The sequence below is a fragment of the Lycium barbarum genome, chromosome 2, assembly GCF_019175385.1.
Source record: "Lycium barbarum isolate Lr01 chromosome 2, ASM1917538v2, whole genome shotgun sequence".
Classification (NCBI taxonomy): domain Eukaryota; kingdom Viridiplantae; phylum Streptophyta; class Magnoliopsida; order Solanales; family Solanaceae; genus Lycium; species Lycium barbarum.
In genome coordinates, this window is record NC_083338.1 from 18,199,334 (window position 1) to 18,271,422 (window position 72,089).

At 35.8% G+C, this 72,089-nt stretch overlaps 5 protein-coding genes and 1 long non-coding RNA gene across 7 annotated transcripts; all 6 read right to left on the minus strand.

The window, feature by feature from the left end:
• Nucleotides 1-11,919: 11,919 nt before the first annotated feature.
• Nucleotides 11,920-13,292, minus strand: LOC132629375 (MDIS1-interacting receptor like kinase 2-like). Of its 2 annotated transcripts, XM_060345042.1 has the most exons (3): nucleotides 13,143-13,292; nucleotides 12,628-13,062; nucleotides 11,920-12,498 (listed from the first exon to the last, which is right to left on the minus strand). In XM_060345042.1, exons 2-3 carry the CDS (start codon nucleotides 13,058-13,060, stop codon nucleotides 12,401-12,403), a joined length of 531 nt encoding a protein of 176 aa, XP_060201025.1. In that variant the 5' UTR covers nucleotides 13,061-13,062; nucleotides 13,143-13,292; the 3' UTR covers nucleotides 11,920-12,400. The 2 variants fall into 2 exon arrangements, with proteins under 2 accessions (XP_060201025.1, XP_060201026.1); XM_060345043.1 differs by lacking the exon at nucleotides 13,143-13,292 and having other exon boundaries at nucleotides 12,628-13,136.
• Nucleotides 13,293-13,705: 413 nt separating this feature from the next.
• LOC132628425 (probable leucine-rich repeat receptor-like protein kinase At1g35710) lies at nucleotides 13,706-17,723 on the minus strand. The gene is made up of 4 exons (XM_060344205.1): nucleotides 17,476-17,723; nucleotides 15,799-15,878; nucleotides 15,511-15,653; nucleotides 13,706-14,056 (listed from the first exon to the last, which is right to left on the minus strand). Exons 1-4 carry the CDS (start codon nucleotides 17,721-17,723, stop codon nucleotides 13,706-13,708), a joined length of 822 nt encoding a protein of 273 aa, XP_060200188.1.
• On the minus strand, nucleotides 14,781-19,968 carry LOC132629376 (MDIS1-interacting receptor like kinase 2-like). The gene has a single exon (XM_060345044.1). The coding sequence runs from the start codon at nucleotides 18,726-18,728 to the stop codon at nucleotides 17,853-17,855; it is 876 nt and encodes a 291-aa protein (XP_060201027.1). The 5' UTR covers nucleotides 18,729-19,968; the 3' UTR covers nucleotides 14,781-17,852.
• A 291-nt stretch (nucleotides 19,969-20,259) lies between these two features.
• LOC132628426 (probable leucine-rich repeat receptor-like protein kinase At1g35710) lies at nucleotides 20,260-21,455 on the minus strand. The gene is made up of 3 exons (XM_060344206.1): nucleotides 21,359-21,455; nucleotides 20,711-21,307; nucleotides 20,260-20,567 (listed from the first exon to the last, which is right to left on the minus strand). Exons 1-3 carry the CDS (start codon nucleotides 21,453-21,455, stop codon nucleotides 20,260-20,262), a joined length of 1,002 nt encoding a protein of 333 aa, XP_060200189.1.
• Nucleotides 21,456-30,002: 8,547 nt separating this feature from the next.
• On the minus strand, nucleotides 30,003-30,712 carry LOC132626293 (uncharacterized). Its single transcript, XR_009577226.1, has 2 exons — nucleotides 30,490-30,712; nucleotides 30,003-30,204 (listed from the first exon to the last, which is right to left on the minus strand). It is a non-coding gene; the product is annotated as an uncharacterized LOC132626293 (long non-coding RNA).
• A 20,595-nt stretch (nucleotides 30,713-51,307) lies between these two features.
• Nucleotides 51,308-55,351, minus strand: LOC132626292 (uncharacterized). Its single transcript, XM_060341109.1, has 5 exons — nucleotides 55,177-55,351; nucleotides 52,272-52,331; nucleotides 51,818-52,100; nucleotides 51,691-51,738; nucleotides 51,308-51,608 (listed from the first exon to the last, which is right to left on the minus strand). The coding sequence occupies exons 3-5, from the start codon at nucleotides 52,098-52,100 to the stop codon at nucleotides 51,406-51,408; spliced, it is 534 nt and encodes a 177-aa protein (XP_060197092.1). The 5' UTR covers nucleotides 52,272-52,331; nucleotides 55,177-55,351; the 3' UTR covers nucleotides 51,308-51,405.
• Nucleotides 55,352-72,089: the final 16,738 nt, after the last annotated feature.

The following is a 72,089-nucleotide window of genomic DNA, read 5'->3' on the forward strand; positions in this document are numbered from 1 at the left end:
AACGTATTACTTTGGTAAATTGATTTAAAAAATAGCTTATTTTGGTCAAAGGCTCGTCGATACATAATGAAATTGAAGGATTGTACTTTCTGTTGCAACATGGAACTTTGGCAACAGGCACGGCAAAGTAATTTGTAAGAACTATCTTCAACATGCATGAACATGGAATGATTTCCTAGATCGGCAAAATAATTTTGTTTTTGAACTTCTCATCACAACCTCATTAACAAAAAAAAAAAAAAAACATAACGGCCAACCCTGCAAAGTATTGTGTAACAGGAAAAACCAAATGCTCTCTAAGCAAGTATCTTTTTACCTTTCCAATTTCCTCATCAAGCTAGTCAAATCCATAGCCATCTAAGCAAAAAAGCAACAAATTCCTAGGGAGAGAGCACCCTTAACACAGTAATTTACCCCACTACTTGCATCAATCAACCAGAGTTCAAATAAAAGTACCCTAGCCGCTATCCCATAACCTCACCTAAAAAGGTGGTGGTACTAAAACTATTACAACCTCAGAGATCAAAAGCCCCAATTCCCCTTCTACTGCCATAGGAAAGTTCTACTGTGTTTTGTGTAAACTAACTTATCCATATGTAAATAAGAAAGGTGAGAATACAAGCATGGATTTCTTTCATCTTTAAGGAGGATCACAACTACCACCTTCCCAGGGTAGAATATGAAGTTAAGAGAGAAAAACGAAATGGTTGTCAGGCCAAAGGCATAAACCTAGCGTGACTTTAGTAATTCAGGAGTTTCTTATCCTTACCGATCATGAGTATCCTGAACATTTTTATGGAAACTGTAATTTGTCACCGACAACAAAATTACTGTTGGGAATAAACAAACAACAACCAAATTGCACGACGAGGTAACAGCGGAATAAATACCCAAGTCAAAACTTCCCACACTGTTTGAACCAAGAGAAGACAATAAACACTAGCACAAATGGAAATTTGGACAGCAACTATATCAACAACAAAATAGTAAAGCAAGCAAAATTAAATCAATAAAAGAGACACCAAATTTACATGGTAAAACCCCTTCAAGGTGAAGAGGAAACATTCATGGGACCTCCGGCCCACAAAAGCTCCACTAAAATCAACAAGAGTTACAACAATGTTCTCCAAATGGCTATAACATCAAAACCAAACACGTAGCAACAATACATAAAAGATAGCACCAAAACTAGTGAAGAAAGGAGATAAATCACCCCAAAAAATGAGCTACTGTTCGTACTCGAAAACCGGAGCTATAGACCACAAAATCTGATCTTTACCGTTGAAATCCAAGAACCAGATGTTTAGAACCCCAGTTCAAATTTCAGCACGATCCAACGGTTAACGAATTGGGAAACACAATTTTAAGTGGACTGTTGTGGCTAATTTTCACTGGTCCGAAAATCACCTCTTCTCTCTCAATTTTTTCTCTATATGACTGCTATGAATTCACTCTTGTGTTGTAAAAATAAGACCTAAGTTGATCTTATATATAGAGGATTTTAGGGAAAAAGTGGCCTGGTCCAAATTGGATTGGGTTTTATTAATCCAATTCCACATAGGAAGGGAAAACCCAAAAACCCAACAATTCTCCCCCTCCAGACTATGTGGAGGAGACCGCCATCCCGGCGATCATGCAACACTCTAAATCTAGCCTTGCATCCAATCCCAGAACAACATGAATGGATGAAATCTTCACAACTGGAGAAAAGATTTCATCAAAATCAAATCCCTTTTTCTGATTAAAGCCCTTGACAACCAATCGAGCCTTGTACCGTGGAACTGGGCTACCATCTTCATGTTTCACCCTGAAAACCTACCTGTTTTTCAAATCTTTTCTTTTTCTAGGAAGCTTAACCAGATCAAAAGTATGATTAACATGCAATGATTTAATCTCATCTTGCATAGCATCAAACCACCTTTCTTTTTTCTTCACTATCCATGGCTTCATCAAAACTTTCAGGTTCTTCCCCGTCAGTCAAGGGTACAAACTCATTGGGAGAATAATGAGATGAAGGTACTTTCTCTCTAATAGATCTTCTGAGAGAACTCTCTAGAGCATCAATAGCAGCTGGTTGCTAGCCAACTACATCATCTTCCACTGGAGCATCAACAACATCATGCTGGTCCTTCTTAACATGATCATTATCTTCATCATGAACTTGAGCTTCATCATTTTGAAGATTTCCTTCAGGTGCTATAGTCACAGGAACTGGATCAACATCAACTAAGCTCTCACTACTCTGAGAATCAACCTTCTCAGCTTTGTCAAAATCTTCAATTGTCTAGTCTTCAAAGAACACAACATCATGGCTTCTAACAAGTTTCTTCTCAACTGGATCATATAAACGATAGCCAAAATCATCTTGACCATAACCAATGAATATACACTGCCTAGTTTTAACTTCCAGCTTTGACCTCTCATCCTTAGGAACATGCACAAAGGCCTTACACCCGAAGAATCTCAGATGAGCATAAAAGACATCCTTACCAAACCAAACTCTGTCAAGGACATCACCATCCAAAGCAACAGTAAGAGATAAATTGATAACATAAGCAGCAGCATTAAGTGCTTCTGCCCAAAATGAATCGAGAAACTTAGCATCTGAAAGCAAGCATCTAACCCTCTCAACTTGAGTTCTGTTCATCCTCTCTGCTAAACCATTTAACTGAGGAGTCTTTGGAGGAGTTTTCTGATGCTGAATACCCTGCTGTCTACAATAATTATCAAAAGGACCAATGTATTCACCACCATTGTCTGAGTGGATGCATTTTAGCTTCTTCCTTGTTTGTCTCTCAACCAAGGCCTGAAAATTCTCAAACACATTAAGTACTTGATCCTTGGACTTCAAAGTAAAAACCCAGAGTTTGCGAGAATGATCATCAATAAAAGTCACAAAGTAAAGTGCACCGCCACGAGAGCTTACTTAAAAGGACCACACAAATCAGAATGTACCAACTCCAGCAAATCAAGCTTTCTTGAAGGCGAATGACTTTGAAATGAAACTATTTTCTATTTCCGGCCAAGCAATGAACACATCTCTTTAACTTTGCTTGTTTCACTCCAGAAAGCAAATTCTTCTTAGCCAAGTTATCAATCCCCTTCTCGCTCATATGACTCAGCCTTCTATGCCATAACTCTGATGAAGTATCATTCTCCACCAAATTTACTGAGTCACCTCAAATGGAGCCTTGAAATAAGTACAAGTCAGATATCTTGTTACCTCGAGCCATAATCATTGAACCTCTAAGAAGCTTCCACTGGCCACCACCAACGGTTTGATCATAACCCTCATCATCAATTTTTCCTACAGAAATCAAATTCAGCCGAACATCTGGAGCATGCTTGACATTGTTAAGAACCAAACTCGAACCATTCTTACTTTTCAAGCAAACTGTGTCAATACTAAATACCTCAATCTCACTATCATTGCCGATTCGTAACATTCCCAAATTACCTAAAGTATAAGAAGAAAATAGTTCCTTCTTTGGTGTGACATGAGAAGTGGCACCTGAATCCATTAACCAGGTAGACTCATAATAAACAAGATTGATATCATTTTTACCACAAGCAACAAGAAGATCATTTTCAGTAACACGATTTTCATTATCGCCTTCTTTCTTTTGCTTTTTCTGATCTCTCTTAAACTTGTAGCAATGTTTCTTGATGTTCCCTTTCAAGTGACAATAGTCACATGTAATATTCTTGTAACTGGAGGATCTTGACTTGCTTCTACTTTTTCTTCTGTCATTCTAACCTCTGAAGTTACTTCTCCCCCTGTCTTCAGTAACCAAAACATCGGAGTGTGAAGTTGAAGAAAACGAAGCTTGATATTTTCTTCTCATCTCTTCATTCAAAACACCATTTTTAGCATATTCAGTAGTTACACCATCACTGGGAGCAGAATTAGTCAAAGAAACTCGAAGAGTTTCCCAAGAGTCTGGTAGAGTATTAAGAAGCTAAAGTCCCTATATTTCTTCATCAAACTTGACACCCAATCCAGACAACTGATCAAGGACACCCTGAAAATCATTAATATGATCAGAAATAGGGTTGCTCTCTTTGTATCTAAGATTCATCAATTGTTTTAGTAGGAAAAACTTATTATTGCCAGTCTTCGAAGCATAAAGTGTCTCGAGCTTTTCCCATAAGCTTTTAGCATTTGTCTCATTCACAATATGATTTCGAACATTATCTTCAACCCATTGCCTAATATAGCCACAAACCTGTAAGTGCTCAAATTCCCAATCTTCATCTTCAATAGACTCGGGTTTCTTAGAAGCAAACACAAGCAGATGCAATTTCTTGACAAATACAAGATCTTTCATCTTGCTTTTCCAAATATGGTAATTACTGCCATTTAAGCAAACCATCTTGCTCATATTTGCCTCCATCATTCAAATAGACGATCAACACAACCAAATACAACCACAAGCTCTAATACCACTTTATTGGGAAGAAACAAGCAACAACCAAATTGCACGACGAGGTAATAGCGGAAGAAATACCCAAGTCAAAACTTCCCACACTATTTGAACCAAGAGAAGACAATAAACACTAGCACAAATGGAAATCCGGACAACAACTATACCAAAAACAAAATAGCAAAGCAAGCAAAAGTAAATCAATACAAGAGACACCAAATTTACGTGGTAAAACCCCTTCAAGGTGAAGAGGAAACATCCATGGGACCTCCGGCCCACAAAAGCTCCACTAAAATCAACAAGAGTTACAACAATGTTCTCCAAATGGCTACAACAACAAAACCAAAACATAGCAACAATACATAAAAGATAGCATCAAAACTAGTGAAGAATGGAGAGAATTCACCCCAAAAAATGAGCTACTGTTTATACTCGAAAACTGGAGCTACAGACCACAAAATCCGATCTTCACCGTTGAAATCCAAGACCAGATGGGGAGAACCCCCAGTTCAAATTGCAGCACAATCCAATGGTTAATGAATCAGAAAACACAATTTTAAGTGGATTGATGTGGCTGATTTTCACTGGTCCGAAAATCACCTCTTCTCTCTCAATCTTCTCTCTATATGGCTGCTATGAATTCACTCTTGTGTTATAAAAATAAGAGCTAAGTTGATGCTATATATAGAGGATTTTAAGGAAAAAGTGGCCTGGTCCAAATTGGATTGGGTTTTATTAATTCAATTCCACATAGGAAGGGGAAATCCCCCAACAATTACAACAGCAAAGCTAAAACAGCACCAACAGCTGGAGCATCTGCTTACCATTCAACCAACAATCAGTAGTATGTCACCAGCAACAAATTATTATCAGCCAAGTTAAAAACAGAATTCTACAACTGCTACATCTTCTTGCCATTCAGCGAACAAACAGTAGTTTGTGACCAGCAACAAAATTATAACCAACATCAAATATAATAGCATCAACAACTGCTGCATCGTCTTGTGATTCAGCCACACTGAGTTTTCACGGACCCAGCTATAGAAGGCCAATAATTCCCATCATAAGTAAATTACAACAAGGCATACCATCACAATATTCCATGCAAGTATACTTTGAATTAGAAAAGAATTAAGAAATCAAATAATGCCAAAAAGAAAATCCACAGAAGCGTAATTATAAACCAAAAGTAGAAATCTTAATATCACAACACCTATCTGTAATGCCAGAATGCAGAGGTAATATCAAAAGAAGTTCTGGGATGGATTAAGTACAACAAAATGAGTTAAACCTTATAAATAAGTCGGGCCAATCAGTTCTAGCAAGCAGAATACGCATGAAAGGATCATTCATTTGCGAATGTCCTGATAGGCAGCATCAACCAAAGCCAGATTACAACTGTGGCCTCCTTCCTTTCTTCTTAATCCTGCAAAAGCAAAATAACACTTTTTCATCAAGTTTATACTATAACAAAACAACGTATGACAACCACAACTTACATCAGCATCAAAATGCGGCAAGGGGTTGCGAGAACCAGCACGTCTACCCCGCCGTGAGATACTCTTTGGAGCAGGAGACCGGCCATTGTGATTACGTTCATCTGGACTAGCATCTTTAGAAGGGGTTGTTCTACGTGGAGAGGGGCTCCTTCAAGGAACAGGGCTACAGCGAGCGGGATAGGGGCTTCAGCGAGCAGGGAAGGCACTTAAATATAAAATGAAACATTAGACAAAGCTTATGAAAATAGTTTTCCATGGGGAAGAGAGATATAAGAAGCAAAATATTAACCAAAAAAATTCTACCTTCCATGAGACCGACTTCGGCTGCGCCTCTCCTCATCATATTTACCTCTCCCACAACCTTTGTGGTAATCAGGGCTGCGGCTTCTACTCCGATGACAGTAATCTTTGTCTCTCCCACGGTACTGATCGTGGTCATACCTCCCAGTGGCGGATCCAAGATTTTAACTCAGGAGGTTCGAAAAAAATAACAAAAGCTAAATATAAAAAATAATGTTGTTGATGGGAATCGAACCTGTAGCACTAGAGACAATTTTGAATACCCTAAACCACTTGAGCTAACCTTTTACATTTATTGAGGATGTTCAAAAGCTAATATTTATACATAAACACAAAAAATCTATCCCATATATACACTGTAAATTTTTGCCGAGGGTGTTCGGGCGAACACCCTCGGTTGGCTATGCATCCGCCCCTGATACCTCCCCCTACTTTTACTTCAGCTTCTCCTTTTAGAATCCCAGTCCCTATAGTGATCTCGAGGCCTAAAAAAACTTAAAAAAAAGGTGAAGTTCATATTGTGGATACAACTCTTCAATATCTCTTAGCTCAAAACAAAATGTCAATCATTTAAATTAAGTACAACACAAAAGAGGAAGCAACATTCAGTGACCACTTCCACCTTGTTTTGGAGAGAAAATGGGTGATAGCATAAGAATATCAACGAAGGGAGGACAAGGAAGAGTTAAGAGACTGTTCATTTTAACACCAGTATCCATTCTAACACTAAAATATGCTTATCCACATAAGCTCAAATTTAATTATGCCTTGATGGGATCAAGGCATTCCACACCCATAATAGGTTCTATACGCAATCCCAAGCCCAAGATAGTTTACTTAGAATTCAGAACACATTCTCTGAAAATTCAAATAAAAAAAATAGAAAAATCCAAGCAGTCGGGTTTGTCAACTTAAGCTAAGCATCACCATTTCCTTTCCATTCCTTACTCCAGGTCATCTATATTTCACTAAGACGGAAAGAACAGGGAATTTCTAGAAAACCAATTCAACAGCATTTAATTTATAAGTATTTCTTAATTTTTTTATATATTTTGTTTTTTAACATATTAGATCAATTTTGGACTTAGAATTTTGAATGGTCTAATAAATTTTATAGCTCAATCATATATGGAGGTAACAAATGTTATACAAAGAGAATCCAATAATAGATTCTTTCTCATTTGAAATGGGTAATCTCCAAAGCAAAGACTAATTCGGATTAAAGCTCCAGATGGAAAGTTATTTATTAACAGGTTACAGGCCTCATTCTCAAGATAGAAAGTACGGTAGTGAAATTACCTAAAGCCCTTGAAAATTGGTTGAAGATTAAGACTGATTGGAAGAAGGGTTGCAAGTGGAAGAGTCAATGGAATTTAATTTTCAGGTTGTAAATTACGGGGAGAACTAGAATGATTTCATAGTCAATGAGTAAACGTCTCACTGTCTATGGAAGTATATACCAACGAATTAAAAGGGTGTTTGGAGATAAAGCTTCAATAGTGGCCTAAGGTTAAAGTTGTGGAAGTATATTTGGGAAGTCTTCTCCAGAATTATTCAAAGGTAATGGACAAGCCTGTCAATGGTTTTTTTTTTTTTTTTTTTTTTTTTTTTTGCGCGGATTGCCCTTCTTTTGGGGTGGTCTTTTATTTTTTCCCCTCAAATTGGTGATCTTTAATTTTTGTCCTTCGCCTAATATCCCGAGGTTTTGTATTTGAATTCTAGCTCAGTTAAAAAAAAAAGAATTTGACAAGGCAGAGGTTTGGATTCGCAAGGCAGAATTTTTCATGAAGGTAAAATTTTGCCTTAAGGTAGAGTTTTGCCCAAAATCCTCCTTAAGGTAGAGTTTGAAACTCTGCCTGAAGCAGGCAAAACTTTGCATGCAAAACTCTGCCTTGCGAATCTAAACTTTACCTGTAAATTTTTTTAAAAATTTTGACTGAGCGGGATTCGAATTCGAAACCTAAAAAGTTTTAGCGAAAGACAAAAATTAAAGACCACCAATTTGAGGGACAAAAATTACAGATCACCCCAGCAAAAGGCAATCCTGCAAATTGCCCGTCAATAGTTGTATCATTTTCGCAGGCCCATGTGGTGTGGAATTGTTGGCAACAATGTTTGCTCAGATGGCCCAACAAGAAGAAAAGTCACACACTTTCCTTCCATTTACTCTCCAATTATATTTTCTTATTCGTTAAAAGTTTATGTATTAACAGAAGGAAAAAAGAAGCGTGTAATTGAGAAAGCCAAAGCACTTATTTGACCTGAGTTTTAGGTAAAGCAGCTAGAGATCTATGTGTACCTTGCTATTTATTATAGATGTCTTGTAATTTTATCAAATACTAGTACAGTGATTTTATCAATTTACTCAAGCTCGGTTTCCCTCTATAAAATTTTACTGAGTGCCAAATTTGAGATTGTTATTATTTTATTACAATAAACTTGGAGTTATGAAACTAACATAGTAATAATTAGCTTCTTCATAATGTATGGCTAACTTCAGCCAATCATAGGTGTATTATACTATTTATATGTCAAGTCAAGGAATGGTCTTAAAAAGCAGTGGAAATGATCATTCCTTTTTATGTAATTTCTTTTATACATAATATAATTATTGAAAGGGGAATTATACTTTGATTATTATTTGAATCCGTGACGAGTTGTGTTTATCGATTCACTCGCAAATTTTGAGGTCCTATGGGCCATTTCCTCGCATCTCAAGGGATATTAACTGCAAATTGGCCTATTACATAGTCTATTGGACAAGAAAACATTCAAAGCTAGGACTGGTGATCGAATTGGAGGGGCACATTTCTATTTGCATGAGTAGCTTGGAAGGGGGAAATAGTGTGCAGCACAAATTTTGGTTTATCTTGAGTGCATATCACAAATTGTTGGGTATTCCAGAAAATTTTGGTAAATACTTATAGGTGTTTAGGCGCGAAAAGTTGTTTTACTAAGTAAGCTAAAGCAAGAAGTAAGGTTCATAGCAGCCGAAAGTTGTTGTACCCCCATCCGATTCTAAAATTCATGAGTTGTTTGTTTTGGTTATTGATGATCAGCATGTGCAGGGTACAGATGTATATTGTAGTGAATCATTACAAGACCTGAGTCAATGGAATTTGTTTCTCAACTTGTAAAATACGGTGTAGAATTAGGATGATTTCAAAGTCAATATATCACTGTCCATAGAAGTATATACTAATGAATTAAAAGGGTGTTTCAATTGTCGCCTAAGCTTCAACCTTTAAGTGAGGAAACGACCTTTTCAGATCTCTTATGTGTTTTTTTCCAGATCTTCTTATGTGTAAAAAATGAATATCTTTTTACACTAAAAAATATTTGTAAAGGGTTAAAATATCATTTCTCCCGCTTAAAATTGGAGAAATATATTGGGATATTTTCTCCAGAATTATTCAAAAGTCATTTCGTTGACGAGCCTGTCAATAGTTGTATCACTTTCGCAGGCCGCGTGTACTGTAGTGTGGAATAGTCCCAACGTGTTACACGGTGCAAAATTCTCTCCTAATTTTTGCTCAGATGGACCCCCAAAGAAGAAGAAAAGTCTCACACACACTTCACATTTCTCCTTTCCTTCCATTTACTCTCCAATTATTTTCTTCTTCTTTAGCACTTATGTATTGCTAGAAGGAAAAAAAAATAAGTGAGTACTTATCATAGATGTCTTGTAATTTTATCAAATACGATGATTTTATCTATTTACTCCCTCGGTTTTCCCTCTATAAAATTTTACTGTGTGCCAAATTTGAGATTGTTGTTATTTTATTACAATAAACTTGGTGTTATCAAACTGACATACTAACAAGTAAAGTTGCTTCTTAATGTATGGTTAACATCCACCGATGATAGGCGTATTATAACTACTTATACGTCTAGTCAAGGAATAGATATGTGCAGGCAGAGCCGGCTCAAGGGCCAAGTGGATAAAGCGATCATGATGAGAATGGACTTCTCCGAGCACAATACTTCATGATGTTTCATCCGCAATCGGGGTAGTATGAAGTGCATACGCCAAACCATATCTACTTATAATAATTAGGTGACTTAATAAGGTGGGGATATATAATAGCCAATCATCATCAAAAGATAAAAGTACCAGATGTTGCGTTCTTCAGTATTGATGGGAAGAAATTCTCAAGGAATGGCCTCATTGTTGTCACTCCTCCAGTTGTACAAATTATAGTAATTAAATATGATATATAACTTACACAACGTAGAAATTACGAGTCCATATTGGAAATTGTCAATTTTTCTTCTCGGACTCTTATTAACTTTTTTATTTAATTTTTACATCCGTCTGATTTTCTAGTTCACAAAGGAATGACACCAATGTCAGATAGTTGTTTGTATAATTTCCTAGAAAGCTGTTTACCGAAAATGAAAATGTCTCTTTTCTTTCCTTGAATATGGATAACATATAGTTACTTTAGATGATTTGATTGTGTTACTTTTAGATGATTAGATAGGTATCCAACCATAAAAACTGACATTAGTAAGCCGGAAAATAAAGCAATTGCTTCAACATACAATAAATAGTGTAAATTTTAGTTATATGTAAACCAGAAAACACGCGAGGACACCTACCTGAAATTCCAATATCAAATAAGAAAATGAGGCGGCCTGATGCAGCAACAGTGCTAGTGATGACCACCACAAACGTTATCTTCTCGTTAAAGCGATAATCGTTACCTTGTCCATCAACCACCAACCCACCACGTGCCATTTTTCGTCTCATCAACTAATTGAAGAGATCTAAAACAAGGTTTTACAGCATTTTTTATTTCAAATATTGGTCTATGTATAGAGTAGCTTCACATATATACGAACACGTATCTATCCACTAAAGTACGATATTGCCAATTAATGACTTATAGAAATAGACCATGTGCCACCTTAATAAATAAAAAGGTTACAATTCTAAACATTTTTAACTTTGTTATAAATAGTGATGAAGGAATTTTTGGTGAGTTATAGCTGCGAAACGTAGCACGTAGTAGCCCAAGAAAAGGGTAGGTAAATAGAGCAAAGGCTTAACTAATTTAGCATTTTTCAATTCTCTTCACCATGCTTAGTGGTCCTACAGTTGGAATATCTGGGAAGAAAGGGGTAAGGTTAATTATTCAATTTCTGAAATTAAAAAAAAAATAAAGTTCAGTCGTGTTTAATGCGAGAGGAATATAGTTTGTTGTTCAATAACAGAAGATGCACAAGCGGAAAAAGCTCAGAACTGCTTGTTGTGAAAATGTTTTATTGTATGATAAACAATAGTGACTCTTTCACTTGGCTTAGCTTGAAGCAATTATTTCTTCCTCTATGTAATTTTCTACAATACCAAAATGTCCTTGGTCTTGACTCCAGAGGAACACAACTTCCAAAATGACTGGCAGGGGTTATTTATTTTTAAGAAGTGCAGAAGAAACTCAAAATAATTTGTTTCTCTGGTAACCAAGTGAAATATTTTCAGTATTTTTACAAGAGGCATTTACGCATACATGTTTATTGAGATGTTAGTTTCATACATTATCCTCTTCACTTCATATTTAAATTATATGCTATCATTCTTTGACATGCATTGTAGTGTGAAGCATATTTTAGAAGTATTCACGGTTTGAGATTTTTCATGAGCTATGAGAATTATGCAAAGCAATCCCACCATAGCATTAGTACTACTTAGCAAATTTGATCTAAGCTTGTTTTATTACTTTTTGGCACGAGGAGATTAAATAATTACCTTCTACATTAGAAATTTACAATGTATTAACTCTACTTCAGTAAACTAGATTACTAATCTAAGGATAAAACAATACTAGTCCCGGTAATAACTTTTTGTGGGACTTTCACATTAAACTACTTACGTCACAATTACTGGGTGATGAAGGTTATTCATTTCGATACAAAGACACCTTACGTATCAGCCATCATGGATTATATAGCTCGCCTTATATGGGGGTTTATCTGATGAGTAGATCGACGTGGATCCATTGATGATAACTTATGAGAGATGAAGTACATTGTTGGCCTTGATTTTGGAGTTTCAAGCAAACAAGAGCTTGCTAGCTTGATGATAAATACCAAAACCTCTTACTTCATTTTCATGATGTGGAAGGCCTTCATCTAGCAAATCGCTAAGCTGCACATGATCTGTAGTCGATGAATTTTCTAGCAGAGTAATGTATTCCCCAAGATGCTTTTCCTTTTATTATCTCCAATGATATAGACATCACACAATTTTGTAACCTTCATTGTGTATGCAAGCTCTGAAACAAGACAATTTCCAAACAAGTATTAACAATTTAAATGTGTAAATGAGATAAAAATAGTATGGAGTCTTTGGCTATAGTTCATGAAGTATAAAAACAATGATAATAACTGAAGTTAGACCTTACCAGGTGCAACATGTCCATACGTGCCTGCAAGTGCAGTGCAATTAGATAAGTCTGGCTTGAGAAGCTTAGCTATGCCAAAATCTGAAACACGAGCTTCATACTCGTAATCAAGCAAAACATCAATGCTTGATATGTCACGATGAACGATCGGTGGTGAGCAATCCTGCTGCATGTAAGATAAAGCCAAAGCAACACCTTTGATGATATTTACCCTTTTAAGCCAATCCAATTTCTTGGACTCAACTTCATTGCTCAAAATGGTAGACAAACTCCCCCTATCCACATACTCGTAAACCAACAACGAGTTTTGTGCATTCGAACAATAGCCGTAGAGGTTCACGATGTTCCGGTGCTTAATCCCAATCAATGCCCTTACTTCATTCATAAAGCTTTTGGGATGTGTATTCTCAAATGAAGAATGAAGTCTCTTCATAGCTATATTCCCTAATGATGGAAGGTTTACCTTGTAAACGCTTCCATGCCCTCCTTGCCCGATGCAAAATGTTGCATCAAACTCCTCTGTGGCGTTTAAGATATCTCTGTACAATGCTTTTCCATCTAACATGGATATCGAAAACCAACCATCACCACGTCTTTCAACGTCTCTAACTTTCCTTCTTTTACCACACATAAATAGAACACCAATGAAAGCACAGAGTAGTACTAGTGCTCCCATAACAGGAAGTACACTGATGACGATGAGTTTACGTTTCTTCGCCATTGAGTGCTTGTTCACCATAGAAGATGACCTTTCACAGGGCTGGTGTCCTGTTACATTTCCACAAAGACCTTTATTACCCTCCAATGAGGCATTGATAAAAGCTTTATTATTAGGGATTGGACCTTCCAACTCACAACACGACATCCTGCAAACCAGTAAAACTTTCAAGTTCTTCAGGAATGCGACCAGAGAGGCCATTATGAGAAAGCTTTAAGCTAACCAAGCTCTTCAAATTGGCTAGATCTAGGGGTATTTCTCCAACAAGAGATTATTTCTCAAATCAAGTACATTAAGCTGAGTTATCCTCCCTATCTCAATAGGAATTTTCTGGCCAAATTTGTTGTTGCTCAGGTTCAACTAAAGCAAGTGCACATAATCTTCTAAAAAAATTGGGATCGACCCAATCAATCTATTGCCTGATAGATCAAGGGACTCTAATTTTGTCTGTGACCCAGGTTCCCCGGGTTTACTGCCAGAAATGTTGTTGTTTTGAACAAAAAGATTAACCAAAGAGGTTAAATCTCCAATTTCCTTAGGAATCTGCCCGACCAAATGATTCGATGAAAGATCAAGTCCTAGAAGCCCTTTGACGTTTCCAATCTCTGGTGGCTTTCTGGCTACCCGTAGATCAATTAAATTCTTACATTTCCCCTCGTTACTGCAGAGTTCACCATGAAATTTATTGTCGCTAAAATTAATGCAATGAAGCTGTGGATAGATACCAAATTATTCTAATAAATTCCCAGTGAAACTGTTGTTATTAAGGCGAACTAGTTTGAAACTCGAGCACATCCTCAAGTTACTTGGTATTGGCCCTGTCAGCTTGGTACTATTCACCATGAAGTTCTCAAGTTTCGCACCTCAGAAAAGTTGGATTGGCAAATGGCCTAAAAACTGATTTTCACTCATTATCTGCTCTGCCAAGTTATCCAAATATGCAAGTTCTTTGGGAATAGAACCATAAAGTTTAATGGCACTGAGATAGAGAAATTGCATGTTTCTCAAATTGCTAAGGGAGGCAGGAATTGAACCAGTAAGTTGATTATATGATATATCCATTCAGTGAGGTTTTTCAGATTCCCCAACTCACTAGGAATGTGACCAGAAAGTTGGTTAAAGAAAAAGGAACAAAATTTTGAACTCGATCAGTTAAGTCACCTAGAGTAAATGAAATTGAACCAGTAAGTTTATTATCTGATAAATCTAGTTTAGTGAGGTTTTTCAGATTCCCCAGCTCACTAGGTATGGACCAGAAAGTTGGTTAGAATAAAGGTACAGAATTTTGAGCTCAGTTAAGTCACCTAAAGTATTTGGAATTGAACCACTAAGTTGATTATGTGATAAATCCAGTTCACTAAGGTTTTTCAGATTCCCCAACTCACTAGGGATGAGACCAGAAAGTTGGTTAGAATAAAGGTATAGAATTTTGAGCACAGTTAAGTCACCTAGACTAATTGGAATTGAACCACTAAGTTGATTATGTGATAAATCCAGCTTCGTGAGGATTTTAGACTCCCCAACTCACTAGGAATGTAACCAGAAAGTTGGTTAGAAAAAAGGTATAGAATTTTGCACTCAGTTAGTCACCTAGAGTAATTGGAATTGAACCAGTAAGTTGATTATCTAATAAATCCAGTCCAATGAGGTTTTTTAGATTCCCCCACTCACTAGGAATGAACCAGAAAGTTGGTTAGAATAAAGGTACATAATATTAAGCTCAGTTAAGTCACCTAGAGTAATTGGAATTGAACCACTAATTTGATTATGTGATAAATCTAGCTTGGTGAGGTTTTTCAGATTCCCCAACTCACTGGGAATGTGACCAGAAAGTTGGTTAGAAAAAAGGTACAGAATTTTGAGCTCAGTTAAGTCACATAGAGTAATTGGAATTGATCCAGTATGTTGATTATCTGATAAATCCAGTTAAATGTGGTTTTTTAGATTCCCCAACTCAATAGGGATGTGACCAGAAAGCTGGTTAGAAAAAAGGTGCAGAATTTTGGGCTCAGTTAAGTCACCTAGAGTAATTAGAATTTAACTTGTAAGTTGATTATCTGATAAATCCAGTTCAGTGAGGTTTTTCAGATTCCCCAACTCACTAGGGATGGGACCAGAAAGTTGGTTATAATAAAGGTGCAAAATTTTGAGCTTAGTTAAGTCACCTTAGTAATTGGAATAGGACCAGTAAGTTGATTATGTGATAAATCCAGCTTGGTGAGGTTTTTCAGATTCCCCAACTCACTAGGAATGTGACCAGAAAGTTGGTTAGAAAAAAGATACAAAATTTTGAGCTCAGTTAAGTCACCTAGAGTAATTGGAATTGAACCCGAATACTGATTACTAGATAATTCCAAATCAATGAGGTTTTTCAGATTCCCTAACTCACTAGGAATGAGACCCGAAAAGTTGGTTAGAATGAAGGTACAAAATTTTGAGCTCAGTTAACTCACCTAGAGTAAATGGAATTGAACCAGTACGTTGATTACCTGAAAAATCCAGTTCAGTGAGGTTTTTCAGATTCGCTAACTCACTAGAAATGGGACCAGAAAGTTGGTTAGAATAGAGGTACAAAATTTTGAGCTCAGTTAAGTCACCTAGAGTAATTGGAATGAGAAATTTGAGTGAGGCAAATTCATTGTTGGAATGAAAAATATAAAAAACATGTGATAAAACTATTCTTAACCAGTCACATTATATTGAGAAAATTGTGAGGTACAATTTTGTAGATTGTACATGTGTTGCAATTCCTTTTGGTTAAGTGTTTATATATTCCAATTCAAAGTGAAAAATTGTGATAAATCAAAAAGGCGTATGCTAGCCTAAATATGAGACATGTGACTGACTACACTTGAACTAATATTGTGTATGTAGTAAAAGTACTTAACAGGTACAAACAAACCAGGTATATATACTTGGTAAGCAAAATTTTGGTTTCTTTTTAAATAAAAAAAATATCTTGTTGTACCCAAAGTTTTTTTTTATTGATGCAGATAAGAATACTTTGTGCTATTTGTTGAAAAAATAATATTACTAACTCTACCATGGAGGCTTTGAGAAATCAATACTCTAACTTTGATTTATTGTGATAACATTAAAATTATTGGTAGAGTTCAATACTGTTATCACAACGGTAAATTCATATAATACTGCGAGATTGTTTGTGAAAATTGGTATACCATAAATATTGATTGTGTAAATTTGTGATAATCTTGCAGATTTATAGACAAAGGCCTTTGCAAGAGAGGGTCTGAAGCACATCGAGGGGGATGGGATTAAATACCGAAAATTTCTAAGTCATGTAAGAGAAAACCCAACCTGGGGACAAGAGATCCTATAACCAGGTTCAATGGAAAAAACGAATCATATGATGACTCGTTGTGAAGTGCACTAATATTATTTTTATTCACTCCCAATGGTGTGAGTGCATTATTCTGTAACGATTTGTGGAGGTTGAGTCTATAAACTCTTAATGAAATTCTGTAACTCGTATGAGTGGGGTGTTAAAGTTATAGGAGCACCATTGACAGAATTCACCTATGTGAGTGTGGAGGTAGGCCGCTTCCTATGAGAATTGAGCTCGTTCTCAAAAGCACTCATGAGAACCGAGATAGCACAAGGCCTTAATGTGCTGGCTATTAAAGCTCATGTCAACAGCTTGATTATTATGTGTAAGCAGTGATACTTTATTTCCCTTAAGCAGTCATAGTTCAATGCAGAGCACACGGTTTGAGATTTTTCATGTGCTATGAGAATTATGCAAAGCAATCCCACTATAGCATCAGTACTACTTAGCAAACTTGATCTAAGCTTGTTTTATTAATTTTTTCACGAGGAGATTAAATAATTACCTTCTACATTACAAATTTACAATGTATTAACTCTAGTACAGTAAACTAGATTAGTAATCTAAGGATAAAACAATACTAGTCCTGGTAATAATTTTTTGAGGGACTTTCACATTAAACTACTTACGTCACAACCACTGGGTGATGCAGGTTATTCATTTCCATACAAAGACACCTTACGTATCAGCCATCATGGGTTATATAGCTCGCCTTACATGGGGGTTTATCTGATGAGTAGGTCGACGTGGATCCATTGATGATAACTTATGAGAGATGAAGTACATTATTGGCCTTGATTTTGGAGTTTCAAGCAAACAAGAGCTTGCTAGCTTGATGATAAATACCAAAACCTCTTTTACTTCATTTTCAGGATGTGAAATGCGTTCATCTAGCAAATCGCTAAGCTGCACATGATCACTAGTTGATGAATTTGCTAGCAGAGTAATGTACTCCCCAAAATGCTTTGCTTTTATTATCTCCAATGCTAATACGCCAAAGATATAGACATCACACAATTTTGTAACCTTCATTGTGTAAGCAAGCTCTAAAACAAGACAATTTCCAAACAAGTATTAAATTTAAACGTGTAAATGAGATAAAAACAATATGGAGTCTTTGGCTATAGTTCATGAAGAATAAAAACAAGGATAATAATTGAACTAGACTTTACCAGGTGCAACATATCCACACGTACCTGCAAGCGCAGTGCAATTAGATGAGTCTGGCTTGAGAAGCTTAGCTATGCCAAAATCAGAAACACGAGCTACATACTCGGAATCAAGCAAAACATTAATGCTTGATATGTCACGATGAACGATCGGTGGTGAGCATTCCTGGTGCATGTAAGACAAAGAAAAAGCAACACCTTTGATGATATTCACCCTTTTAAGCCAATCCAATTTCTTGGACTCAACTTCATTTCTCAAAATGCTGGACAAACTCCCCCAATCCACATACTCGTAAAACAACAACGAGTTTTGTGCATTCGAAAAATAGTCGTAGAGGTTCACGATGTTCCGGTGCTTCATTCCAATCAATGCCCTTACTTCATTCATAAAACTTTTAGGATGTGTATTCTCAAATGAAGAATGAAGTGTCTTCATAGCTATATTCCCTAATGATGGAAGGTTTACTTTGTAAACGCTTCCATTCCCTCCTTGCCCGATGCAAAATGTTGCATCAAACTCCTCTGTGGCGTTTAAGTTATCTCTGTACAATGCCTTTCCATCTAACGTGGATATCGAAACCCAACCATCACCACGTCTTTCAACGTATCTAACTTTCCTTCTTTTATCACACATAAATAGAACACCAATGAAACCACATAGTAGTACTATTCCTCCCATAACAGGAAGTACGGTGATGAAGATGAGTTTACGTTTCTTCGCCATTGAGTACTTCTTCACCACCGAAGATGACCTTTCGCAGGGTTGGTGTCCTGTTACATTTCCACAAAGACCTTTATTACCCTTCAATGAGGCATTGATAAAAGATTTATTATTAGGGATTGGACCTTCCAACTCACAACACGACATCTTGCAAACCAGTCAAAAATTTAAGTTCTTCAGGAATACGACCAGAGAGGCCATTGTGAGAAAGCTTTAAGCTTACCAAGCTATTCAAATTGGCTAGATCTGGGGGTATTTCTCCAACAAGAGATTTTCTGCCCAAATTTGTTGTTGCTCAGGTTCAACTAAAATAAGTGCACGTAATCTTCTAAAAAAATTAGGATCGACCCAATAAATCTATTGCCTGATAGATTAAGGGACTCTAATTTTGTCTGTGACCTAGGATCCCTGGGTTTACTGCTAGAAATGTTGTTGTTTTGAACAAAAAGATTCACCAGAGAGGTTAAAACTCCAATTTCCTTAGGAATCTGCCCAACCAAATGATTCGATGAAAGATCAAGTCCTAGAAGCCCTTTGATGTTTCCAATCTCTGGTGGCATGCTACCACAAATATTATTTCTGGCTACCCATAGATCAGTTAAATTCTTACATTTCCCCCAGTTACTGCTGAATTCACCATGAAATTTATTGTCGCTAAAATTAATGCAATGAACCTCTGGATAGATACCAAATGATTCTAATAAATTCCCAGCAAAACTGTTGTTATTAAGGTGAACCAGTTTGAAACTCGAGCACATCCTCAAGCTACTTGGTATTGGCCCTGTCAGCTTGGTACTATTCACCGTGAAATTCTCAAGTTTCCCACCTCAGCAAAGCTGGATTGGCAAATGGCCTAAAAACTGATTTTCACTCATTATCTGCTCTGCCAAGTTATCCAAATATGCAAGTTCTTTGGGAATAGAACCATAAAGTTTAATGGCACTGAGATAGAGAAATTGCATGTTTCTCAAATTGCTAAGGGAGGCAGGAATTGAACCAGTAAGTTGATTATGTGATATATCCATTCAGTGAGGTTTTTCAGATTCCCCAACTCACTAGGAATGTGACCAGAAAGTTGGTTAAAGAAAAAGGAACAGAATTTTGAACTCGATCAGTTAAGTCACCTAGAGTAAATGAAATTGAACCAGTAAGTTTATTATCTGATAAATCTAGTTCAGTGAGGTTTTTCAGATTCCCCAGCTCACTAGGTATGGGCCAGAAAGTTGGTTAGAATAAAGGTACAGAATTTTGAGCTCAGTTAAGTCCCCTAGAGTAATTGAAGTTGAACTAATAAGTTGATTATGTGATACTTCCAGCTTGGTGAGGTTTTTCAGATTCCCCAACTTACTAGGAATGTGACCAGAAAGTTGGTTAGAGAAAAGGCACAAAATTTTGAGCTCAGTTAAGTCACCTAGAGTAATTGGAATTGAACCAGTTAGTTGATTATATGATAAATCCAGTTCAGTGAGGTTTTTCAGATCCCCCAACTCACTAGGAATGGGACCAGAAAGTTAGTTAGAATAAAGGTACAGAATTTTAAGTTCAGTTAAGTCACCTAGAGTAATTGAAATTAAACCATGAAGTTAATTATTGTGTAATGATAATTCGGTGAGGTTTTCAGATTTCCCAACTCACTAGGAATTGGACCAGAAATTTGGTTAGAATAAAGATACAAAATTTAGAGCTCAATTAAGTCACCAAGAGTAATTGGAATTGAACTAGTAAGTTGATTATATGATAAATCCAGCTTGGTGAGGTTTTTCAGATTCCCTAACTCACTAGGAATGTGACCAGAAAGTTGGTTAGAATAAAGATACAAAATTTTGAGCTCAGTTAAGTCACCTAGAGTAACTGGAATTGAATCAATAGGTTGATTATCTGATAAATCCAGTTCATTTAGGTTTTTCAGATTCCCCAACTCACTAGGGATGGGACCAGAAAGTTGGTTAGAATAAAGGTACATAATTTTGAGCTCAATTAAGTCAGCTAGAGTAATTGAAATTGAACCACTAAGTTGATTATTGTGTAATGACAACTCAGTGAGGTTTTTCAGATTTCCCAACTCACTAGGAATTGGACCAGAAAGTTGGTTAGAATAAATATACAAAATTTGAGCTCAGTTAAGTCACCTAGAGTAATTGGAATTGAACCAGTAAGTTGATTGTCTGATAAATCCAGTTCAGTGAGGTTTTTCAGATTCCCCAACTCACTAGGAAGGGGACCAGAAAGTTGGTTAGAATAAAGATACAAAATTTTGAGCTCATTTAAGTCACCTAGAGCAATTGAAATTGAACCATTAAGTTGATTATTGTGTAATGACAACTCAGTGAGGTTTTTCAAATTTCCCAACTCACTAGGAATTGGACCATAAAGTTGGTTAGAATAAAGATACAAAACTTTGAGCTCAATTAAGTCACCTAGAGTAACAAGAATTGAACCAGAAAGATTATTTGTTTGTAAGCTTAAATTTTCAAAGGACTTCATCTTGCCTACTTCGGCAGGAATGGAACTAGACAATTTGTTGGAGAAAGCATAAAACAATTTTGCAGTGACCAAGCTACCTATTTCTGGAGGAATATGACCCGTTAATTGGTTGTTTTCAAGATAAGCTTCAACAAGATTGACAAGTTTTCCTATTTCTGTGGGAATGGAACCATTTAAATGGTTGTCAAAGATGTTGAGAGTCTCAAGTTTGGTAAGTGAGCTGATTTGTGGTGGGATTTTGCCTGAAATCTAATTGATGGACAAGTCAAGATACACAAGATTAGCGAGCTTACCAATTTCAGGTGGAATGGTGCCAGAGAGCTGGCTCAGGCTAAGATCAACATATTCAAGAAAGGGGAGAGATGAAAATGCAAAATCACAGTGTACCATTAACATTTGTAATATTCAATCTATTTACCCAATCATTAAAGCATATAACTCCATACTAGACTCTGCATACATCAGTACTTAGTGTCCATGAAGCCAATAAGGAAGTATTCTTATTTTGGAAAGTTGATTTCCATTTGAGAAGAACAGCTGCTTCCTCAGTGGAAGCAAAAGTAACTGTGAAGAGATATAAGAGAGGAAGGAAATAAAATATTATGGGAACCATCTTGAAGGCTAAAGGATTTCAGTTGATTGTTTTGTTTTGTGAAGAACTTTTGCAGGGTATAGTTCTATATATATTGTAGTGAATCATTACAAGTCTGGCTGAGCCAATGGCATTTAATTCTCAGCTTGTGAAATTAAATGTAAGTAGAATTAGAAAGACTTGGGAGTCAATGGAGCTATTGTCTCGCTACCCATAGAAGTAAATACAAACCAAAAGGTGGTTGGATTGGCCAAGCTTACATTTGTAGAAATAATTACTCCATGTATTATTTTGTTCCTTGATTTGACGTACAGATAGTATCAGGGGAAATAATTACTACTCCATGGATATCTCTGTTCCTTGATTTGACGTATAAATAGTATCATGGTAAAAATTTATCCGCACCGAGTGTTTACATCAAACTCATACAACTTAGGGTAGTTAAGCAATTTAGTGAAGTGGATCCATACATTAATTAACTATGGTTAAGTGATATTATTGTATATTCATACACATGATATGATTCCATTGATTTAGTGTGAACACACGGAGTGGGTGTAAACACATATAATTGATTGGAATTAAGCATAAAACCTTAAGTACTGCACTTCTATATCTATCTCTCTCTATCTATCTATCAATCTACATCTATGTATCTATTTACATATATTAAAAGCACGAATAATTCTTGCTAAATATTAAACGACGAAAATATCCTTTAAATGTCGATCAACTTTTATGCCCTTAAAACTTTAAGTGAAGTCGGGATAAAATTGTAACTACCGTTGATATATTGAATTTCTAATAACTTAGTAATATTTAGAATAAAATCCTACTTGAATTAGGACACATCTTTAAAAAGAAGGAACTGATCGTGTCCTAATCATAAGATTTTACCTTTATTTACTTTAATTTTAACATACATTAATAGACTATTTTGGTAGGAAAAAAAGAACAGCTTTAGAGTTCTAATTCTAATTAAAGACTACCTCTGAAATTAATATATGTTCACCACGTTTGTTGTTGCTTGGTGTAAACTTAGTCTAAATATAATAGTATTGAATATTAATAATCAACTCCTATAATTTTTTAATATTGAAATATGCATATGCTGTTGGAAATCTTACGGAAAATACTTGATCACGAATGATGTAGATAATTCTCCATAGCTTGAGGCATGTCAATTAAGACACTGTCCTTAAGGCTATTTCACCTGGTATAGGTGTATCCCCTAGGATTCAACAAGCTCTTCTAATACAAAACTAGGAGCCAGAAACTAACAAAGATTTTAAATAATATTGTAAAACCCAGGACACATAATATTATATGAGGAAGCTTTTGTCTCAAATTGTTCATCTAAAATGAGGAGGACTTGTGTTAATATATAGATCACAAAACCACCCATAAGATAGTTGAATACTCCAACGGCTATATGAAATCAATGGACAGTAAAGAGGCTAAATAATGAAGACAATAAAGGGCTAGTGATTAATGAGAATATTATCACATAATAGAGCTAATTCAAGGGTCTGTTATTGTTGAAAAACAAACGTTAGAATTGGCTAATCAAGGCTCTTTATGGTTTTGAATATTTGTCTCACAAATGCCAATAACAGGTTAGAATTTGGATAAACAATAATTGACATATTAAAGACTCATTATCTTGGTGTAAAGAGAATGAATTTCTACAATATTCTTTTTGAGATATTAACATATTTTTCAACAATCTCCCTCACATCTCAAAAAGAATAATAAGGAATAGAATAATATAAGAAGTTTTGATGTGTTTTCACATATCTCAAAAGGAAAGAAGGAGAGAGGGTATTTTGTTGGATTTCCACATATGAATATAATGCATCGAATCTGGTGTCGCTTAGACTATGAACCAGACCTAGATAAAAATAAGATTATACTTACAGAACAATTGGTGAAGTTTAGAACTTCTATGAACCAAGAATTCTTTTGTAAGCCCATGGTCTTATTCTATCACATTATACTCGCACAATCTTTGTGATTATCGTGGTTTTGCGCTAAGAGGCCATGCGCGCCCTGATATTCATGAGTGCTCTAGAAATCTATCACAATTTCATAAGAGCGGCACCACTCTACACTCATAGAGTTCCAATCATCAAGTGTATTCTGCAGAGTAATACACCACCTATAAAGGATATGAATTAGATTAAGAGTTTAAATCAACCTCAATTTTGCCTTGCAGTATTGCACTATATTCACACATCAAAGGAGAGACATCAGTTAATAGTGCATACTTGATCAACTAATGACTTGTTATTATCTAATTCATGGTATCTCCAATCACATAGGTTGGGTTGCCATCATTGTTAATCTTCTCAAGTTGACAAAAGTTTCACTCCCCTCGATGTTTCTTTAGTGTGTGAATTGATCAAGTTCACCTCTAACTTCACATAATTTACAGAAATAATTTTATCTCACAGCAGCTGCTTTTTCACATTATGTCTCAAATAAATGTGTCTATTTTTGCCAATGAAAAAATTATTTTTTCGCTACAGCTATTGCTACTTGGCAACCACCATATATAGATACAAAAGATGTTGTTTTTATTCCAAGAGGAATACTTACTAAGAGGTCTCTTCACCACTTAACCTCATCACCAACCAACTCCAAAATAGTAAATTCCATTTATTTGGTTTTCATGTTATGGCATCCCACCAAGAATAAACACATAACCACATGTAAATTTTGAGATCCACTTAGCATCATATTATCTCTCTAGTACAACAACAATTCACAATAATTAATTCCAATATTGTCAACAATAAAAGAGTAAAAATCATCATCAAAAGATTTCTTTGAAATCATCATTTCCAAAATCTGTGATGCAACACTGTATCAACATACAATTAAAAATCTTAAAACCTATTTTTCTTTTCTTAGCATCGTTTAGCATAATCTTAGCAAGACACCCCCACACTTTCAAATATTTCAATCTAATGGATAATCTTTCCACAATTCACAAGAATTTTCCAGTCTTGTAAGGTATCATATTTTGTACAAATTTACACACCAAAATATATCAAAGATATTACTCACATTTCAAATGAATACATAATATTATACATAGGAAGAGGAAAGATCATTAAGACCACCTAATGTCTCATTGCATTTAACAAAACATCATTAAGACCACCTAATGTCTCATTTCCTTTAACAAAACAGACGTTGGAGACATGTTCATTCTGTTACTTAACATTGTTGAATTACAGTCTCTACATGTTCGTTTTCATGCACACAAATTCAATAGCTTAATGCTCATTTTGATCAATAAAATCCATTTAAATTAAAACAACTTAAATATTAATAAAATGAATCTTGACATTATTTTGAATATATTTGCATAAGAAAAAACTTAAACTTGCATTTTCTTAATATAAAGAAAACCGAACATATCCAAGTAACATGCCATGAGTTATATAAATCAGTTAAGTAAATAAGGTAATAAAGTATTAACATTTTCATCCTGAAGATTATTTGGCACAAATAAATCATGATAACAATACTCATTGTCCACAAAACGTTATTTTGGTCAGTCCTTATCAAACTCAAAAATAAAAAATAATTCACACTAATTTTTTTTTAAAAAATAATCCCATAGATATCAAATTGGTTCAACCATTAGGAACACAAACCACCTCAGTTAACGCTAATGTTTTCTAGATGTGAGTTTAAGATTCATTCCAAGAATTTGAGTAGTTCTAGAATCACCAACATAAATAAATCATTTTATTTTTCAATTTGGGTGTAGAAAACAAAACTATGTTACCACATATATGCTTAGTAGTACCAAAGTCTAACATCCAATCTCTCACATTAGCCACAAGCCACAAGATTCGCTTGAGAAATGATCACCATAATTATGTCATTCGCTTTCAGTCAATTTTATTTTACTTGGCAAGATTATCATTTCTCCGAATCCTCTTCAACATTGAGGGATATGTGGGCTTAGTTGGCCACACAAAATTTCATCGAAAATATAGACATAGAATATCGTCACTTACCAGTGTGAACACAAAAGTCCACTTGTCCTTCACTTCTATCACATATACTGCTATGATCAAATGTTAATATCCATGCCGGAGTACGCCCTTGTTGTCCTCCCTTCAGATCCCATTCCACGAAAGGGTCTGCTTCTTTGACTCCATATCCACTTGTGAAATATGTTTAAAAATAATTATCATATCAAAATTTATTCTAACACAGTAGAAATTGAAAAAACCAAATCAAATAGTAATACAAGAAAAAAAAACTTTTCCTTCCCTGTAATTTCACGGACTTTTTAACGCAAATTTAAACACAATAATGCCATCTTCCAGAAGTCAAGGAACGTGCACTTGTCTACATGTACCAGTCATTTGGGTCTTCTTTGTAATTGGTATTTTCCGTAAGAACATAGTATAAAATATCCTCAAGTTTGTCGGAAATCTTACGGAAAATACTTGATCACGAACGTTGTAGAGAATTCTCCATAACTTGAGGCATGTCAATTAAGATACTGTCCTTAAGGATATTTCACCCGATATAGGTGTATTCCCAGGATTCAACAAGCTCTTCTAGTACAAAACTAAGATCCAGAAACTAACAAAGATTTTAAGTAATATTGTAAAACCCAACACACATAATATTATATGGCAAAGGGTCAAATATACCCCTGTACTATTGGAAAAGGGTCAAATATACCCTTCGTTATACTTTGGATTCAAATATACCCCTACCGTTATACTTTGGGATTAAACATACCCCTTCTCTATTAAAATTGTCCAAGGTGAATGTTAGATCTGACGTGGCATGACAACTTAGTGAGGTGTACGCCACGTGGCATGTCACCTCATCACCCAACTCATTTAGCCCTCACTTCCCCTTCTTCACCCACCACTACCATCTCCTCTCACTTCATAGCCACTACCGCCATTAGCACCACCACACCACCATCTCCACCTTCACTCTTCCTCCCCCTTCTCATCTTCTCCTCGTTTTTACACAACGAATAACCGAAATTTATAAACTCCGACGACTTTCGTAGTTCTATAGCATCGCCGGACCTCACATTTCATGTTTTGGTTACTTGCTCAAGTTCTTAATCTCTACTGGGTTTAATAGTCTGAATATCAATGAAGCTATTAGCTATTATCATTGTATTTTCATTTCTGGGTTCTTGTTTCAACATTGAGTTTGTGATTCTGGGTCCTAATTGGTGTACTGTATTTGCATCTCTCTCGAGAACTTTCTTTCGTTTTTGTTTTTATTTTGATCCCATTTTATGCCTGTTTCTTTTGGTTGTTATGTTGACTGGTGGGTTTCAGTTTTACTTGAATTTCAGTAGCTTGGTGGACAAATCAGAGCAATTACTTAGATGCTAATACTAATATTACTGAAACTTTTTTTATCTTATGAATCTTATGCCATATCCCCTATACAAAGTAATTATCGAGAAATAATTCGCAATTTTTTGAATGGTAATTGCCTAAAAGGAAGATCAGAAAGAGTGAAGGTGGAGATGGTGGTGTGGTGGTGCTAATGGCGTTAGTGGTTGTGAAGGGAGAGGAAATGGTAGTGGTGGATGAAGAAGAGGAAGTGAGGTTTAAATGAGTTGGGTGGTGAGGTGGCATGCCACGTGGCGTCCACCTCACGGAGTTGTCATGTCACGTCAGATCTAATATCCACCTTGGACAATTTTAACGGAGGAGGGGTATATTTGATCCCAAAGTATAACGGTAGGGGTATATTTGAACTCAAAGTATAACAAAGGGTATATTTGATCCTTTTTCAATAGTACAGGGGTATATTTGGCCCTTTTCCGATTATTATATGAGGAAGCGTTTGTCTCAAATTGTTCATCTAAAATGAGGAGGACTTGTGTTAATACATAGATCAGAAAACCACCCATAAGATAGTTGAATACTCCAATGGCTATATGAAATCAATGGACAGTAAAGAGGCTAAATAATGAAGACAATTAAGGGCTAGTGATTAATGAGAATATTATCACATAATAAAGCTAATTCAATGATCTGTTATTGTTGAAAAATAAACGTTAGAATTGGCTAATCAAGGCTCTTTATGGTTTTGAATAATTGTCTCACAAGTCACAAATGCCAATAACATGTTAGAATTTGGATAAACAATAATTGGCATATTAAAGACTCATTAACTTGGTGTAAAGAGAATGAATTTCTACGATATTCTTTTTGAGATATTTAACAGATTTTTCAACATATGCATATGTATTTTAGAGACCTACAGGTATGGGAGTTATGGTTTTGCGAAACAACTTGGAAACTTCCGCTTTGATGAAGTTGAATTTTGGTGAAATTATTCTTTTTATTCATTTGTATTATAAATAACGTCCTTCCTATAATATTTCAGACAAAATTCTGGATTCATAAACTTCCAGCAGTAAATTTTGCTTACAATGCAAGAGCTTCTTTAGAATCTTCAATGAAGTTTATAATATTGATTTTAGAATTTGTTTAGCTAGGTAAGAAGGTAGTCCTGACGTATGCGTTACTTTCTTGCTAGAGTATCAGAAGTGCAAGATATATGTCATTAGCCTTTATTATGGCTAAGTGTGTATGTGTGTGTGTACGTTATCTGCTTTGTATTGTTAGCTTATGAACTTTCCGGCTACAGATCTTGGTATTGAAAATTTCAGTTAAGGATTTTCGCCTAATCACATAAATTCTTACTTAAATCCAAAGTTATTTCCATGCGTGCATCTCAACTCTCAATTTCTGTTGTTTCAGAAAGTCCGGAGCAAAATGTCTTTCGCGTTTTTTACCCAATGTCTTTCGCCTTTTTTACCCGTTACAAATATATTTCACACTAAACAAAATAATAATTTTATTATGTGTTCCTAATATTTAAGATTTTGAAATCAACTAAACTTATAGTTATTATATATTTTCTTATTTAAATTATGTAGGAAGTCAAGTTACTAGAGTAAGCCTAAGATTTATATATGATTTAGGTTTTACTATTTTAAATAAAATTTATAAAAAAACGTGTATTTATAAAGCTAATTAATTAAATAGTTTATTATTGAAAAGAACAAATCAGTCAAATTCGTATTTTTCCTTAAATCCAAAATTTCCATGCATGCATCTTAATTCTCAGTTTCCGTTGTTTCACGAAGGCCGTAGCAAAATGTCTTTTGCCTTTTTTACCCGTTACAAATATATTTCACACTAAATAAAATAGTAATTTAGTTATGTTCCTAATACTTAGTATTTTGAAATCAACTAAATTTTAGTTATAAAATCTTTCCTTATGTGAAATATGTAGAAGTCAAGTTACTATAGTAAGCCTGATTTAAACGATTTAGGTATTTTTATTTTTAATAATATTTACTAAAAACATATATTTATAAAGCTAATTAATTAAATGGTTTAATATTGAAAAGGGCAAATCAGTCAAATTCGTATTTTTGGATCTCAGGAAACAAAGAAGTATCTACATGAGATTTTTTCGTGAGTTTAGACCCATCAACGTGCAATAAAATATGTATTATTACCAACAATGGTTGTGGTGTAGTGGCTGATAATATCCATCCTTAACTAGGGTCTCGAGTTCGAGCCCTCTTGGGTATGAAGTCATCATTGTTAGGGAGTGCTTCGCCCCCAAAGTGGGACTACTCGGCACGAATTCGGATTAGTCGGGCCCCAATGCGGGTACCGAATACCGGATGGGAAACCAAACAAAAACTAATATATATATATATATATAATCAAGAAAATACTTCTATCATATAATTCTTCAAAAAAATTCAAATAATTCAAATTGAAAAATTTAATCACGAAGACCCTTAGTGAAATGTCATGCGCGCTTTTTACCCTTTTAAAAAACAGTCCATACTAGAAAAAATAGTCATTTAATATTTTCCCAATATTTAATGTTTTAAATCAGCTAAAAATTTGCATAAATCTTCCCGAACTATAAAGTGCTAATATTTAGAACTTCAATAACATTAGAATTGTATTTATACTTATATTACATATAAATGGTAAACAAAATAAATAAAGACATTGACTCCATCGCCGCATGTTTTAGGTTTATTTTTTCTTTTTCCTTTTTTTCTTTTCGCTTCTCTAATTTCCCCCCGGTAATTGGAGAAAAAGAGGAAGAAAGACATATTATTGAAAGAAGACTAAGGTGGCAAAAGTGATACTGAATTTACTGGGGAAATAGTGTTTTTTTCTTCCTAAATGCTCATGTGGAAATCACTGATTGTTTCGTTTCTCTCAATTTGGTAAATGTTACTGGACTAGATGGTTTGTGCCCGTGCCTTAGTTACTAATGAAATGCAAATAGAGAGATGATTAAACTAAATATTAACATGACATGCGTAATAGTATATTACATTCATTTGTAGAACAAAGTTACAGGAGTAGTTTGCAGGAAATGAAAAACAAAGACAGTTTGTGGAACAAAATTACATAGGTAGCTTGGTAGGTGCTCCAACATCTGTATGAGATTGGATTAGAATTTGGATTCTGACAGTTGGAACATAATTATGACCTCGGAAGAAATTGAAGGAATAAACTTAGATAATCCAGTAGATAGTAAAGTAATATTGTAAACATAAAGAAAACACAAAAAATAGAACCAATGTTGATAGAGAAGTAAATTAAAATCAGCTAAGAACTTGGGAGAAAAATTGAGATTTTAGGTTAATTCTTTTGAACTGTAAAACTCAGTTATTCCTTAATCCTTTTCTCCTTCTTCCTCTGCTCTAAAAAATTGAAGAGGGAAAACGTTACCCTATTGGTGTAAGGGATCAAATATTTCTCCTTTCTTACTTACCACAAAATACTGTGTGCATACTGGGCATTCATGTGGCTTGCTCTTCTCTAGCCAGAACCAAACAACATCATGCTTATCTTCTGTTAAATTAGAAAATAACTTAGAAGAAATCTGTAACAGAGAGATTTTTTATCTGAATTTGTAAGAGACACTTACTGCTTTCACCTCCTGGACATCCTACAATTCTTTTGTCATGGTAGAGCATTTAATAACAGCTGGTGCTTCCAACATTTAAAACATATTCAAATATTTGATTATGTTCCCACACATCTAATTGGAAAGATAACTTATAATTTTAGTAGCTATGAATGTAAACAATCTCTTCATACATAATCCTTTATTTTTCATTGATAAAGAATTCTTTATTCTGAATCATAGCAGGTGGACCGGATGGTGCAGGTGGAGGACTAATTGGAGGAGCAGATTCTACAGGAGGTGTTGGAATAGAAATTAGTGGTTGTGGCGGTGAAGGTGATGCTATAGGAAGGGGGCATTGTTGTATTTGTTGGAGGCAATGGTGGTGATGCTATAGGAGCAGCAGATTGTGGACATGCAACAACTAAACAAAATTTACACCATTGACTGTGTAGTATCAAAATAAGCATCCAAGAACTCTATTACTTGCTTTAATGTGCTGCGAAAATTGCTTCCTCTTATTCTACAATTTACATCCACAAGATCCTCAACAATTCACCTCCACAATACTTACACCAATTAGACTTCCACCAGAAGTCTTAATTTTTACGCACTTTGGTTCCGTCTCAATTTCTCTTTCACATTCACCTTCTAGGCTCCGATTTCTATCACTGGACCATTTTCTGCACACAAAGAATTTTCTTGATGGTGGCTTGTTGTTTTACTTTATTAGTTCACTATTATGAAGTAGGGGTAATTTGGTTTCTTATGTAGATTTTTTGGGTGTATTATTGAATTATTGCTTATTTGGTGGACTACCATGAACAGAGTGGAATGGATACATAGGATTGATATAGTCAATCTTAGGTAATTTAGGATGAAGAGTAGTTGATTCGTTACCTCAGCGTAATCTGCTCGTGGGATGGGACCATATTTAAAGACCAATCTGGTTGCAAAACTGTCATAACCGAGGAAGACTGCGAAATTAGGAAAAAGATTATGATCATTTTGTCAAAAAAAAGCAAGTTGGTTCACAGTACTTAAGAGTTTGGTTTTATGTCTAAAGTACTCAGCTACAAATTTCAAACAGTTAGTGAAACAAATAACCACAAGCAACCACCAAAAACTAACAAAAGTTACACCATTCACTCTATAGTATCAAAATTTGCATACATCAGTGATGTGTCAACAGTCCAAGAACTCTACTACTTGCTGCATAATTGATGTTCCATAGTAAGATCTCTAATATGTAGCAAAAACTACTACTTTTACTCTACAATTTGCATCCACAACAATTAACCTCCACAACAATTAACCTCCATAATACTTACAGCAATTACACTGCACTGCCTAAAGATTCAGAAAACAAAAACAAGATTCAATCTTTTTACCTCCATAAAACTTATAGCAATTACACTCCACTGCCTAAAGATTCAGAAAACAAAAACAAGATTCAAACTTTTTTCCAAAATCACTCAAAAATATGTTGGTAATCAAACAACTTTTCACAAACGCAGTGTATGTTACTACCGGAGAAGGAAAATTGACTTTATGTTTTAGCAGGCTAAAAAAAAGGTAGACCTGTAGCTAACAGATTACTTTACAAACAGATATGATGCTAGAACCTGAAAATTGCAGAAGAAAGCAACTTAGCAGATACTGACCTTTATTCCATGACTATAGAAGTCACTGGAAATCTATGTACAAGCCAAAAATTGAGCACGTTATAGTAAGCACTTGATTTTCCTGCAAAACAACTGTAGATATGTATTTAAAAAATGTTAGTGAGTTGTTGTTGGGAAGAAGGAAAAATTAAGCAATCAGTTAAATATAAAGGATGACCAATGTCATTGTCTAGATGTTGAGTATAAATTGTTAAGGGAAATAAATGAAAAACTAAATTTCCTGAAGATTACCAACTAAAGATCGCAACTTTGAACCAAAACACTTGAGATGAAGTAGATCAAACATCTAAGTGATAAATGATAAGAATTTTCGTCGTAATTACCTTTGTTCCATAAAAGGCAAAAGTGGTTGCAAAAGGAGTTGGTTAACCTATGTAAAAAGAAGATGATAGTTATTAAAGAAAGTTGTGATATATATATATATATATATTTATAGAAAGATTGAGAAGAAGAAATGTGTGGTTACCTTTATTTCTTTTTCACTGGAGTTGCTAGCTCCAGTTTCTGTTTCACTTCACTGATTCACCTTGTTCGGTTGGCAGCTTTGTTTTTGTATCATGGGAAGATACATATTCTTTTTGTTCCTTTTATTGCTTTCGCTGATATTTATTGAGGTTGTGGCTGGTGCTGGGAGAGAATGAATAATGCTTTCCTTTTCAACACATGACTGGATATACAATTTTGAAGATGATGTGGATGAAGCATGGCCAAACGGTTTCTTTACTTGAATTCTGAACAGCTTCTGGCCAAATTTGCTTTGGAAATCTTCCACTGGCAGGTTCTCATTCTATGGAAAAAATATATTCATTTAATATTTTGAAAGTTTATTTAGGAGGTGATTATGTATAAGTTGGTTTTTAAAAATTTGTACCTTAGCTGAAACTCTTTCGTAAATCTCTGCTGCAGTAAGAGATAATAGTTTTTCTCCTTCTTTGTCCATAATCATCCGAGTTGCTGAGCCAGAGGTATCTTCGAGATTGACATCAAATCGATACCTATAGTATCATATGTATAAAATTTTATTATTCACCAAGAGCATCATCAATTGCTATGCAGCCCGCATTTATGAAAGTTGTATCTGAAAAACTCAAGATTATGACAGATAGAGAGAAAGGGCAAGATTTAGCCAAAATTTCATTTTTTCAACACAAAGTGCATCATTATTTCCAAGGAGGAGCAATTCAAATCAGATTAAAAATATCTATAAAAGACAGGTGAAAACGGTTTAAACTGTTGACTTCAAATATGTGCTTGCCATTTTCGACAACCATATGAATCCTCCCCATCTCATGTCTATGATCTATTAGACAACTGCGTCACTTTTTATGGGAACAGTGGCAAAAAGAATGGATGCTGATATCTATTAGATTTTCGCTTGTACCAAAAACTGGAAAGCCTAATAAGAACATGAAAAAGATCTAAACATGTTTATGCATAAAACAGCATATGTAATTTTCTTTTGTCAATATTTTCAATTATAGGTTGAGCTTAGGACTCATAATTAAGTTACTTCTTTATTTTGAAAAACAAATTCAGGTATTCTAACAATTTTTAAAGCGTCTCTTTCAACCTGCCTTAGAAGATCCCTAGGACCTGCCAATACTTCAAGCCTAAACAAATCTTGATTGAACAACAAAAAGTCCAATCTTTGTGTTTCCACTTTTAGAAATTCATCTACAGAATATTGTTGGAATAACCTTCCAGGATGTAAAGTTCCATTATCTTCATCGTCTCTAATCTGAAGTTTATAGCAGTAATATTCACAACATGACACATTGTTTTTCTTACGTCTCTCTTTCTGCAAGATTTCCTCTTCGACGTTAAGAAGCCCATCAATTGAGCACCAGTTAGAGACACAAGGAAGTTGCTCTTGATTGTGGGAAGAACGATTCCTGGAAGAGCTACATTTTTCTACAATTTTTTGGATGCCACAGTGCCACCCATTTTCTCCGTAGGGAAACAATAAAGGATATTGTAATGGGTCATAACAACCATAATGATAGCGTACCAACTGGCTACTATTGGTAGGAATGCCCGTTAAAGATCTCAGAAACATAGAGTATGGATTAACTTTTAGAATGTCTATCAACTTTGCAATAATCGATCTGTTCAGATTTTCTGAAAAGGCCATTTTATTTACTATATCATCCTCATTGTCATAAAAATAAAGTTGTAGGTTTCTTGCTTCATTATCGGAGGGAATGAGGTTGTTTATAAAATGGTACATTTGTCCTTGAACTTTAAAGGTATAGATACCTTGAGTTCTGGTTGCTAATTCCTTATTCTAGTTTACTCCTAGTGAAGTAAATGCAAACATGTTATTATATGTTCTTATATAAGTACGGAAATGATTGGATTCATCCGTGACACCTAAGTAAAACCTCCTTAACTCAGAAGGCAACTGGTGCGAAACTAATTTCACTGAGCCTGATATTTGGCACAAATATCATGTTTTGTGTCGTATTACAGCTTCTTCTTATGACTTTTATCGCTTAATTCATGACGAAACCGTCGTATTTGAACTTATGTCGTTTCATTTCATGTGTATAGGTACGATGACGACAAACGATGGAAACTGTGCTTGAAATGATTGGAATTAGGAGCATATGTCGATTGGCTGAGATGACGAGTCGAAGACCGCAAAGGACGAACTAAAAGGAGAGTTAATCGACTGCAGATCTTCGCTTTCCATCCACATCGCGAAAGGATCGCGAGAAGCTTCAGAAATTCAGGCCATCGAGGCGCATCGCGTGAAGAAAGCGGAACAACCAAACTCAGTCATCAGTGTGCGCGATCCATCCACATCGCGTGAAGAAGGCGAGAACCTGCAGACCATTGCGCGATCCTTCCGCCATGCGGAAGGAAAGCGGGGATCTGCGGATGTTTTCCCGATTAGACTAGGATTTGGATTCCTCATTTATTATTTTTACCCTAGCCTATATATATACACGTTTTTATAGCTGAGAACAGTATTATGGGATTATTAAAGGATTTGTAAGCCACCATTCTCCTTTTTCTCCCTTTAGGTTATTTTATTTTTCATCTTTTTCAACCCTAGTTTATTCATGGCTTCTTTTGTCGATGATCGAATCATGAGTAACTAAATCTCCTAGTTCTAGGGTTGTGGCGAAAGACTTGAAAGTTGATTTGATGACGATTATTATCTATTGATTTTCCATATTGTGGGTTGCTTATTTATTCTTGATTTTAATTGTTTGATTATCTAGCCAATAGTTAGACACTATCTGTGGTGCGTGGATTGAACTTGAGAAAGGGAATTCACGTACGTAATAAGAATAAATAGAGTTTGTTCGATTTAATCGTTTCGCTACTGAGGATAGAGATATACCCTTTAGCCCTACTTAGTTGAATTTGGTAAAATAAAGGCGTTCTTGTTACATCTGATGACCATAGAGATATAGGCATTAAAGTAACATCTACAGGCTTGTGAGTAGTTCGAGAGAATATCATAAAGCATAATTAACCCGTCAACTAGTGACCCAGGAAATAAAATAGGTGGAATTGTCTGAAGATCATCTGGATTGTCGAAACTCATAACCCTAGATCTTTCTCTCATCTAAAATTTCTTACAATCTTTGTCAACATAGTCCCAGTCATAAAAACACCCATCATAAATTGTTTACTTTTCAGTTTTAGTTTCGTACCACAAACAATCTTGATTTTCACTTTCTTGAATAGTTTCATTCGAATTTGAATTAGTTTGACAGTAGAATCTAAGCCCCTGTGGGATCGATATCTGGACTTAACAGTCTATATTAATTGTACGACTACGTATACTTGCGTGTGCGTTTGGGAGCAACAAGTTTTTGGCGCCGCTGCCGGGGACTTAGAAAAATTTACTGTTTTTCTAATTTGGGTTTGTTTTTCTATTCAAGTCTTTACTTTTCTTCGTTGTTCTACTTGTGATTCTTCAGGCTTCCTTGGTTTATGCCAAGCACTAGAAGTTCAGGACAACCGTTAGTTGATCTTGATCAAGAAATCGAGAGAACCTTCCGACGACCGAGACAAATGGCTAACGAAGCAGCAAGACTTGCTCTTGAATAGGTAGAAAGGGATAGAGCAAGAAACGCAGATGAACAGGGAGAGAGAGCAGTTGCGAGGGCACAAGAACAACGAATTCTGTTATCCAGTTATGCTAGGCCAAGTCTGGCGATCATTGCTAAAGCTATTGTTAGGCCTGACATTACTGGAAATTTCGAGCTAAAAGAAGGAACAGTGCGGCTGGTGCAACATACGTGCAAGTATATGGGTAAATCTAGTGAAGACCCGCATAAGCACTTGATGCAGTTCGTGGAGCTGAGCGAGAATTTCCAATATAGAGATGTTCCCGATGATTATGTGAAGCTGTCCTTATTTCCGTTCTCACTTATTGGCAAAGCGAGGGAATGGTTGACGAATCTACCTGCAGGTTCTATCACTTCTTGGGAGATATTATCAAATAAGTTTATCGATAGGTTCTTCTCACCCAAGAAGACAAAGGAGCTGCGAGGAAGAATTTCTAACTTCACTCAGAGAGATTCCGAATCTCTACCACACGCTTGGGAAAGATATAAGGGCTATCTGCGAGATTGCCCCCATCACATGTAGCCAAATGAGATCATTGGCAACTATTTCGTAGAGGGTCTTAAACATGAATCAAGGGCCCTGCTGAATGCTTCAGCTCAAGGTCAGATATTAAACAAAACTTATGAAGAAATGGAAGATCTCCTTGAGATGATGTCTGACGGTCATCATGAGTATAACGAGACTAGCCGGGCGTTACCACAAAAGGCTGCTGGAGTTCTTAAAGTTGATGATGTTGCAGCTATTCGGGCTGATATAGGTACTTTTACTAATGTGATGTTGAGGGTGTTTCCACAAGCTCAGCAGATTCAACCAGTTCAGCACATTCAGCAAGCAGCATGTGTAGGTTGCGGTGAACCTCATGATTATAACAATTGTTCATTGAATCCAGAGTCCGTCTACTTTGTAGGACAGTAGAATCGTGGTACTGGAAATCGGGGAAACTATTACGGAATTAATTACAACACTCCATTTGGAAAGCAGGATTTCCACAAGCCAAACAACTATCAACAACCTCAAGCTCAGCCAGCTAGCAATTTAGAGGATATGACGAAGCAACTCATAGCTCAAAATCAGGTGATGCAGCAGCAAAATCAGAAAATTCAGAGTGAGATGCAAAAATCAATTCACGAGCTTGAGCGTCAGATGGGGCAGATGGCTCTTATGCAGAATGTCAGACCTCCGGGTGCTCTTCCGAGTGATACGGAAAAGAATCCAAAAGAATGCAAAGCAGTCACCTTGAGGAATGGTAGAGAGCTAGAAGAAGTGCCACCGAAAAGGAAGAACATAGCAGAGGCAGAACTTATCCCCGCTAAGCGAGCCGAACCAAAGCAAACAGTCGCAGAGCAGCATGTAGAGGAAGTGGTACGACCACCCTCTCCCTTTCCACAGCGACTTCAGAAACAAAAGGCAGATTCGGCTTGCAAGAAATTTCTTGAACTCTTAAAACAGGTACACATCAACATACCTTTGGTGGAGCTTCTGCAAGAAGTCCCAAAATATGCGAAATATATTAAAGATGTGGTCGCGAACAAATGGCGTTGGACAGAGTTTGAGACAGTTGCACTTACTGAAGAGTGCAGTTCTAGAGTGAGGAGTAAGATCCCTCCAAAGTTGAAAGATCCGGGCAGCTTCACAATTTCGATTACGATTGGAAACATTGAAGTTGGGCTAGCATAGTGTGATTTGGGTGCTAGTATTAATCTGATGCCCACCTCTGTGTTCCGTACATTGGGTTTGGGAGAGCCTAGGCCAACCACTATTACTTTGCAGTTGGCTGATCGCTCTCTTGCTTATCCTGATGGTATTATTGAGGACGTTCTTGTGAAGGTAGGCCCATTTATTCTGCCGGTTGATTTTGTGTTACTTGATTATAAGGCAGATAAGAGTGATCCTCTCATCATGGGGAGAGGCTTCTTGCCTACTGTTGATGTTGTGATCCGAGTGAGATATGGAAAGATGTCCATGACAGTTAATGGGCAAGAGGCGACTTTTGTTGTGTGCCCATTATGAGGAGTTGAAGATGATTTCTGTGGTGGAACCCGAGCTCACAAATGCCGAATTGGATCACTTTCTAGCCTCGCGAGACCCGTTGGAGACAACTTTGGTGTATGGGGAAGATCTGATGATTGATGCAGAAGTGGAGGAGCGTCTTAGCATTCTTGACATTTCATGTGCTTATCTACGAGCACATACACCGTTTGAGGAGCTAGACAGGCCAGAGTCATGGAAGAAGCCGAAACCATCTACTGAAGAGGCGCCCATTCTTGAGTTAAAACCATTACCTCCTCACCTTCGCTATGCTTTCTTGGGTAGTGGAGACACATTGCCCGTAATCCTCTCTGCTTATTTGACTGATGTGCAAGTTGAACGTGTATTACGAGTGCTAAGAGATCGTATCCGAGCCCTCGGGTGGTCGATAGCTGATATTCGAGGTATTAGTAGCTCGTTTTGCATGCACAAAATTTTATTGGAGGAAGGCAGCAAGCCCAGTATTGAGTGTCAGAGGCAACTGAACCCGATCATGAAGGAGGTGATGAAGAAAGAGGTAATCAAGTGGCTTGATAGCTGCATTATTTATCCTATCTTGGACAGCAATTGGGTGAGTCCTGTACAATGTGTCCCGAAGAAAAGGGGCATAACTGTGGTGGAAAACGAGAAGAATGCATTGGTGCCTCAACGAACTGTTACAGGCTGTAGGATATGTATCGACTATCGCAAGTTGAACAACGCCACCAGAAAAGATCATTTCCCTTTACCCTTCATGGATCAGATGCTCGACAGACTGGCTGGGCAAGATTATTACTGTTTTTTGGATGGTTATTCGGGTTACAACCAGATCATGATCGCGCCCGAGGATCAAGAAAAGACCACCTTCACATGCCCATATGGCACGTTTGCATTTCGGAGGATGCCTTTCGGTTTGTGCAATGCTCTAGGTACCTTCCAGCGATGCATGATGGCTATCTTCACCGATATGGTGAAAAATTATGTGAAGGTATTTATGGATGACTTCTCTATCTTTGGAGATTCTTTTGATGACTGTTTGAACCATCTGGATGCCGTGTTAGCTCGTTGTGAAGAAACAAACTTGGTACTTAACTGGGAAAAATGCCATTTCATGGTTCGCGAGGGAATTGTTCTTAGGCACAAGATATCGGGCAAAGGAATAGAGGTTGACAAGGCGAAGATTGAAGCAATTGAAAGACTGCCACCACCCGTTTCAGTTCGGGTAGTGCGCAGTTTTCTTGGGCATGCTGGCTTCTACCGACGGTTTATCAAAGACTTCTCTAAAGTTGCTAACCCACTGTGCAAGCTTTTAGAGAAAGATGTGAAGTTTGTGTTCAATGAAGTCTGTCTGACGGCTTTTGATGAGCTGAAACGAAGGTTGGTGTCTGCTCCTATTATCGTCGCACCCGATTGGTCTCTACCATTTATTCTAATGTGTGATGCAAGTGATTTTGCTGTGGGCGCTGTCCTTGGTCAGAAAAGGGACAAGATCTTTCATCCTATTTATTACGCCAGCATGACACTTGATGCAGCCCAGATGAACTATACTGTCACAGAGAAGGAGTTATTGGCGGTTGTCTGCGCCTTTGACAAATTCCGATCATCTCTGGTGGGGACGAAGGCGATTGTCTGCACTGACCACACGGCAGTTCGTTACTTGTTTGCAAAGAAGGATGCAAAGCCGAGGCTTATTTGTTGGGTGCTGCTGCTGCAAGAGTTTGACATCGAGATTCTAGATCGAAAGGGCACAGAAAATCAAGTGGCAGATCACTTATCGAGGTTAGAAGATCGGGAACATATGGATGAAGCAGTAGGGATTAATGAGACATTTCCGGACGAACAACTTTTTGATCTTAAAGCAGCTGAGGTGCCATGGTATGCAGACATGGTGAACTTTATAGTGAGTGAGATTTACCCACTAGTGCTAATCACGAGAAGAAGAAGCGGATTCTGCATGACAGTCGTTTCTATGTGTGGGATGAGCCCTATCTCTACCAGGTTGGCACAGATCAGCTAATCAGAAGGTGTGTTCCAGAGGAAGAGGTTTCAGCGATTCTCGAGAAGTGTCACTCATCACCCTATGGAGGACATCATGCTGGTGACAGAACAACGGCCAAGGTACTTCAGTCCGGATTCTACTGGCCAACTTTGTTCAAAGATGCTCATGAATTTGTGCGAGCATATGATAGCTGCCAGAGAACCGGAAATATTTCCAAGCGTCATGAAATGCCTTTGAAGGGCATCTTGGAAATCGAGTTGTTTGATGTGTAGGGTATTGACTTCATGGGTCCCTTCATACCATCCAAGGGAAATAAATACATATTGGTGGTTGTAGACTATGTCTCGAAGTGGGTGGAAGCCATTTCACTTCCCACCAATGATGCTAGTGTGGTGGCGCGATTTCTGAAAAGGAACATTTTTACAAGGTTTGGGACCTTACGGGCCATCATCAGTGATCAAGGTACGCACTTCTGCAATCGACTCTTTGATAAATTGCTGCTCAAGTATGGGGTGAAACATAAGATAGCGACTGCTTATCACCCTCAGACGAGTGGTCAAGTGGAGGTATCGAACAGAGAAATCAAGAGGATTCTGGAGAAGACTGTGAGCGTAAGTAGAAAAGATTGGTCAATAAAGCTCGATGACGCTCTGTGGGCATACAGAACAGCTTACAAAACTCCAATTGGTACATCCCCCTATAAGCTCGTTTTTGGTAAGGCATGTCATCTACCAGTCGAGCTTGAGCATAGAGCATATTGGGCGATCAAGAAGCTGAATCTCGACATGGTTCAAGCTGGAGTGAAGAGACTGTTGCAGCTGCACGAGTTGGAGGAATTTCGCTATCATGCTTATGAAAACGCGAAAATGTATAAGGAGCGCACCAAAAGAATTCATGACAGGCGCATCCAATCTCGTGACTTTGAGCCTAGGTAGTTAGTATTGCTGTATAACTCCAGGCTGATGATTTTCGGTGGAAAGCTGAAGAGCAAATGGTCCGGACCATTCGAAGTAGTTCGCGTGACTGCACATGGTGCAGTCGAGCTTAAAAGACCCAACTTGGATGAGACATTCCTGGTGAATGGGCAGAGAGTGAACATTACTATGGGGGGGCCACTGACCGCGCCAGGACCACCATCGATCTAGAAGAGGCTTGAGGAAAACCTGCGTCGTGCCGCGACTTTAAATCAGGCGCTTCTCGGGAGGCAACCCGTGTCTTAAAAAAAAAGATCGTGCCACGACCTTAACTAAAGAGTTTGTTGGGAGGCAACCCAACATTTTGTAGGATATAAGTCATGTTTGTTCATGTTGCAGGAATTGGGCAAAAAATGAAGAAAACAGACAAAGCGCCCAGTGATTTGCGCTTTCTGCCCGCGATGCAAGCAGATCGCGCATTCAAAATCAGAAGTGTTCAGTGATTTGAGCGATCCACCCGCGATGCGGACAGATCGCGTGGAGTTCTGCAGCCTCGCGCGATCGACCCGCGATGCGGACTGATCGCGCGGGTCGACCCGGTTTTGCTTTCTTTTTCGCATATATTGTTGACACCCAATTTTGTCCCTCCTTTATTTCAATTTATTTACTCGGGCTTCTAAATTTATTGACGAGCTGAACACTTTATTTTCACTATTACTAATTTTCACTACTTTACTATCAACATCACGAGCATTACTTTATCACCAATTTTTAAATATTCGTCATCGTTTCATTTTTTTTCGGGTTTAGAATCGTTAAATTAATTACAAGACAACACTTTGTTAAATCCTTATTTTCTACATATTAATTATTAATTGTCTTCACATAGTATATATTGTACTAGTTATTAAATCAGAAACCCAAGAATAATTAAATAGAGGAGGAAGAATCAACAATTTTCATCTCATAAGCAATTGCTCGAAAGTATATCAATATTGGACTCATTTTGAAGCTCGTATTTTAAAACGACGTGTTATAATTTTTATTTTGTCAAAATATTATTTTACAAAGGACAAATTCCTGATAATGTTATTTACCCAAAAAAGAAAAAGAAAAAAAAAGAAGGAAAGTAAAGAGAGAGATAAGAGGAATTGGTGCGGTGAACTTGGAATAAGAAGGAATGAAAAAGAAAGAGGAATAATGAAAACATCTTTGCACTTCTTTTTCTTTTTCCTTCTTTTTCGTTCATCTCTCCCTTTCCCCTCTTCTTCTTTCTTCCGCCTCCTTCATCGTCTTCTTCTTTTTCTCTTCTTCTTCTTCTGCCTCCTTCATCATCCCTCCACTCACTTCTGTTCCCCACCATGTCTGTCTCTTCACTTCCCCTTGTCCCCCACGCTTATTCCTCGCTTCGTCTCTCTCATACGCTCCTCCTTTTACTTTAATACAAATGAAACCTTATAAATAAAACGGGAGTTAATCCAGAAGGGGGGGGGGGGAGGATTTTCAGTTTTGGGGAGGGAACTGAGCATCGTTTTAGAAAAAGAGGGATTTTTGTTGAGCAAGAAACCTAAGAAACTTGGACAAAAGATCTGGAATCTACAAATTTTCCTTACAAAAACATAGTTACTTTAATCGGGTTCGTTCGAGTTCGAGTAGAGATCCGAGATTCATACCCCGTTCACTGCACCTACAAAAGGTCAGTAAACCTTTCCCTTTTCTTTAATTTTTAGTATTCTGCGTGTTGAGTTTTAATTTATGATCATGTGTTAGTTAACAGCTGGGTTGGCAGTGATTTAGTTTAGTCGAACTTAGTATTAGTTAATATAGCGTATTCTCAATGATTGCGGCACTCGGGTATGTTAGTATAGCCAAAGATGTTTGCTGGTAATAGTAATGTTCAAGCATGTCTTATTTGTGTAAGTGTTGATTTTCTATTTGAGAGTATGGGAGATATACCCAAAATATACTAGATGTATACAGTTCCTGCATGCGTTTGAGCTATAAGAATTTGTACATTGGAGTATATATCGTGTATATCAGTTATATGGACTCTGAATTATTAGCTTGTGCGTCATAATGATATTAAGTTGGATCTGAACTTTAATTGTTTGCTTCATTGGATTGCTCGTTATTGGTTTCTATATTCTGAATATCGTGGGTATCATTCGAGTTTTGTCTTGTTTATTAGGAATCTGGAATTAATCAAGCAAGGCTGAGTTTTACGAATTTAGATATTTAATGTCGTTTCAGCTTGCAACATGTATGCGAAGTATGGATTTTTTGTTACCATGTTCTGTTTTCATCTCTATGTCGTTAAATATGTCCATTTGCAAACATGAATATCCTTGTTGAATGCAGCTGTTTTGTGTGAATGGGTGTCGAATTAATTAGTCTCGTATGTTGTCCATATGGAACTGAAGTCATTACAAAGGAACGTTCAGTTTGAGGCTGCTTCTAGATACTAATTTAAGAGCTGTGGCGTATAGCAGTAGCGTTCATAGTTTGGTCACATCTGTTTGGAACTACGAAGGCCCATTAAATGGAACACGAATGATGTTTTACTCTTTTAAGTTGAAGTCATAAGTTTGTGAATGGGAAATCTGTGTCAAAATTCATTGTTCCGTTGTGCTGGAATAAATGGATTTAACCCATTGAGTCTTTCCTTGCTTCTCATCATTTGCCTACAAGTTCTGATTTCTCTGTGGATTAGTAGGCCATGACTCTAAGGCTGTCCAAGTTTCTGAACTTAACATATTGGATTTCTTCGAATCTAGTTACTGATACCTATGTGATTGATCACCATGCTATCATTTTCTTGCTTCTGAAAAATAGTGTTCTGTTAAATAGTGGTTGTTCCTCTATTGAGGTTTGTTGTTTGTTTATTTTAATTACTCTTGCCTTCATCCTTCGTTAAAATTGCGCTGTTGTGCCACTGCTTTGATTGATCTCTATACCTGGTCGTGTCTAGTTGTGCAGTGGTAGACTTGTTTGATATAATCCTACTATCAGGCAGCCTTCAGCTTTGTTTTTTTTTTCATTTCCATGCCTTCCAAAATGAGTAGTCTCTTCTAGATTATCAACTTAGTTTTACCTGGAAATGAGGTGTATGATTTTACATGTTAAATGGATCTTTTTTTATTCTGCGATGTTGTTCAACTGAGACTGTATATGCTATGCATACTTGCATTAGTCGAGTATATCATCCTCTTGTCTTAAACTGTTGAGTATTTAGCTGGGATTCTTTATCGCTTGACTCTTTATCTCTGAAAACTAGAAGAAATGGCCTTGTCTTTTTTTTTTTTCTTTCCTGGTTCCTCTTTGCAAATTTTAAGGCTGTGGAGGCCCATCCCTTGAGTTGTTTTCTTTGTTTAAGATTTTGTGAACAAATTGGTTGCTATTTGAATTCCCTTACTTCATAATAGGCTAACTATGCAGTTTGTAAGGTCATTTGTGCATTTTCCTTCTCAAGTTTACATTAGGTATGTTTAGTTTTATTCGTCGATCATGTACTAATCCTTTTCTTTTTGTTTTTTTTATGCATGATATCTCGCATACAAGTCCAAGCGACTCGTCATCTTCTCCCGCATTTTGGCGTTGGGCCAAAGGCCCAACACAACTCCTCTCGAGTCAGCCCCATATAGTTGCAGCCAATCCGCAGCCAAACAGAGAAAATGAAATCTGGGCCGAAGCCCAATAAGCGTGATAACAGCAACAACATATATAAATTGTTGCTGGGCCGAAGCCCAACTGCAAACAGATCACAGCGGTCCAAAATGGGCTGAGCCCATTTACATCATATCTACCCCTCTATTTTTATTTTTTGTGTGCATTTAACATGTATTGTATGACTAACATTTGTGCTTTGTTAATTAAGATTAGTAACATTAAGGGTTTAGTTTAGTAATGGGTAGTTAATTCCACAAATTACATTCACTTCTATTTAAAAAAAAAAAAAACTATTTATAATATCTATAGCATTTATTTGAGTAATGAATTTTTAAAATAGTATGACTACATCATTTGGGTTAAAGGAATCATTTCTCATTATTACCATCTTAGGAATTTCAAAATATCATTGACACACAAAATGTGAATCCAATTGTATTTTACAAGCATTTTCAAGATTTACTCAATTTATACATGTTTTTGGCCGAAATTGGTTGAATAAAGAGCAATAAAAAAAATAGAAAGAAATTCATGGCCTTTTCATCATATTTAAGAACATAAGTCCAGGCATTTTCATACCATTATATTCATATAATATCATTTTTACTTAAAGATCACGTTTGTCACATTATCCTTTAAAAGACTATTATTCATAGGCAAATCATCCTGTTTTTTTTACAAATCTTATTTTTGAATGACATTACTATATTTTCATTTAAGGTCTTAGCAATATCTTTAAGTCTCATTCAACATTTAGGATAAGTCTCATTTAACATTTAGAATTTTCTTTTACGCAAATTATTATGCTTTCTACAAGTTATTATTTTAAACAACACTATTATACTTTCGTTTAAAGCCTTAAACAATGTTTATAAATCGTATTTCAAAATAGCATTAAAAGTACTCTTTTATACAAATTGTTATTTTCTACAAGTTCTATTTTAAATAGCATTTTTACATGTCTATCTATAACTTTAGTCATACTTACAAAGCTACTTTCTTTTTCTATAATACCATATTTACACTTAGCCTAATTAATTATAAGTCCGGTCGGTCAACCATTGTTAATGGGTCTTAAAGGGTGTCTAATACCTTCCCTTTAGACTAATTGAACCCTTACCTAGAATCTTAAGTTTCGGAAACCTTAAACAGAGTTAACTTTAAATATAACTTTAATAAACTTTAGGTGTCCTAATTCACCATAAATAATTAGGTGGCGACTCCTTAAAAATCACAAAAACAGGAATCTCCAATATGTCGTACTTCTACTTTAACTCCGGTTAAAAAGGGGTATGACATATATGTATAGGCCGCCCCCTCCCCTTCTTATTTTCACCCTAAAACGATTTCCCAACTCCCCCCATCCCCTTCAAATTGCTTTAATCCATCCCACATTAACATCACAAGGTAAGTGTTCATCTTCCCCAATTTTTTTTCCCTTGGTATTGTTGGTGGTATATGTAAAGTAGGGATATGGTATGGGCGAATTGTGGGCGGGGATTGGTATTGCTTGTGTAATAGGTGTGAATGTGGCTAGAATGTGACTCCCATTGCATAAAGGAGGGTTCTTCAACCCACCATTGTTACCCAAAGTTAAGGGACGATTTTACGCCCACAAGGTGTTCGATAAAAGTCTTAAACCAAGTTTTTGTGAAATTGTGAAGTCTTGAGTAGCAATGGAACATTAACCGAGCATAGGAACCCTTGTGAAATTCATCTCACCATGAAATTCGAATTGTGAGGGCGGATTGGAGAATTGTGATTCTTTTTTCGTCCCAAGCCCTACAACATGACAATCGAGTACTTTGTTTTTGTTTGCTAAGTCTTGTAGGAGTAGTTAACTTCTTTTGATTTTTGTTTTCATAACATAGATTGAGTTGTGCCACGACCCTGTCGTTACTGACCTATACCTCTCGTTTGGTAATGCGTTGTTTTGCAGGCAAAATGGTTCACGCCAAATCCAAGGGTAAAGTTGTCGCCTCCTCCTCCCAGGGTACAAAAAGAGGGCGCGCACAAAACCCGCCCAAAGAGAAAAAGGGGGCAAACATCTGGAAAAGGCAAACATCCCGCGGTTGTCATTCCTCCGGCAACTAAAAGGACAACCAACCCCCGTCTCGCGGGGGGAGGAGCAGAGTGGTATGTGGGGTTTGACACCTCGAAGGGGTACACCCATGAGCGAGCAATCAGTCGAGCCCCTTTGAAGAAGAATTTTCGGGATATCCATGACCGTATAGTTGCCATGGGATGGACGTCGGTGTTTGAGCAACCGGGCCCAGTGAACATCGATTTGGTCATGGAACTCTATGCTTGCATACCAACCCGCAGGATTCTTGATTCTATGTTCTTTTGGAGAAATTAGGTGCCATTGACGGCATCAACTTTGTGCGGGGCCATTGGAGTCCCGGATGTGCCTGTTGAGCCATTACTAGAGTTCATAAAAAGGCCTGATTATAGGGCTATCCGGGAAACTCTGTGTGGAGCCAACTCAAAAGCTCAATGGGCACGATATTCAGGGCCTCTTCGGAAGCATCGAAGTATGAGCATGAGCAACTTTTGTAGAGAGGCTCGAGTGTGGCTGCGCCTCCTAAATGCGAGAATAATTCCACTTGATCACTTCTCGAAGGTACAACGGGAGAGAGTGTGCATTGTGTACTTCCTGATAACAGGGCAGCCGGTGAACATAGGGTATTGGATGCTGCAGGAAATCCGCCGAGTGCGTACTGGGAAGTCAAAAAGACTAAGTTATGGAAACACTCTCACTTCCTACCTAATGCAACTCGACAAGGAGTTAGCGTACTCTACTGATAGAGTACTTGAGGCGCCCATTGACCCGCTCGATATTTCCAATGTCATGGCCCCCGCAAATGTATCCGGATATCACTTAACCCCGGCAGAGGAAAGGTCTGCCCAGTCCACTGTACTAGCTCATCTAGCTCAACTGTACTCGGGGATGATGGTTGCGAGTGAACACTTTAATATTGATCTCACAAGGGTCTTTATTGATAACCCACACACTCCACATTCTCGGGCGCTGGTGGGCGAGCTATCTCAGTTACCCGCGGATGAGGACGAGAACTCAGCTGACCGAGTAATGGCCGCATTCGAAGATGAGGAGGAGTCAGAGTCGCTGATGCAAGGCGACGACAATGAAGAGGAAGAAGACGTCGAGCCAGATGAGGGCGCGGCTGATGATGAGGACTTCCTTGATGAGGACGACTAGGCCCTAGTGGGCCCCAGGGAGTATTTCTTACCTCGTTTGCGCTTTATTTGATTTCAAATATATATGCAATGAGGGCAGTGCATAACTTTAAGTGTGGGGTGGGGAAATACGTCCCTGGTTTGTAACATCATCTTTTTGAAGTTGCGGATGATGATTAGTATGCCTTAGGTTTTTTTTTTTTTAGTTTTGCATTTTAGAGTCGAAAAAAAAAATAGAAAGAGTAGAAAATTTTCAAAAAGATTTTATTTTTCTTTGATAACTTCTTAAGTCCCTCATTAGTAGGCATTCATCATCCACCCCCTTTGGTTTTCTTATGGCCTCGGTTATTTCCCGAGGGGGGGCCACTGAACCGGGCGTAGGTAGATTTTTTATTTTATAGTCATAGAAAGAGTTGTTCCTGATGACGGGTGGATGACAACCTGCTTGAGGGAAAATTAGTCCGTAGGCTAGGTGCATTCAAATGCTAGGTGCACGGGATAGGTGAAGTAGTGGCTTATGACTGATCTTGAAATCTTTGTGAAAGCATGCCGTGAAATTGTATCACTTTTCTTGGAAGCACTTGAAAATGGTTTTTGTTTGACTCGTATGACCCACTTGGCATTGTTGATTTCCATTGTGTTTGATTGTTTCAAAGGACAACCGGATCCCTCTTGCGTTGATTGTGTGCCATGTGTGAGTAAGGTTTCATATTTGAATCCATGTTTGGTATTGACATCTAGAACTTGCCCTGTGTGTTCACAAAGCGAAATGAAGTTTGGTTGAGCCTAGAAAGTGATAGAGGCGTTTCTTTGATTAGTCACTAAAAAGCCTAAAAAATTATCCTACCAGCGTGCAAATAACACCTTAGTTAACCCCGTTGAGCCTTTAGCCTTTTCTTTGATAGTAGTTAATTAGCCTTACCCCTTCGTTCTATAGCACTCGATGTTTGATCCAAAACACTCTAGAAGCACTTTAATCAATTTACATGCATAATGGGAGTTGGGAGGCGAAAATAGGGGAAATGGTTGTTAACTGGAATCTAAGAAGACAATGGGAGCACCGAATGAACAGAACTAATTCACTTGTTAGTTGGGAATTGAAAAAAAAAAGAGAAAAGAAAGAAATCTGAAAAAGACAGAAAAAAAATGTAGCGAAAAGTTTCCCTTCTAACTTGTGTGATTTTAAAAAGAGTGGTGCTTAAACAAATAAAATGGGTGAATTGGGAGAAATTTAAAGGTTGGTTGGTGTTAAATAAGGGATAATAAAGAAATCGTGCAAGAATGACGAATGTATAAGTATTAAAGTGCTTAGGGAGGTTAGTCACTATTATCCAAATAATTCCTACCCGTCCCGTAGCCTACATTACAACCCTCGAAGTCCTACTTGATTCTAGGTTCGTCTTACTTGTATTAGTAGAGTGGTTACACTACGGGCAAGTATATGGTATGTCATACATTACATGTGACGTTCTTTGTGAGAGTGAGTGCATTTATTGATGTTAGGTCCATTGATTTAAACATGTGATTCTTAATGAGATATGGACTACTTTGTTGAGGTGAGGGCACATAATTAGCAATAGAGTGGTGAAGTGTTGATTTCTTGATCATAAGGTTACCTATATGCGTTAAAGTGGTGTCGTTGAGTCAACTGTTTTGAAATTCGAAATGTTTTCGTTGAAAAGAAGTACTTGGTGCTGAAAATGAGGCTTTTAAAACCTTTGGCATGGCTTTCGCAATCTGGGTCGTTGGTTTGTTTTTGAAAATCTCGCTTCAAGATTTGGCCATACTAGCCGAATCCCGTTGCAGACCTGTTTGAATGAGTGAGCTAGAAGTGTAGTCTGATGTTGGTTTGTGTTTGCTCGAGGGCGAGCAAAGTCTAAGTGGGGGGTGGTGATATTTGGCACAAATATCATGTTTTGTGTCGTATTACAGCTTCTTCTTATGACTTTTATCGTTTAATTCATGACGAAACCGTCGTATTTGAACTTATGTCGTTTCATTTCATGTGTATAGGTACGATGACGACAAACGATGGAAACTGTGCTTGAAATGATTGGAATTCGGAGCATATGTCGATTGGCTGAGATGACGAGTCGAAGACCGCAAAGGACGAACTAAAAGGAGAGTTAATCGACTGCAGATCTTCGCTTTCCATCCGCATCGCGGAAGGATCGCGAGAAGCTTCAGAAATTCAGGCCATCGAGGCGCATCGCGTGAAGAAAGCGGAACAACCAAACTCAGTCATCAGTGTGCGCGATCCATCCACATCGCGTGAAGAAGGCGAGAACCTGCAGACCATTGCGCGATCCTTCCGCGATGCGGAAGGAAAGCGGGGATCTGCGAATGTTTTCCCGATTAGACTAGGATTTGGATTCCTCATTTATTATTTTTACCCTAGCCTATATATATACATGTTTTTATAGCTGAGAACGGTATTCTGGGATTGTTAAAGGATTTGTAAGCCACCGTTCTCCTTTTTCTCCCTTTAGGTTATTTTATTTTTCATCTTTTTCAACCCTAGTTTATTCATGGCTTCTTTTGTCGATGATCGAATCATGAGTAGCTAAATCTCCTAGTTCTAGGGTTGTAGCGAAAGACTTGAAAGTTGATTTGATGACGATTATTATCTATTGATTTTCCATATTGTGGGTTGCTTATTTATTCTTGATTTTAATTGTTTGATTATCTGGCCAATAGTTAGACACTATCTGTGGTGCGTGGATTGAACTTGAGAAAGGGAATTCACGTACGTAATAAGAATAAATAGAGTTTGTTCGATTTAATCGTTTCGCTACTGAGGATAGAGATATACCCTTTAGCCCTACTTAGTTGAATACGGTAAAATAAAGGCGTTCTTGTTACATCTGATGACCATAGAGATATAGGCATTAAAGTAACATCTACAGGCTTGTGAGTAGTTCGAGAGAATATCATAAAGCATAATTAACCCGTCAACTAGTGACCCAGGAAATAAAATAGGTGGAATTGTCTGAAGATCATCTGGATTGTCGAAAGTCATAACCCTAGATATTTCTCTCATCTGAAATTTCTTACAATCTTTGTCAACATAGTCCCAGTCATAAAAACACCCATCATAAATTGTTTACTTTTCAGATTTAGTTTCGTACCATAAACAATCTTGATTTTCACTTTCTTGAATAGTTTCATTCGAATTTGAATTAGTTTGACAGTAGAATCTAAGTCCTTGTGGGATCGATATCTGGACTTAACAGTCTATATTACTTGTACGACCACGTATACTTGCGTGTGCGTTTGGGAGCAATAAGCCTTTACTACAACAGAAGCTAAGAGGTTCATATTGAAATCTCCTGGCTTTACAAAATTTGCAGTTTGGAACTTTCTTTAAAATGGAAGGACTACAAGGTAGTTCTTTGATATTCCAACAACCTACCGGTGTTGACCTGTGTCCTGCAGAATCCTAGTCTAGTTTAGTAAGAGTCAAACCTAGGAAAATGCGATAAGTAATGTAACAGTATGATTAAAATAAGACCTCTGAAGTGAAAGCTAGAATGGTCATTACATGTTCCGGATGTCGATCCTGCAAGAATTAACATGTTAACTATAGAGAATAACTATCTAGCTATACCTTTAAATCCTAAAAGTTAATTTATGCTAACCTATTTCATACGCACTGGCACATTGAGTTGGATGTTCCTTGGCAGGAGGAGCAGAAAGTCCGTCTCTAATGAAGGTAGTAGTCGGCAATGGAATCAAGTTTGGAGGTTCAGGGGAAGAATCAATCTGCATGGAATGGCTAGTAGAAGAATTTTCAGAAAGACGACGACTTCTTGTAGAATAGGTTGAGCGACGGTGTTCCGGTAGAGCTTCCTTTCGTTCAGCTGGCATTTCTCGGTAAGCGATACGACGTCTAAGTTTTCTTTCACTATTTTTGTCAGACATCTGATGTCAAGTGTTTAATAGAGTTCTTTTGTTAAAATTGGAATTTTTGCAATCCTAATGTTTAATTTGATCTTAAAGCACGAACGTCAATTTACCATAACATAGAATAAAAAGAACAAACATTGTGCATTATAACTAAACATATAGGACAGAAAAAAATCGAGAAGTTACCCCTATCAGTCAGAGTATTTTCTTGCTTGTTTTGCTTGAAGAAAATTGAGTTTGAAAATCCTGCGAAAGCCAAAGTGGCTGACCATTATATTGCAGTCAAATAAACAAATAACCAGTACTGTTATGTATTAAAACTCCGCAATTTACCATCCCCATTCCCAAGAAAGAAATCAAAACCTCATTAACAAAATAACTAAAATTCTTCAACATAAAGCTCTGAACTAATGGAAAAGGGGAGAAAAAAAAAAGAGTGAATGGTGTGGTTATGGGAGTGGCACTGAGGCACTACAAATAGTGTTGTACAAAGAAGCACCTATAGATATAAGGGATATGTGGCACATTTAATTATTGTCTTCTTCAAATTTATTTGTCTAATACAAATAATATGAATAAATTTTTAAAAAGTTTTTACAGTAGAACTTTGTTTCTAGATCTAAGAAAAACACTATGAAGTGTTTATGTTAGTACACATTACAGCGATGCTTCCCTTTTTAGTGTTTTGATATTGAATTTCATTTTATCAATCTGATTTACAACATTTGGTGGGTAAGAAATGAAGTTGTGTGACAAATGAAACTAATACCAAGCATGGTCTGTGCAAGTATCCATCACGAGCTGTATATAAGATAGACGAGCAAGTAGAGGAGGAAGGAATGCAAAAGAGGTAGACAGTGGATAGATAATCTGTATCAACATGCATAGCTTAGGGTATACTTATTTGTTTACATATGGTCTAAGACATAGGAATGCCTCAGTCTTATCAAGTGATTGTTCTAATGAATATGCCCACAGTTAATGTAATCAAGTGATTGTTCTAATAAATATGCCCACAGTTGAAAACTAATACTACATCCATTATTTATGACTTCCTGCTATTGAAAAACTCTAATTTTACAATTTCCCTCTACAAGGAGAAAAACTAATATAAATTAAATCTAGTTTAAATTCTTCTAACTGTGATTTGGTATGTTGACATCTAAACACTTCAATTTCTTTTTGCAAGAGGTCATGTTTAGTGGATGCATAATAAAATGATTGTCTCACAAGTCTGCAAACATGTAATTGAAAATTTTAGAAGGCAAGTATTTGGAAACAAAAATTAGAACAGTCCTATACTCCTTATTCCACTTTCCAAGGATTTCCATGGAGAAACTAATAAGTAAAATTTAATTTTCAGATTTATATTCATTTAGCCTTTATTGTTTGGGGTTCTCTTAACATGGCATGTTCTCTGAGAATGTCTTCAACCACTGCTTTTGGAACTATAACATGAGAGAGGAGGGGGAGAAGGGGGGGGGGGGGTGTGGAGGATAACACTATCCAAATAAGAGATGATAATCACTTGACAAAACGTCTATCCAAGTCACACATCAGGTGTCTGCCTATAGATAATAAACTAAATGAGTGCAAATGATATAGCACACTAAGAACAAATGCTCAATATGATAGCATGGGAGAAACCTCTCAATGAAAGAAAAGTGAGGGATTCTCGAAGAAGTATTAACAGAATAGACAACTTTTTCAACTTTTGGTTTGAAAAATCAGTTGGGAAGACATGATATCAAAGCCAAGTGAATCACTAGTTTTTCTTTTTTGTTTTTTACAAGCGATTTTTTTTAGAGTGCTTACCACTTGAGCAACCCCTTCTTGTCATCAAGTGAATTACTGGTATTTAGATGTAGAATATAGTAACAACAGAGAGGCGTTAAAAAGCGCCACCTCTTACTATAGAACACTTTAATATAGAGAAGAAAGTTGAAATGTTTGACAAAAGTACATTACTATGCGAAGGAGCGTAAGAAACCAAAATAAGTTAAATCTTATACCATTCCGTTACAAAGGAAGTACCATAATAGAGCTACTGAACCAAAAACTGAAAAGACATTTTCAGGCCATTCATAAATTTGAATAAATTTCGGTAGGAATACACCTATTTTTCGTTTTTTTTCAATATAAATTTTTCTAACTCAGTAATCAAGGTGGACGATTGAGGTAATATGATTTTGTTCAGAAAGATGCATCAAGGTCAACAAAAAGAGCACAGAAAATCAGCTTGTCGCATAAGCCAAATAAATGTACAAGTAATCTAGTTATTATGCAACATAGTTTGCAAAATCGTGCATGACTTTTTAAGAACAAATGAAGATGCAAACAACTCATAATGATTACTATGTGATCCCAATGCCTAAATACCTTTAGCTTCAAATCATCCCCTGAAAATTGGCACTCCATTGTTCTCTCCTTTTGTATTATAAATCTCACCTTTACAACTCATAATCCTCATAAGAACCTCCAACATTAAATCATAAAAATAATATATTTAATCACATATATACACTAAACAAAAGTAAATGATGAATATAACAATAATGAGACCAAATTACCTTGCTGAATAAAGTAAGCCAACAATAGTAGAAACGATCTCGAAAAAATCGGAGGTCAAAGTCAAGTGTTTCAAATGCGGTAAATTTAGTCCCACCACTAATTTCAAGCCATACCATCACATGAAACACATAAAGCAACTCAACAAAAAATTAGGACAGATTAAATCCGAAAGTAAAGTTTCAAACACAAATATGCTGAGAAAATACTGATAAGGAAAATGTTATACTTTTTGTTTTCATAAATTCCCTTACTCCTCTAATTTTTTGAATGATCTAAGTGTTTCGATCTTGCTAAGAAAAGCCACCACCATAAAGCTAAGCAAACAAAGAAAACGAGGAAGAACAAAAGAACCCACACGAAAATCGGATGAAGCAGCACACAATAGCTCAGAAGTACAATGGAAAAGAAGCCGAAAAACATTGAAGAGAGAGTTCAGGAAAATACTGACAACAACAATGAATCTAAGCCATAAAATTGGTAAATTAGAAGAAAATTAGGGTAAAAATTAAGATAAACTTACCAAAATGCAACACCCAGATGAGAAAGCAAAGATCCGCCCTTGAAAATCTGGAACAGAAGAGAAAAGAATTGATTCTTCTAGAACTACCAATCGAGCAAGAGAAATAGTACGGAAAAGAAGCACACCTGAAAGGAGAACGTTCTAGGTGCGTGGAGAATTTGTGAGAAAATACGGAACTATATAAATTATGTACAAGGTGAGTTTACCGAACTACCCTTGGTCGTTCATGGGACTCATGCTTATTGTATAGTTAAATTAAATAAATTAAATTAAATAAATAGATATAGCCCGCGTTGTAGTCTTAATTGGTACAGACCCAATATTGTAAAAAGTTGAAACTATGACATTTAATTAACTTTATTTTGGCATGAAATTGCAAAGAAGAGAAACTGATGCATGTAACTGATTGTCACATCGGATATAAACACCATCATACACTAATTGCTGCATATCATATACATATGTTTTGGTACACAATATCACGATGTTGAATGTAGTATAGTTGCCAAATGCATTCTTTATACATCCATGGGATGGGAATATCATAATATTGGACGTTGAAGTGCGACATTTACATAGTTCAACACATTTACATACATGGGAGTATGATTTACATTTATATACTATTTACAAGCTGACACATTTTTCATGTTGTGATTAGCCTTCTTCTGAGCAGTCTTCGACCAAAAACACCTGTAAAGTTATGAATTGGTGATCAAATATAATTTAATAAAGTGATCAAATAGTAGTGCCCATATCTCAAACTGAATTAAGTTTAAAAATGTGACTAAATTATTCTAACACGGGGGAGAAATATCTCAACATTCAAGTTGCAATGGATAATTGGACGTTGATGTGTTAATAAACTAAAAAGAGAATGAGTTACCAGTAATATGGTAACTGGGATACTCTAAAAGGATAACATAAATGTAAACTAACCTAATATCACAGCAGCTACAATGTCTAAACAACCCCCAGAAAAGAGCAGCAAAAGCGGCTTCAACCGCATCCATTAGTACCAGCAAAAGAGGCTTCAACCGCATCCAAAAATAATGTCAAAAAGTGCTTCAATGGACCTCAGAAATTTCAATGTTCAAAATAGACATACAAACTACACAGAACAAGAAGCTACTTATAAATTCTTTGGATTGTCTTGTTTTCCTTCCAAGGCTCTTTTTTAAACAACAAAAAAGTAGAGTTTCCCTTCTACTTTTATGGACATCTTGCTATGATAAGCAATTCTATGTATCTGTTTATTAAAATCCTTGTGAAAGTAGACTCTAAAATATGCCAGTATAAGATTTTTAATAGTCTTCCGACCTTTCGATGTATTACTGAGTCCAACAGCGAGCAATTAGGAGAATAAGTCAGAGATAAACCAACTGTACCTGGAACATATTTACTAAAAAATTTATGCCCGCCCCTGAAGAGTTTCTCTGTACTTAAATATTTTTTCTCCATTTGGCATAATGTATCTTAAGCATTATAGCGTCCTTCAAGTACCCAATTTGGTCTCATACATGCTCCACGTTGACTTGAATACTATTCAAGTCTGGAAAGTCTCAGAACGGTTGGAAAAAATAATACGTAAAATGCTTTCACAAGTAGCGTTCACATTTTGTTGGAATACCTCTCATTTTAACTGCAGAATGAAAAACAGAGTCCCTCTAGTCATTTCGTCTGCAAGAAGGAAGTTCAAAAATGATCTAAATAGTAGCAGTAACATTTACAACTACTACAAAATGCATAGAACTATTCACTCTTGCATTTTCATACTTTATTTCTTCCTATTAAGCTATAATGTCATCATTATTAAGAACACAATTATTTTTTTCCTTAATGGCAAAAAGACGGCTTTGGGGCATCTTGTTTTGATTACATACTTCCTACAGACTACAGTGCAGGTAAGTAATTAAAGAAGCTCTGTTTTACCACAACATAGCAGATCCAGGATATATCCCATTTAGATAATTGGTCGAAGAAATTGTTCATCAAAACTCCAATAATCATAATGGTACTGATGTTATCAAATAAATTAGCATCCTTGACTAAAAGAGTGAAACTTACAGCCAGGAGAATGTATAGCTCTCATAGTCTCTGCCAGTGGCGGAATCAAGATTTTCACTAAGGGGTTTCAAATGTATAGAAGTGAACATAAGAAAAAGTGAAGGGGGTTCAACATCTACTAAATATGCACAAAAATAATTTTAACCATGTACAAACAGTGTAATTTTTTGCCCAAGGGGGTTTGCTTGGCTCCGCCCCTGATCTCTGCAGGCAAAAGACTTTTTTAGCAGAATTCATATTTCTTTTGGCCTTAGTAGTGACCAAAAGCTGAAAAGAAGAGCGCAAATTTACTGCTCTATTAAAGGAAGATATGATTGATCTAACTTAAGAAGATGTTTAGTACTAATGAGGAAAAATTCCGTTCCCTTTAAAATCAGTTATATCATACATTTAAAGATGAAGAGTTTTTATTGTGTATGTCCTATTTCTGCAATTCTATCATACATTTAAAGATGAAGAGTTTTTATTGTGTATGTCCTATTTCTGCAATTCTTGACTATATATAATAATTCCTGATCAGGAAAATATAAGCATGTTGACACATTCTTTATGGAGCAGTCTCACAAGATTAGACTGTAAATTGACAGTCTTAGACAAATTTGTGAGTCTGAACTTAAAAGTGACTATTCACAAAGACATAATACCAAATATAAAATATAGACAACATAAATTATACCTTATATAAAAATACAGACAATATAATCGTTCCTAAAATATTCTCTGTAATCCCAAATAAAATACTAAGAGAGATTTCCACAAGAAAACAAATCTAAAAATTAAGCTCAAAAAGGAAATAACTCACTGAATCAATGTAGCGTCTAACCCATTGCATGATGTCTTAGGCTCCTCGCCATGCAATTGCAAACGATGAGGTCCTTTGACTTCCAATATTAACCAACATTTAAATCTTTCTTTTCCAGTTTAATGTGTGCCATATATATAAACAGTAGGAACCTAACTGATTCTCTACTATCAATTTCTGTAGATATCATATATAATTCTCGCAATGCCTATTTATTTAGGGATTCCCAAATCAAGACCAACAAACTACTGCTGGATAAAGCTAAATTTTTTAATTATCATGCTAATTGACAACAACAAATTAAAGTATAAAAGAATGCATGCAATACTCACGGGAAAATACATAAAAGGCAAGAGAATTAAGGAGAGAAGAAGGTACAGTCGGTCAACACTACGGGTTTAGACGAAAAAAGAATACGAATTAGTGAGAATATACACAAATTACAAAAAAGAGTTCACGAGTTTTATTTCAGCAGTAAAAAATCATTAGATTAGAGCTTCACCAATAATAAAGACCAATGGCAGGAGGATAGCTTGAGATAAAGAGAATAAGGAGAGCAATGAAAAAGAGCAAGAAAATCGAGCGAGAAGTTTACTATTTTACCATGGAGGAACTGATCGGGCTAGTGAGAAACGGAGAAGAGAAAAGGAATGCTATATTTCTCTATGTGTTTCTTCAATGATATTTGTGTACGTAGAACATAGCTTAAGAGTAAAATATCTAGAATGCCATTAACATCAGCTACTGTAATTACTATTGTGCCCTTGATCGTTCTATGGTTCATGTACGTAGAAATTAAAATTATCTCTGAAACAATAAAATGATGGTAAATTTCATGTTTCATTAAATTTTTTAATTTCTCAGAAGAGAATTTTAGACTTTCAATTTCTGCATATTGTACATGAGAGATATAATGAACATATCATTTGGTCTTTGTTTTTATTTAACAATAATAAATAATTCATCTCCCTTTCGTTCTGATGATCTCCTTGAAATTTGAATTGCTGTTTTCATCATCTTTTTTTTTTTTTTTTGGCGGTGGCATGTTTACCTTCCAGGCTGTCATCTCTTGGACCATCGAGGCTTTATCTTTTCTCCTTTTTTTCTTTGATTTTTCATCTTTCTTCTTTAAAAATAAAAATTTCAAGAGTCTTTAATATACTTACCAATAATTCTATTTAAGACAAGCAATATTATCTATGAAATCATACAGGAATGGGAAGAGAGAGGACTTAAATCTATCTATCTATATCTATATAATTATATTATTTTAAAAACATGAATATAAATGTTGGTTGACCAAAATATCCTTTAAATATTAAATGACTTTTATATCCTTCAAAAGCCAAAACATTCTTAGTAAAACTATTTCATATTGGATAAAGTAGTAATAGTAAGATTTTCCCAGATATCTCGAACTTTGAATCCAACCAAAAATTTGCAATTTGACTACAATTCTGAAATTAGAATCCTAAAACAAATACACTAAACATGTACCTCACGTGGCCATGTCATAACTATTGTGTACAATTTTAGTGATCAATTTTCTTTATTTATTTTTTTGTCCAACATTAGATTATTTTGGCATGAGGAATAGAAATAGAATCCTAATTATATACTACCTCTGGATTTTGATGCCTAAATAAGATGGGCTGCTAATTTTTTGTGCTCAACATTGTTGTTTGGTGCTTTTTAGTTCTTCGTCTGGTTTGGGTTTTCTTCCAAATCTCGATATAAAAGCCTGAACATGAAAGTTAGTTGATCAAAATATCCTTCAACTATTAAAAGATTTTTGTATCCTTTTAATCTAATTCTATCATATTTCTATCGTCTATTGTGGTAAAAAGAAAAATTGTCCCATTTGAAGATAGAGTATTAAAAAAATACTACTTCTGAAATTTGATTCCCAATCTAATTAATTTTAAAAAAAATATTTGCTATCATATTAAAATAAGGAAATATCCGTACTTTTGACATTAGCCTAATACTGCCGTTCCAAATTCAAGTGCTAAATTGTGATATTAATTATTTATTGATATGATACGAGATATCATTCCATTTTGACAGACAACACTAAAAGGTATGTACCAACATAGGTAACTAATTTACAAAGAGAAAAACAGAACCAAAAAAAAAAAGGAAGTAAAAATCACGTGTCGATCAATTAATTTTATGAGTGTGAATGGTAACACGCGAAGACAAATTGTAGGCTAACATAACATTGTTAACATATTCAACGATAAGAGGTTTGCTAATATAATATTGTTAACATATCCAACGATCAGACGTTTCTTCTCCTTTTATTAAATCATAACCGGTAGCAAATTTATGATTAAGTAAATATAAATGAAGTTAGAGAACGCATCTAATCAGATAGCATAAATCATTAAGGTTTTGTTGACCGAAAAATTGACGTTGGGCAAGAGTTATAGAATAAATATTTTAGGACCAGAGAAATGACAGAAATTTTATTTTCTTTAGATTAACGTGCGAGGCACGTTAATAGAGACTAGTTTTATTTTAAAAGCATGAATATAAATATTGATTGACCAAAATATCCTTCACATATTGAACAACCTTTATACCTTTTATGTTGAAATTTTATCTAAAAGATAATTTCATATAGGATAATATTAATCTTTGTTGTAATATACTAGGACTTCAATTTCAATTGAAGTCCTAGGAATCCTATACCAACGTACTCCCTTGCTTTTATTTATTTTTATTTTATTTTATTTTTAAATTTTGAGTTATTAAGAGACAAGGACTCCTATCTTACTCATTATCATGTAACTGATTTCAACCAAAACAACTATTTCTTCGAGTTTTGTTTCAATAAGAACTTAACTATAATAACTGAAATCAAGAAAACATTGTAATTTCTTGGCACTATTCTTCATCTATTAGTATTACTTTTCCATCCTATCTTCTTACTGGGTATGGTGATCTCATACCATCTTTAGAATTACACCAACAAAAATGAATGATATAGAAATGTGTTAGTGGAGGTAATTTTAAAAAAATATTTTTCTTAGTAATGATTTTCAATATATAATGAAATTAAATACAATATATGGTCATAAGCTAGCTTAATTCCTAATGTTGGATTATTTTAATCCTAACAATTTTTTCCGGACCCTGCTAAAGAGCGGAATGTTTGTGCACCGGGCTGCCCTTTTTTTTTTTTAAATATATTTTTCCACCTAGATAAAAATATAAAGAATATATACCAAAAGACAATATCTTCATTAGAAGTATTATGTGAATACGATCAAATAGTATTTTTGCACTCATGAAATAAATAATATATAATTTCAAATAACATTATCTAACATTTATTATGATTGACAGGGAATAACATGCAAGGCATGTTCATAGAGACCAGTATTATTTTAAAAGCATGAATATAAATGTTGGTTGACCAAAATATCCTTCAAATATTGAACGACGTTTATATCCTTAGGAGTCGTTTGGTACACGGTATTAGCTGGGATATCCCAACACTAACTATGGAATTAATTTTGTACCATGTTTGGTAGAAGGTATAAATTTATCCTGAGATAAATTTATATCTTGTACCAAACAAAGTATAAAGTGCATCCCAAATTTAAAGATGAGATATCCCAATTTATCCTGTTAATCCTGAGATTATTTTATCCCGCTAATCCTGGGATTATTTTATCCTATCTCCTAGATGAGATAAATTAGTCTCAAGAGATGGATAAATTAGTCCCAAGATTATAGTCCTGGGATAATTATGTCTACGTACCAAACGACCCCTTAAACTATTAACTTTAACTTCTACTAGAAGAGGACAAAGTTATCATTAAAAAGAGGTCATATGGTAGCCAGTTATTGATGTAAACACAAACTCTAAATTGTTCAATCTATCAACAGTCTGTTTGGCAAAATTTCTAAAATAAGCTTATTTTAAAAAGCGTTTTTCTAAAAGTAATTTTCAAAAAAGTACTTTTGGCGAAAAGTAGTTTGTGTTTGGCCAATTGATTTAAAAAGTACTTTTGAGCAACAATTAATGTTTGGCCAAACTTTTAAAAAATGATTCTAAATGTATTTTTTTCAAAAGTAATTTTAAAAAAAGTGCTTTTGGGCAAAAGATGTTTTTTAAGCTTTTGAAAAACTGCTTCTGCTATTCCCCAAAAACATTTATTTCTCCCAAAAACTTGGCCAAACACCTCACTTTTTTTTTTTTAAATAAGCACTTATTGAAAAAATAAGTACTTTTGGGGGAAAAATAAACTTAGCCAAACAGGCTATAAGTTAAGAGTTTATAGAAGTTTTGTTGGCCTCTACCTTCACCGTGCATGCCTTAACGGCTGGCCAAGTTCCTTTGAGGATTTTAAATTTACATGGATAGTCTTTTGGTTTTTTTTTTTTCTATTTACGTTAGGAATCATTAGAAAAAGTTCATATTTTCAAGCTTTTTTTGGTTGACGCTTTGGTATTGATGTAGAAAGAAGATAATAAAATTCGGCAAACTTTTCGAAAGATATAATTAATTCTCTAAAAAAATGCTTTTGAACCAAAATACCCAACAAAAAAAAAAAAAAATACAAAACTGCCTTTAGCGCAGTAAATTCCTGCACTGAAGCACTTAACTGTGACGACACCGTTAAGTGCTTTAGCGCAGTAAAATACTGCGCTAAAGGGTAGTGGCGTCTCACCTTTAGCCCAGTTAAATACTGTGCTATATCAATCCCTAATTTTCCTAAACTGCCTCTTATTACATTTTCACACTTTTTTACATACTTTAGCCACATATAAACCATGCTTTGAGACTCGAAACATAAATATTTTATATAGAACCCTACTTATTTTTGTGCGATTAATAAGGTAGGCTCAATACATGAAGGATAAGAAAATCTTCGGATTTCCGTTTTAGTGGTTGAAAAGTGCTCAAACTCCATTTTTGTTTGAAGACTTGGGTCATTAGCTTTTAGTGAACTATGAAAATACTTAAACTTATTCATTAATAATAAACCAAAAGTAGTAAAAATACAATCATCAAAATTTTTTTTTTAAAAAAAAAAAAAAAAAAAAAAAAAACTTAAAATACATTCATCAATTCATGCCCTTGAGTTGATGAAAAACTAAACATACTAATATTCTTCAAAATAACAACATCATCATAAATTAAGGTTAAAGCTAAAATCACAACACTCTTAATCATCAGAATAGAAGTCCTCAATATCGTCCTCAGAAAAATATTGGCGGTTTCTTAAGACACATCTTTTTTCAGTAGATGTTAATTCTCTACCGGTTGATGATGCTTGTTTTTCGGCTAATTTTAGCATGTAAAATCTACATCGTCTTGCCAGCATTCTGTTGTTTTCTTTTCTAATCCTTTGTACGGCAAGCTCGCAAGTTGCTGGACCTACTTGAGGCATGGTTATGGAGTACCTTGTTGGGATTGGAGCGTTGAGACTTTCTAAGTCACGAACAAGACGTACTGATTCGGCAAGCCGATGTGACCATTCTCGGAGTAAACCGCAATAATATTCTCGCGGATCTGAATATTTCACACTGCATAAATCATCATTACGCTCTATAAGAAAGTGAGGATTTAGCTCATCTAGTTTGAAATCACTGGTATCACTCGAAAAAATGCTATGATTTGAACTCTCATCATCACTACTATTTGGTTCTTTTGGAAGGAGTAAAGACCAAGCTGAGTTTCTACTACTCGACATTGAATACGTTGTATCTAATAACAAAAGAAAGTGCTACTTATATAGTTGCAAACCCCCATGTACTCCTAGTGGGGGGGTTCTTTATGACCCTACCCACTTACTTTATATAAAAAAAATATTAATCTTTATCGGACATCTCACAGCCCGAATCCTACTTGGATCTAAATCTTGTGCTACCATGTACACCATATTCTATCCTAAGGTAACATATTTGCATCCGATTGTTCTCTTCGCGAAAACGGTTAAGAGCAAAATTAAACTCTTGTGGAGTTCCACGAGGCATTGACATAGCACGTTTTTTTGGGCGTTTAAGCCCTACTGACGCTAACTTTTGCTCCAGTGTTGCAGGCTTCCTAACATGCCAATTCCACTCCTCTGTCATCATATTGTTGTAACGTTAGTTGCATCTCTCATTCGGATTGTTCGAGTATTCAACATCTTCACCCAATTCACATGTCCTACCCATTGCGTTGAATATGTTTTCTGGAGAGAACGATATAACACGACTAATATCTCTAAACCGGTCAAAAAATGACATAGTAACTCAATTTTATGTAGAATTTTGTGTGGTTGGTAACTATTTGTCAAATTATGTTATATAACACTTATGCATGTAACCCAAAGTTTGATTCGAATTATGACATTTTTCTGTATGACAGCTGAGGTGACAACATAGGGCAGTAGTATAGCGCAGTAAAATACTGCGTTATGTCAGAATAATGCAGTAATATAATGTGTTATACCCATTTAATGCAGTAAATTAATGCGTTATTCTGACATAATGCATTATTTTACCGCGCTATACTGACATAACGCGCTTAATTCATGCGTTATGCTAACTCCGTACTTAATTTGATTTGACGTAACACTTTGACACACTGATTGCATGCATGCGTTGGTTGAATATTCAAATTTCAAATCTTATTAATACAAATTTCGAATGAGAGAAAAAAATGAAAGTTTCATCCAATTTTTAACACAAATTCTAAGTTTCATCCAGCTTTTGCATTTTGTATTCATCCTAAATTAGTCAAAAAAATGGAAGATGTTCCAAAAATTAGAGTTTCTTTATTCTGGGACGGACAAATTATATTCGAGGAAAATAATTTGCGCTATGATTCTCCCCCAAAATACCATGTTAAGTTTCCACTTGACTTAAAATTCTCAAAACTACTCCAAGCCTTGTATAATAGACTACAAGTTTGTAGGAGTGATTTTGATTTAAATATAATTGAAAGATATCCAATGTCATTTACGCCGCAATGTATAACTAGTTATGGACAGTGGTACATTCAAGATGATGGTTCTTTGATGGATTATCTGAAGGCGGCTTATGATTATAGGGAATGCATAACTTTAAACGTCCTTGAAATGTACATAGAGAAGGTTCCCTTTAATCGACTTAAATTCATGGCTAGGGCTCCTCGAGAAGCCCGAAATAGACCTCGTCGGGAAGCCCCGTCTAGAATTCAGGGCAAAGTCACTCAAGCGGAACCTACTTATGAACAAAATTACCCTGACATGAGTACTTATGAAAGCATTTTGATGAGCCAAATGTCTCTGGATAGTTTAAGTCAGCAATTTGATGGGCAGTGGTAAATATTCATTTTTTACATTATTATTATTATTATTATTATGTGTAGTGGCACTTGAATGCTGCTAATGATGTCGATTATATTATTTAGGGGTTATACACTTGATATGGATCATATCGGACAGTCCTCTCAATCGGGATGGATGAATCAGGTTGGAACATTCTCAGCCTATCCAACTACTTAAAACGATAGTCCTTTCTCAAGCTTCGGTGCAGTTGATTACTATCGGTACGTCTATTTTTTTTTTTAACATCAATAGTATTATTTGATGTGTAGTAGTTAAAACACTCTACTTTCTTATGTAGGGAGAATGTGGTGGTTGCACCAAATTATAGGCAAAGAGCTGCTATGGATGGTCCGAATTATCCGAATTATATAGTGACATCATTAAGTGATAGTGAGGAAATACCTAATGCGGAGGAAAGTGACGATGAAGAAAGTGAGGATGAGGTTGAGGTTGGAACTAATCCTCAATATCAAGTAGAACTGCTGCAAGACATGATGAACAGTCCAGCACACCAAGAGGAACTGAATTCACAGCAACCATTTGAACAACAAGAGTCGACCCCGGTTCAGTGGCATTCTAATGAGATCCCCTATCTTGATCATCTTCAAGATCGACCAGATGCCTTTGTCTTTACTAGGAAGGACAATCATATTCGGTGAAGTTTGTGGAAAGAGTCAGTGGATCTTTTAAAACAAAAGGATAAGACTCATATTGAAAAAGACATGATTTTCTACTCGAAAAAATCATTGCAAAGGGCTGTTAAGATTTATTGCATCCAGGGGATGAGGGAGTTCAAAGTTAAAGATTCCACACGAAAACTTTGGTGATTGGTCTGCAAGCGAAAATATCAAGGTTGCAAATGGATGCTTCGTGGTAAGGAGACTGCTGAAAAGATGTGGACTATTTCAAAGTTCTACACAAAGCACACTTGTAATATGGGTGACCTCCCAGATGATCATTGCAATCTAGATACCAATATGATTGCTCGTGTTTTAGTTGGCGACATTGAAAAAAATTCAAGGTATCCCTTCGCCTAAGTTTATTGTAATTTGATGTTAATACGCTGTTCCTCGTTACTATATATTGATATTTCAACTTATTCAGGTTCCATATTAAAGATTGTATTACAGCTGTCCTGAAAGTATATAGCAAAACTGTTAGGAGGCGGAAGGCGTATCTTGGGCGTAGGCGTGCACATGAGATAGTCTACGGCAATTGGGAGGGCTCTTTCAAGAAGTTGCCGAGATACGTGGTGGCTCTACAGCACTTCAATCATGGTACTGTTATTGAATGAAAGCTCAAATCGAAGCCTGGTGTGTCTGGTAATATTTTTGAGTTTGTGTTTTAGGCATTCAAACCATGCATTGATGATTTTGCTCATTGTCGGCCTGTAATATCAATAGATGGAACACATGTGTACGGGTTATACGACATAAGGCTGCTAATTGCAGTTGGAATGGATGCAAATGGAGCTATATTCCCTCTAGCTTTTGCAATTGCAGCTAATGAGAGGATTAGTACGTGGGGTATGTTTTTGGACTACTTAAGGCAACAAGTTATTAAGGATTGCATGGGAATATGTGTGATCTCAGACAGAAATGCTGGCATATTGCACAATATATTTAATTTTCAGGGGTGGCAGCGACCCTTTGCCTACCATCGTTATTGTTTAAGGCATTTGAAGGCAAACTTCCAAAAGGCATATCGAAGCCCAGTACTTTGCAATTGGATATGGGCGGCTGCAACAACGCATTAGGAGAAGAAGTTTGACATGTAGATGGACAATATTAGGCGGACAAATGAGGAAGCCTTCCACTAGTTGAATGCAATTGATAAAGACAAATGAACATTATACCAGGATGAAGGTGGGATATGCTGACAACAAACAGCTCTGAGTCATTCAATGGCTTGTTGAAATCTGCACGGGGACTATCCGTCACTACAATGGTGAGAATGACTTTTAAGCAGGTTGTGGAGCGGTTTATCAATAGATCAAAAGAGGCCAAAGCATATGCCGTAGAAGGTCTAAGATGGATGCTAAAACCGTCAAAATTGTTTGAGTACCACAAATTTAAGGCTCAGCAACATGACCGAATAGAGTACAACTCTGCAGAGCGCATATTTGAACTCATAACAAGTGTGCACCAAGGTAAAGGGGGTAACGTCCACACAATTTGTGAGATTCCAAGAACATGCACATGCGGCAAGTGGCAATCATATCACATACCATGTTCTTATGCCTTAAAGTGTTTTATCGCAATGGGAAAGAACGCTTCCCCGTACATGGTTGAGGAATATACAGTTGAAAATTATGCTAAAACGTGTGCTGGAAGGTTCTACCCACTTGGAGAGTTATTGTCCACCGAATCCATTTTCAATGGTTGCAAATAAAGCATTTATCCGTAAATTCAAAAAGAAAGCATACACCCGTATTCATAATGAAATGGATATTCCACCAGGGAGATACACTCGAAAATGCTCCTTTTGCAATTATGTTGGTCATGATAAGCGCAAGTGTCCCTTACGGCATGGTAGTCAAACTACATCTCACGGTGGTGGCACATCTAGCGGTGATGGCGGAAGATCAACTCAAAGGCATTAATTCATGAATGTTTTTTAAGTTTTTTTTTCTTTCTTTGATGATTGTATTTTAAAAAGTTTGGGTTTCTTATTAATGAACAAGTTTAAGTATTTTCATATTGTTATGAATGATGCAATTTAATTATTTTGAGATTGGTATAAATACTGAAATTTTGACTAAAAAAATATTACACTTAAATCTAAACCCTAAATCATAAAGAACTTAAAGCTAATGACACCAAGCCTTAAAAAAAATGGCGTTCGAGCACTTTTCAACCACTAAAACGGCAATCCGAAGATTTTCTTATCCTTCATGTATTGAGCCTACCTTATTAATCGCACAAAAATAAGTAGGGTTCTATATAAAATATTGAAGTTTTGGGGTCTCGAAGCATGATTAATCTATGGTCAAAGTACGTTAAAAAGTGTAATGAAAGAGGGGTTAACCAAAAAGGAAAAAAAAAGCACCCTTTAGCGCAGTATTTTACTGCGCTAAAGCACTTAACAGTGTCGTCACAGTTAAGTGCTTTAGCGCAGGAATTTACTGAGCTAAAGGCAGTTTTGTAACATTTTTTTTGTTCGGGTATTTTGGTTCAAAAGCACTTTTTTTGAGTCATTTTAGTTCCGGACTCATCCTATCAACAGTCTGTTTGGCAAAGCTTCTAAAATCAGCTTATTTTAAAAATGTTTTTTTTAAAAGTACTTTTGGCGAAAAGTAGTTTTTGTTTGGCCAATTGATTCAAAAAGTACTTTTGAGCAACAATTAATGTTTGACCAAACTTTTAAAAAATACTTCTAAATGTATTTTTCTCAAAAGTACTTTTGGGCAAAAACTGTTTTTTAAGCTTCTGAAAAACTGCTTCTGCTATTCCCCAAAAGCATTTATTTTCTCCCAAAAACTTGACCAAACACCTCACTTTTTTTAAAATAAGCACTTATTGAAAAAATAAGTACTTTTGGGGGAAAAATAAACTTAGCCAAACAGGCTATAAGTTAAGAGTTTATAGAAGTTTTGTTGGCCTCTACCTTCACCGTGCATGCCTTAACGGCTGGCCAAGTTCCTTTGAGGATTTTAAATTTACATGGATAGTCTTTTGGTTTTTTTTTTTCTATTTACGTTAGGAATCATTAGAAAAAGTTCATATTTTCAAGCTTTTTTTGGTTGACACTTTGGTATTGATGTAGAAAGAAGATAATGAAATTCGGCAAACATTTCGAAAGATATAATTAATTCTCTATTGCTATTTTACCTTATTTGGAGTTCAGTATTATTTCGTTAAAGGCTACATAAAGATCAAAAATTGAACAAGCGTCAACATTTTTTTTTTAAAATTATTCTTCTGACTATAATATTATACCTAATCTCTTATATTGGATTATCTTAGTCATAAGATATTGATATGGCGAAAAAGAAGAAGAAAATAAATATCGAGAACATCAATTTCAAAGAAGTATTAAGTAGATACAATTCTATTCTATAGTAATATTTTCGTAACTCAAAAAATAAATGTAATATTTATAAATAATATTATTTTATAATTTTTACTATGATTGAAATTGATTGGGAATAACGTGTAACTGCACGTTTATAGAGACTAGTAAGATTAAAAGTCTCCAATTATGAATAATATTAACTATAGATAATTAAGATCACCGATATAAATTATCATTTGTAATAATTAAGGGGTACTATTCTTGAATAACTTTTAAATAGCAAGGACGCTAGACAACATATGCTAAATTTTTCTCTATAAAATGAATGTTAACTTATCTTCCCCCATTAATACGGTTGTTAACTGAGAATTTCGTGTTTTACACGTGATAGCGTTCAAATTCACTTCTCAAAGAGAAAATGCACACTTTCGAATGCGATATAATTTACCTAATTATGAGTCAGGGTTGAGTTCCATAGAGAACAATATAAAGGCAGTCAAGCAAGTAAGGAATTTTCACTTTCTACACTAAGCCAAACACTTGATATATTTTGATTTTGAGAAAATTATAACTAACATGGAAATATAAACTAACCTTGAAAGCGAGTAAAATGATCAATGGCCATAATGAAGGATACAAGGGACTCTCAAGTAACAATCCAATATATTTTACTATTTTATAATTAAGAGTGAGTTTATGTTAATAGATAATGATTTCTAAAATCACATTGAGAGTCTTACAACCAAATCAATGAATTTCACTCTAAACTTTTCCAAGCCTTAGAGTGTGATATTAAGCTCAACCAATTGAATCTCAAGTTAACTATTCTATACCTAGCTCAAGTTATTAGATGAGCTTTAAAGCCTCAAATCTTTGCTATATACTCTTTTCCTAACCCTTAACTCTCTTTTCCAAGCAAAGTAAAGGTAACTAACACAATTAATGTTTGCAACCATTACGAACATGAAATCTTGAAGAATAAATAGAGAAATATTAACCCACTTCATTATAAATAAAAATCATTCAATACATAAGTATAATAAGAGATTTAATCCAACTTTGCAAATGATATGTCCATAAACAAAATTAAAGTGATGGAATAAAATGCTACACACTTAGATATACATTACAAAACGAGAGTTGAACAAATGAGTAAATAAGTTCTCATTGAGTGCCTCCAAATCTTCAAGCCCTATGTGTATTTTTTTTGCTCCTAAACTTGGAAAAGTGGGCAAGGATGAAAGATAATATCTCGAAGTCTTGCTTTAATAGATCCTCAATTTTCCCACATCAAGACATGACCAAAATAGCCTCATATTTTCAGATTCTCAGAATTGCAATTCTAGCCGCTATTTGCACTTCTAACCAATTTTCTCATTTTCTTCAATTTAGCCTCCTTTCACTTGGTTTCTTCCCGATCAATTCTCAATTATATAAACCTATAAAATTGAAGTAAACCATAGTAAATGCTCTATTTTTTAATCAAACATAACAAAAAAAATCTAAGCATAAAGAAGGGATAAGTAGGTAAAAATACCAACTTATCAAACCCCCAAACTTAAACATTTGCATGTCCTCAAGCAAATCAAAACTTACAACTTCCTTCAAAGGAATCAACTCATTAGTGCATCAACATCATACCAAGTCAAAATGGTCCACTTTAAGCACAAACACATGTCTTTGATCAGTACCAATAATTAATCCAAAGCATATGAGTCACCAAGTTCTCAAACTAATTAAAGTAGCAACCAAGTCATAACACTTAATCTTTAAACTTTGCCTTTTTTTCACAAAACAACTTTCTTTTGTTCATTCTTTTCAATTGGAAAACGAAACACATTAACAACTCAAATTTTCATGTGCCCTCGCAATCAAGAGAGAATCCCACACGCATAAAATGGAATTCAAAATACAAATGGGATATCAAGTGGAAAAAATTAACACACTCGCTCTCTCTCGCTCTCTCTCTCTCTCTCTCTCTCTCTCACACACACACACACACACACAAATGTTCCAATGCACACAAGTATTAGCATAGACTTGCCCTTATTTATTTCTCTACTAATGTAGACACACTTGGTTCAAAATCAAGTAGGACTTGAAGGGTTATAATATAGGCTATTGGTTAAGGTGGGGCACAATTTGGGTAAAAGTGACTCAAAACCTCCCTAAGCACTACAATTTGCAACAATCAAAGCACACCTCCTTTCAAACTTTTCCACCCTTTTCTTCATTTTTTATTTCGCCATTTTTTGTTTCTTTTCAAGCCAAACAAGTATAATCCGAATCTAACGAAATTGTTATGTCATTTTCCCTATAATGAGATCGGCAAAATTGCTATAGTATCAAGTTAAATAGAGTGTAATCCCGAATCTACGAAATTGATATGGTCAAGTGGACACTAGCAGTAAGGAGCTCTATTCTTTCTCCTGATTTTTTAGTTTTTGGTATTTGCCAAAGTACTGAAAATATAACTACCATTACTCTCCAGTCCCCCACCAAATATTGGCTCATGCATAAGTACATGTTGAATTATTACATTTAGATCAATGAAAGGATCTGTGTTCTTAGAATAGATCAATTGGGGGAGAGTGTAGAAAAGTAGAGAGAGAAATATTGCAGAAGCTTTACAGATATAATGAACGAAATGCGTACAAATGTGTGTATATAAAATTCTAACTCAGTCAACTGTTGACCCACTACAGATGCCAGCTACTCAT

Bases quoted from the DNA above. Each gene is read 5' to 3' on its own strand.
- LOC132629375 (XM_060345042.1), bottom strand. From the start codon at position 13,060: ATGAAGAGACTTCATTCTTCATTTGAGAATACACATCCCAAAAGCTTT. The intron at 12,499-12,627 runs GTAAGGTCTAAC...GTCTTGTTTCAG, and splicing joins GTATGGACATGTTGCACCTG to AGCTTGCATACACAATGAAG.
- LOC132628425 (XM_060344205.1), bottom strand. From the start codon at position 17,723: ATGAAGGTTACAAAATTGTGTGATGTCTATATCTTTGGCGTATTAGCA. The intron at 15,654-15,798 runs GTGAGTTAACTG...CAATTACTCTAG, and splicing joins TTCAATTCCATTTACTCTAG to GTGACTTAACTGAGCTCAAA. The intron at 14,057-15,510 runs GTGACTTAACTA...ATCTATCCACAG, and splicing joins GTCCTATTCCAATTACTAAG to CTTCATTGCATTAATTTTAG.
- LOC132629376 (XM_060345044.1), bottom strand. From the start codon at position 18,728: ATGTCGTGTTGTGAGTTGGAAGGTCCAATCCCTAATAATAAATCTTTT.
- LOC132628426 (XM_060344206.1), bottom strand. From the start codon at position 21,455: ATGGTACACTGTGATTTTGCATTTTCATCTCTCCCCTTTCTTGAATAT. The intron at 21,308-21,358 runs GTAAGCTCGCTA...ATTAGATTTCAG, and splicing joins CACCATTCCACCTGAAATTG to GCAAAATCCCACCACAAATC. The intron at 20,568-20,710 runs GTGACTTAACTG...CAATTACTCTAG, and splicing joins TTCAATTCCAATTACTCTAG to CTGACTTAATTGAGCTCAAA.
- LOC132626292 (XM_060341109.1), bottom strand. From the start codon at position 52,100: ATGTCTGACAAAAATAGTGAAAGAAAACTTAGACGTCGTATCGCTTAC. The intron at 51,739-51,817 runs GTTAGCATAAAT...TAATTCTTGCAG, and splicing joins TGCCAGTGCGTATGAAATAG to GATCGACATCCGGAACATGT. The intron at 51,609-51,690 runs GTCTTATTTTAA...AGGATTCTGCAG, and splicing joins TTCTAGCTTTCACTTCAGAG to GACACAGGTCAACACCGGTA.